Here is a 72,089-nt window from a genome sequence, read left to right as displayed (position 1 = left end):
CACATTATTCTGAATTCTGACTGGTGTGAAAGTGCTTCAGCTTCAGCACTTTATGTTTTTGTATGCACGTCCTTCTATTATAAATGTGCATGTAATGTGTGTCTTCACATTATGCGTACACATGGTCATGGCGACAATTGACAACACAGAAGTGAGCACCAGAATGTGTGTGGGCTGCCACAAAGGTGTAGACAGATTTTTTTGCGTGTGTGGGCGTGGAATTGGAGGAGGAGCCCCACTATGATCTTAAGTGGGGCCCGGTTCGTGGATGTGATCGAGCGTAATTTCGCACTCTGTATACTAGTTACGGGGAGAAAATATTCGAAAAAGGGAGGAGGGTGTGAGCCCGCTGTGCCAACCCCTGGCTTTGCCACTGGGCTGCATCAACGTTGTATGCCTTGCCCTACTAAACATAAAATGTGTAGGCACAGCCTCTTTCCACTGACTATAGGGTGAACGTGATGTCAAGTGTGGAGTTGAGATGGGGCATTGGCATGCTAATGATTTTGTTGTATCATCCTAAAATCAAATATCAGTCATGCTGTACTAGCCCATCGAGCCGTTTCGTTCTGTCACCTGTGGTATTAATGTAAATGTAGTGGGTATATCACTAATTGTTTTCAGCTGGTAACATGAAGTGTTTTCTGCTGATAACATGAGTCTTTTTCATATTGCTCTTGTAATACTGACGCACTATCAGCAAATTGCGAACCATTCTTCAGTCAGTCTAATGAGACATTTTGCCTGTCTGTGAGAGTCTGTTGCCATAGAGCAGAACAGGAATGGCTCAACATACTCATGAACACTCCAAGAAGATGATTACTTGCAGTGTTTTTTCTTTTGTAGTATGTGAAATACGCTATCTATAAACGCTGTTTCACTAGAAAATTTTGTTTCAGAAAAACCACGTTACTGAAAAAAAGTGTGTTTTGATTTGCAGTAAATTTATATCTTGCTCTCTTCCCTTGTCTTGAACCAGACTATTACAGCATCCTTATACAAATTCAATAATGATTTTAATTATTGCTTTTTAATGTCACCACTGTGAGAACAAATAGCAGTAGATAAAAATACACCTGTGGTATTTCTTCTTCTCACAGTGGTGATGCATAGTGCCAAATTTCATCCACGCATTTATTGAGTATAAAGCATTACAAGTGCAGAGGGGGCACCAAAACCTACAAAACAAGGTCCTGGTGGCGGACCATCTGTTACTACATTTTATTTTAAAAATGTATAGCCCATTGATAAAGTGTCAAAAGGGCAGCACTTGCTAAAAAATATAAAATGAAATGACATGCACAGCTTCCCAGTATCTGTCTTTTATTCTAAACTAAACCAAGACAACACACTGATTAAAATTTAAAATGGGTTCAGTGGTGTCATAGAAAAAAAGGTTTACCTTCTAGCACACGTGCATTTCTTCTAGCAAGCTGCTTAAATGGAAAATGAGATGAAAGCTTGCAACAAATGACATAGGATAGAACATTGAGCCACATGTGCTATCGTACTCATTGTAAACTGCTGCAAAGTATAAGCAATCAATTCATTAATTTTGTCTGAATAACTTTTGCACCCTTTAATGAAAGGTGATAACGGTTGCATTACACAAAGTAGTTTATTAGCAGCTTGCACAGGATAAAGCATAGGGTACACAGGAAAACATGTAACGTTGTTCTTAGGTTGTAGTACAAACTCACAGTTCTTGGGCACCCCTTTAAAACAGGGCAGAATACGTTGCGTGCAAATGTGATACTGTGAGCATGTTTTACAGTAAGCTATTTATATAAACAAATATAATGGAAGCAGCCCCAACAGCACTATAGAAACAACTTAAGAATGTGTTTTATAAAGCCACAGCAGCCAAGCCATTGTGCTCAAGGTCAATTGAACGTGCATTCACATATGGAATGCAAATACACAAATCACAAGTAATGCTTCATTGCTTCCCATATTGCCTATGCTACAGACCACCAACAAGCTAAAGGATATGCTTGAAACAGCTAAAAAATGATTCAGTTTGAATGTGCGAGATCATGTACACTGTGTATGTACATGATCTGTATGTATGTAGTGATTGTATTGCCCCCCCCCTCCCCACTCCTGATTTCCTAAAATAAAATCTGAGCTAAGTCCAAACACGAGCTTTTAAGCACTACGCCTGACAAATCATGGGAATTGTAACTTATTGCACTGAAAGCAACCTTAAGTGGGTCGTCGAGGATAGCACTGTGCACGTCATGCTTATACTAGTGGGCATGCATGTTGTAAGATGCCTTCTTCGCAACATATTTGCTCGTTCATTATTTGTTGTAACACCATGGTGTCGCATAACCCCAATAAAAAACTGTACCCAAACAGTAATTTTTAGTAAGAATCAATCCAAATCAATTTTTTTCAAAACCCGCCTGAACCCAAGCCAAAAAATATATGTTGCCAATTTAGAGCAATACTTTCAAATGTAGGACATCATGCGGAACCAGCCGTACTACAACTGAACACATACCTGAAATTATGTTTTTGGAAGTGTGTCTGCAACCACATTGCCAATTACTATACGAGTTATTGGTTTGAAACAATTAAAGTGGTTCAATGCAAGTGTAAACAGCATATGTTGCCACTTACACGGTGAGTTTAATTTTAACAATAATAAATTTATTTTAACAATAATAATAAATAATAAATTTAATAAATCGAGCAGTGACATTTTTTATGAAAAACTGGCTTCCAGAAAATTCCTGAGAAGATTACTAATAGCAAACAGCTGCCTGCCATTCAGTAAGAACACCTCTCGGAGCAGTGTCAGCAGTGGGGGGAGGTTGTGGGGGGCTGGAGCCCATTGAAAATTTCCACCTGCGTCCCCCTGCCACCACAAAAGCAAACATAGTGAAACGCAGCACAGAAGTTCTCAGCGTTCCTGCCCCCTGAAGGAACTCGCGTATCACGGGTGACCCCCCATAGTGAAGAAATCCTTGCGCCACCCCTGTACGTCTTTGTTTTCTGCTACCTGTCATTTTGTTGTCGCATTGGTAGAGCGACCGCTCTGGAAAGGCGTTGGTCTCTGGTTCGATCCGCAGACCAGGATAATTTTTTCGGCAACTAGCTTTTCCTTGTGGGAAATCCGTACAGATTTCCTTGAGGCCTCGTGCCAGAAACGGGTGGTTGTCTAGTTTCCCTTTCTGAACCATTCTGCCCCCTTGCAGGTTTCCACAGAACTTAATTGCATTACTTTGTTGTCTCATGTTGCACAAAGCAATTAATTATTTCACAAACATTAACAAGCTTGTGTTCCTTCAGAATCATGCATTATGTCGTACTCTCCAAAGGGATCATGTATTTCAAATGATGCATGCTGTTTTCTTTCATGTTTTTCAGTAAAAATGACAAAATCAAAGCATTTCAATCTAAATAATTTCTGGCAACACACATGACATATTCAAGTACGAGTATTGATTGGCCTAAAATAACAAATCTTTTTTGCATAATTGCGGTGTGGATATTACTATGATGATAAGAGTCGAACGTCTTTTATGCTTTCAGAGGAGCAAAAAAAGATGTGCATTCATGTGAAACTGTTTGCTGTTGTGTGCAACCAACACAAGTAGTGTCGACCTACAACCTATGCAAAGTGAAATCTTACATTGCATTTCTACATTAGGACAAAACTATTGACTTTCTTATGGGTGCTCGCGTGCTAGTCATAATATCTGCTGAAGTCACTGTAGTGCTCAGATTCTAGTGTTACGGCCCATCTGCTTAATGTAACTCATAATGATTCCTTCAAAAAACTGTGCAGGTGGCTACGTATGCTTTGGTACCACATTATGTAGGCTGCATTTTCACTGGAAGGAGAAAACCACCATGCTATGCGAATGAAATATTACATGGTACGCCAGTAATTGTCATCTGCTTTTGTTTTTAACTTCTATGTTTGCCAGCACTTGTTTGCTGGTGCTAACCTTGCTCATTCTTTTTGCATATGCCTCAGGATTATGCAAAGAAGATGTTGCCACGTGAAACTCGGCTTGTAAAATATTCTTGTAGGACATCTTCAACTCAGTGTGCACTCAAAAAACTGTGCATCATGGATGCGTACACTTGTTTGAAACAAACTGAGTGTGAACTTCGTTTAGTACAAATACATGCATCGATAACGCACTGTACTTTTTCTTTTTATTAACTTCAGTGTGACTGACTTATTGCTGCCGCCATCTCACATGTGGTGTACGCTGCTCTTGCCAGCAGAAAATATACTTTCTTGTTGTATTGCTTTCCAATCGAATTCTGTGGTTAATGTTTTTAGCACTCCTAATCATCGCTCCCAAAAAATTTCTCTCAGTGAACACCTGAAAGAATTGTAATGAAATTCGGTTGACTTTCATTTTTGAAACTTGCATGTCTAAACTGAGCATTTCTTTAGACTGGCACAATATAATGACGTGAGCATGTCTTCACAAGTAAGACAATGAGGATGGTATGTGCCCATAGGGTATCCCTTCCAAGGCATTTGTATGTAAATGCAAATGCCCCTGGAGAAAGAGGATGAATGCTGACAATGCAAGGGGACAGGAGGACAGTTGGGTTGTCATGAAGTTAGAGGCTTTGGACATGCAGTGTCACATTTGCGACATCTTCCATCAACTGACAGTTTCCAAGACCTGGTTTGCTGGAGACGTGTCTTGTTGATGTGGTAGGGATTGCAGTATCTGGTGAGGAGTTTATAAATCAGGCCAGTGGTTCTTCAGTCAGACTAAAAGTCTGTCCAGTGGGTGTAGGGAACTTTGCTGTCATGACGAAGGATCATTTGTAGTTGGTAATGAGCAGGCCAACTGACAGCCTTCCTTAGTGTAATAAAAGGCTACAGACAGCACTGTGCACTCTGATCAGTCAAGGCTGTTATCCAGGAATGTTTAAAGTGTACAGTCAATCCCTACTTGAAAGTTATTACGCGAGCCACAACCAAGAACTGCAGTATTTACATGTCCCAGAATACACTTTTGAGAAGAAGGTGGTATCACGCAAGCTTGACACACTCTTTTTGCTGTTCCTTAAGCAGCGATCACTCCCACCTGGAGAAGCTATTTAAATGAAGCAGTGCCTAGCACCATCTGTAACATATTTTCCCAAGTAATTCCGTAATCGGCTGTGGAGATAGAAGCCCACGAAGAATCACGCAACACCCTTCCCATCTGCTCATATCCAATATCTTGAACTGTGCTGGATTGCAAATACACCATGTGTACCAAAAGTACATTTCCCGGCTTCCTGTGTCGACACATTGGCCACTGAACCAAAACTATCCACCATGGCTGCTTGAGCTATAACTATATAAACGTCAATAGAAGGACTACGCAGCAAACATGACCTGTAAACATAAATAAGCCGAGATGGGAGTAAATGACCTTGTCCTCTAGCGCACGCCCCGATGGGAGTTTTATGAACCCCTCCGTTGGGAGTAAAAAATTTACTCGCCATCCGTAGAGGGTTTTTGCATGGTGCCAGGGGGGGGGGGGGGTATTTACATCCATTGGGGAACTTTTTCAGGTCAGTATGGGAGTAAATTTTTTGCATCGACAAAGAAAAAAATTACGTCAGCAGCCATACCATGCGCTAGCGTAACTTTAATTACATAACATTTAATGCGCACAACAATGATTACAGTGCACAAATATTATCACAATGTTCACGTTATACCACAACACTCGCACTCACCACAGCTTGCCACACGCAGAACACACCTACCATATAGTCACCGGTTATATATATGCACCACATTTTTACCTCCCATGTCGCCCTGGTGAAAGCCTTTTTTTGCTGTTAATTAGGCAATAAATACGCACGGCGTAAGTATGAACTTGCGGTGGTCTGATGTAAGCACTTCAACACACACGCCTTTTATCCTAAGCCTGCCTAATATTTATTATTTTTTTACTATAGCGAAAAAGTTTCATCAGTTGACGCTCTGTCGTACGGGCTGAATTTGCATTAGCAGTACTGTTTGTGGACCCGTAAAATGCACGCAATCATACACAAAGTGCGTGCGGCCTTGAATGAACACATTAACGAGGCACATTTAGCAGCTCCAGCGATGAACCGAGGTAGACCGCCGCTACCGCGTTCGACGACTAGGCCTCACTCACGAGTACGGCACGGTGATTCGATGAATGACAGCTGGCGATCACAAAATGCTTGCTGATGTGCAGTTTACGTTTCGTTTTTCCCATGCACAGAAATAGGTGTCCGCTATCCACGCAGTTTAAGCTACGGAGCGATAGACTTAAACGAATGAGACGGTTCGCCGCTGTTCCCATTGCTCGCATGCATTGCATGCATAGCTCGCAGAGCTCGCCACGGCGGCCGGTGCGCAGTGCGAGCTCGATACGATGACGGCTTGATACCGACGCCATAGCGAGGCCTTCCTACCGCTTAGATGTTGCAGCCGGTGAAATACCAGTGACACTCCGAGAAGCTACTATCGGCGGAGACGGGGCGAGCGCGTCGCCGGCGCAACTCTCAGACCGGTTGCCGGCCAGCCTGCCGTAGTCGAGCGAAGCCTACTTTGAACCGCTTCGAAGTTTTACGGTGCAATCGCTGACGATCGTACTCCGCCTCGTTCGGCGCTCGCCTTGTAGTTAGTCATTGACAGCTGCGGTCGCAAGGCGCAGAAGACTGTTATACATCCCAGCAGCCTTCATTTTTTGTGAAACACATTCTTTGCATCGCCGGTGGTCGGTGCTCGCTCGTAGCGCTTGCCGCGGTGTCTGGCGCGCAGTGGGAGTTCGATACGATGCCGGCTTGATACCGACGGCATAGCGAGGCCTTCTTACCACTTAGATGTTACAGCCGGTGAAATACCGGTGACACTCCGAGAAGCCACTATCGGCGGAGACGGGGCGAGCGCGTCGCCGGCGCAACTCTCAGACCGGTTGCCGGCCAGCCTGCCGTAGTCGAGCGAAGCCTACTTCAGACCACTTCGAAGTTTCTGATGGTGAAACTCCAGGAGCAGCCGCTGACGATCGTAACAGCTTGCTTTTGCTACCATTAATTTATTCTTCGAAGTTTTTTGTTACTCGGCCCTTTGAAGCACGGCATTCACGACGTTTCGTTGAGGAATCGGACCGATGTGCAGCGTGGTTTAACGGTGCCAAATATATTGAAATGTTCCCAGTAAATACCAACCGGTCGTTGCTATTCTTCGCTGCACTGATAATTTTGTTGCCTGTTGACAGATGCTTACACGGTTAGCCACACAAAGCACATGTGTTTCACACCGACGTGCAAACATATGCCACACGCACACACACACGTCACGCCCAAAGAGGATTTTTAAAGCTCCTATAGGGAGTTTGTAACCACGTGACCTGAAACTCCCTGGGGAGTTTAACAAGGTCATGTCGTTCATAAACTCTGTGATTAAGGAGGGGGCGTTTTACGATGACATGTGCCGAGTTCGCTCCCTACCAGGGAGTAAATAATTGGGGCAGGGGAGTTTTGTGGGCTAATGTGCTGGAGAAACTCCCATCTCGGCTAACTTTTGCTTACAGTGTGAAGTGCCAATCGTTGCAGCGCAGCAGTTGCCAACACATCATCTGTTTGACAGGTACCAAGGATACACTCACGTGTACACTGACGGCTCCGTCACCGAGGAGACAGCGACATCAGCATTCATAACTCTGGAATTGCACAAAGAATATGCATGTCGGTTGGGCCACCTCTCTTCTTCAACAACGTCGGAGCTGGTAGTGGTTTTGCTAGCCGCAAGTTTTATTAAACTGTCAACGACACCAAGAAAATGGGTGGTAATTACAGACTCTCTGGCAGCACTGGCATGTGTGGAAAACGCCACTTCAAGACACATTGATGTGCGTATGGTATACGCTATTCTAAAAGAGCTCTCAGAAGCTACGAAGTCGAATCATCGAGTGGCATTTCAGTGGGTTCCCAGTCAATGCGGAATTAAAGGAAATGAAATGGCGGATGAGTTGGCGAAAACCACTCATATTTCTACGCAAACGGGCCTCATTCCGGTATCCTAATATGATGTAAATAGAATTTTAGGAACAACAAAACGTGAATTATGCCTGTCTACCTGGTTCACAGACAAAATAAAGGAATCGATCCTATATTCTGCTGATCGTAATCTTGAATACCAATTAGACCATGACCTCCCAAGACGTATCGACACACTCATTCATTGCCTACGACTTGGAAGTGCTTACACAAAGCACTTCCTACTTCGTATTCAGCGTGCAACATCGTCAGCATGTTCATGCGGCCATGACGACAAAGATATCTGTCACCTCTTGCTCGACTGTCCGAAACACGACACACAACGAAGATGACTAGAACAGGAACTGCATAAGTTTGATCCCGAGCGGCCATTTGCGCTGAATAAAATACTAGGTTCATGACCATCCAAAACAAATGGCAAAGCAATGAAGGTGCTGCAACAGTTTTTCGAAGAAACGAAGATTCGTGACGACTGCTGAGCGGACAAAAGTTAAAAGTGAGCGTGGGAAATCGTCACAACAAAAGTGAAGAAAATCGTCACAACTACAATGTTGGAGAAATTTCACTATATTGTAATATTCCCTCGTATTAACATAATTCATTGAATACTACGGTGAAGGAAAACTTCGCCTCAATTGTTGCTTTTTCCGGCGTGCAGTGAACAGTCACCACTGTCGAAGGGGGGGGGGGGGGCTCAGCTCCCTAACTTTTCTCAGTGGGGGTGGAGGGATCTCACCTTCCCTGCCCTCCCCGGCTGATACGCCTATGCACAGATGGCACAACCATCATTTGCAGCATCCTACACAAGCCACATGCTTCTTTGGAATTTTCCACTTCCTTCTTCTCTGTGAAGGCACTAGGTTCAGGGTAGTTGGTATTGATCCATAACATATTAGTAAGCGTTATATGCACGTATGTAAGACGAGCGAACCGCTTGTCCTGTGTCCTTCACTCGTGTCACGTGCGTGCATTTAGCGCTTACAAAAGTTACAGATCCCTCTTCTTTGTTCATTTACACCTCCTCCTCCTTTCCGGGCTCATGAATTATCAAGTGCCTGCTCCTTCGACTCTACCCATAGGCCGCTCCCCCACCTGAATCTCCATTATGCATTCCTGCCTCTATGTAGCCCTACCTATTTTTGTACTTCAACGCTTATTCAACTTGGCAAACTTCCATTAAAGAGACCCTGAAACGTGTTTTTAAAGTTTTGTCAGCGTTTATGTTGGAGCATCTTGAAACTATTCGCACCATAACTTGAGTTACACGCAGTGTACCAAGGCCGCTACTACCAATTATATCATGCCCTCCTTTTTACCTATGCCTGACCGCCACAACTCACGAGGCACGCTGGTGATCGCAGAGCTCTCATGAGTGCGCTCGCCGTTTTGAGCTTTTACCACTCTAGACCTCCGAGATGGCACATCGACAGGTTGCCTGCGGTCTCGGAGGCCATCACGCAGTGCGCCTGGCAGCATCCACGCCGTCTTCGCCCCGCCGCGGTGGTCTAGTGGCTAAGGTACTCGGCTGCTGACCCGCAGGTCGCGGGATCGAATCCCGGCTGCGGCGGCTGCATTTCCGATGGAGGCGGAAATGTTGTAGGCCCGTGTGCTCAGATTTGGGCGCAGGTTAAAGAACCCCAGGTGGTCGAAATTTCCGGAGCCCTCCACTACGGCGTCTCTCATAGTCATAAAGTGGTTTCGGGACGTTAAACCCCACATATCAAAGCATGCACGCCGTCTGGCAGCAGAACCAAAGACCACGAAGTAAGTGGTTGATATTTGCTCCGACAGGTGCTGCCACCCTACCAGTCGATCTTCTGCACATTCTACAGCCCATGACAGCCACTCAGAAAGGCAGCGATGTTGACGTGGCTGCTGACATGCTCTGGGCAGAGCATGTTGCTCTATGATTGTTGCAGTTTAAAAGGCATTCAGCCGAGTTGCAATGATCAGCACCAATTTCCAGCGATTGGCAGCTTTAAAGCGTAATAATAAATTACACAGTTTACGCAGAGTGGTCACATTGGCCTCTAAATAACCCTTGAAACTTAATCTACCAGCCCAATGTGTATGTACAAAATCACCAAAACCTTTCCAGGTTTCTTTTAACAAAAGCCCAGTGTTTTATCGGCCACTAATATAAGTCATAGCAAGAATAACCATTACAAAGTGCCCAGCTATAATTCATCGTCATCAACAACCAGAGCATTTAAAAAATTCACAGCTACACAGGAGCGTGATTTGCTTAGCAGACACATAGTAGGTACTTTGCGGTCGCAATCGCAGTTGGCATCCTTGGAGAGTTTACAAGGACCAGTATTCTACAATGTGCACAAATTTTCCATCCTTCACAGCATAGTTCACGTGTTCATAAAGAAATGAAGAATGGCAAGCAAATGTAAATACAGAATGTATGTAATTGTGAATACAGTATGTACGGTAAATGGGAATACAGTATGTATACAAGTGGGTGCTGCTAATGCTATCACACTGCACTCGAGTATTATCAATGTTCTTCACAGCAAGGCTATGAATGGCTTGTACTGCTGGCCCTTAAACAGCCATGTTGCAGTACTGACGCAGTGGGATGCGAACTCGGATGTTACGTCAGTGCTATCAGCACATTACATGCTGGTTTCTTTGTTATTAATGCACAGAGACACAACAACATTCCGGCGACGTTGTTGTCTCGTCAAAACAGGTTAATCTCTACGTGATTAGACTGCCTCGAAGTTACCTAAATTGTGATGTTGGAATCATGTCTTACATTCATGATGCAGGTTACCAATATACAATAAAACGTCGGTACGTTGCTGAAAAAAATGCGCACAATAAATGCAGTATCTCAGAATAATTATGATCCAAATCGGTTTAATTTATTTTCATGATTGCGAGCATAGCAGCTGGGAAATGATTGCCCTGTCGCAGTGGTCTAGTGGCTAAGGTACTCGGCTGCTGACCCGCAGGTCGGGGGAGTGAATCTGGGCTGCGGCGGCTGCATTTTCAATGGAGGTGAAAATGCTGCAGGCACGTGTGCTCAAATTCGCATGCACGTTAAAAAAACGCAGGTGGTCAAAATTTTCAGATCTCTCCACTACGGCGTCTCTCATAATCATATCATGGTTTTGGGATGTTAAACCACACATATCAATTCGCTGGGAAATTGTGTTAAGCGAGAATGTATCAGTAAGGTTCTACTGTATAGGTCCACACAACTCCACGATCCTACATTTTCAACAAAAAGTTATGGTCAACTGTCTCTAGATTCAAATTTTGAATTAAGAAACACCGCGCGTCCAGACTGAGTTCAATTGGCTGCTAACGCACGAGGCAAATTGACTGACGTCAGTGCAACCATGAGAGTAATAAGTATGGCTGTACTGAGAATCCGCAAACACACCTAATCTACAGAAAGATCCTAGTGGGTACGCACCACAGAAATGGGGCAAACATTACCACTCACTACTGGTGCATAAAAAATTAGACAGAAAAAAGGTGAATGAAAAAATAAATTAGAAAAGAAATAAATGTATACATAAATAGATAACCCGCATGTTGCACTTCTAGGCCACATAAACTGAGGTGGAACTGCTTTAAAAAGCATATGCTAAAATAGTAAAAGTCTTATTAAACGTATATATATGAAAAGAAAGCAAACAAAATCGTTGTGTGACACAGCTTGGCTGGTCAACCATTTTCACAGAGTGGGATAGCTCCAGTATTTTTCCAGAAAGTTTTGCAACACCTCCCCCGCAAAAACATGCACATATAGCCGGATTTAATCAATATAGCCCGCTTGGAAGATTATGCTGATTTCATTTATCTAAAAAGCCTCAACAACTGCCACTGACAGGTGATCAGAATACAGAATTGCCGACAAGTTTTTTCGGCTACTTTGTACCAATAGCAAAATATCTACTACCGACAAGAATGATGAATTATCACCGTATTCTTGTATTTCATTGATAAAATATTTTTGCTGATTGAGAGACGGCATCCTTCTTTGGAGACAAGGCGTACGTTTTTCACTTTTTGTGCACTATTGGGAAGGAACAGACATTCAAGACTGAGCCAACGATAATAAGCGTTTTTGTTGTTTGAAGTTTTCTTGACCTGACATGTACTTGAAATATTTTGCTACACACTTGATGATGATAGATGCATGTTCAACAAGACAGACATGGGCATTTCGGCAGAATATTGAAAATATTGTTTAACTATTCTTCAAATGCTTGATGCAAGCAGGTAACCATCGCATATTATATCAGTTGTCATGGTGTTCAAGTAATGTAGCATGACTTCCTGCAATCTTGACAAAATGTTGATACTGTATTAGCAGCTACTGTCGAATATCTGACAATTTATTGCAATACTAACACACTTCACAACACCGGACCAAATCGCTCAAATGTGACACAGTCCACAGAACGTCACCACAGCGCTACACACAACAGCATGGCGTTGCGCATTATGAATGACGAATGATAATGACGGGCAATAAAACATGCCCATCCTTATCGTAGCAAAAGTTAACGCTCGCAAGCGTTTAAAATTTATCCATACTATTTGCTGCGACGAACGGCACACACAGAACACACCCGACGCGAACACTTGTTGCGATGATTACAAACTTTTCACTTCGGCTCGCCCCAAACACATACCCTGCTTTAAAAAGGTGGATGACTACATCACGAAAATCTTCGAAATTCTGTGAGATTACACTTGAAAGATGGACGGTACAACCCAGGAAACGCACGAAACGACGACACTTGCATCCGCAAACACACTTTCTACGCTGTGCTCGTTTCTTCGTTTCCGCTGTCGATCGCACCTGCTGACGGGGCAGTGAACACTGGCTGGCTACCGATATCTTCCCGGGAGTCTCACAGCGCTTACGATGGTCACAACGAGAAAATCAGCTGTTCTTTTTCTTTTTAGATGTCGCTACAGCGCCCGCTTCAGCAAGCGCCATGTTTGCCAAGCGAGCCGACGGGGCGGCCGTTCAGGCCGTTTTTCTCAGTCGCCAAATGCGAGGCTAGCCATGCGAGCCGGCTTGCGGCTTGCGAAAGTTGAGAGCCGCTCTGCCTGACGTCACATAGACAGCCGCTCTCGCCCATTTGTGCAGTGCGGCTTTGCGGAGCGGCTGTGCGGCTAGCGCGTATAATGGCCTTAACCATGCAAACTCCAGCGCCCCACAAGAGCACTCATGTTGTGTAGCAGTGACAGGGCATCTCGCTGAGGAGGATTATTCAAAAGTGTGTCTATCTACAAATTTCTGCAACGAGTTTGCCTCGGCAACTATTAGCACTTTTTTTTGAAATTGACCACCGAAACACACGCTCGTTTTCACCTTAAAAAAAAAAGACTGACGACACTACTAAAATTTTTTTTGAATTACAAGCACTGAAACCATGCCTTGATTGCTTCAGTGAACACATGGCTGTGATACCGACGGCGCATTACAGACGAGTGTAAGGGTATTGTCTTTTCCAGAATTTTACGCTGTGGATAAATTGCATATAGCGACATTTGTGTCTTAGCGGTGATTGCGGGCTATCGGAGAGGTCATTTGCTGGATTCCTGTCGCGTTTTTTTTTTATTTGTGCGTTATCAATCCTGAGCAGGGCTTTCTTTTTGAAATCGTCCAAAACATTTATTTTTGCCGTAAGATTGGCTCCATATCTCAAGGCTGACCGACAAGGCTGTGAATTTTAAAAGACAGGGCGTGCAGACACGCACACAACAAAGAAGTCGACACCTCGAACGCCAACTAATAGCTCACTTTTTTTAGTAACACGCTGTTTACGCACTTTTTAGTTGGATAACAACTTACAACAGTTCATTGATGGACCAGGTATTGGGTGATTTAACTTCTTTTTTGGGTCCCTATTTCTGCGCGATGCCTTTTAGACTGACTACCTACCAACTAGTTTGCTGCAAAGCTGTTTTTGAAGTTGAGAAATAGCTGGAGAGAGAAACAGATATCCATTTACAGAAGGGCACAGATGTAGGCTTGACCAATATTATGCTCAGGGCTCCTAGGATAAAGGTCATCACTGTGAAAATGGCCTTGAGTTCTTCTAAAGTGGTATAGAACTGTACCACACCTGATTGAACCAAATAGCCACGTTTGGTAATAATACACCGTGTGCTTCTTAAAATTGTCGATGATTTTTGTAAGAAATCGATGTTTATGGGCAGACGGCGGCCTCACGTAAATAATGGCATGCAGCGCGGAGTTTGCAATCAAATACATAAGTAGTTGCGTTTTTTTTTGTCGAATATTTTGTTTAGAACAGGTATATACGCCAGCCAATTGAACCGACACCAAGAAGGCACGCTAGCTATGTATTGTTCATTGTTCGAGGGAGCCAAATATATAGAGCAGAAAAAAATAATGAAGGAGAGAACAAGCTTTCCAGAATAAAAAGTCAGAATAAAAGTCACTTAAGCATATTTCCGTTCTAAAACACTATTATGACCAGCTCTACCACCTCGCAATTTGGAGCGTTATGTTTAGCTTGAAAAATTCTTTTAAACGTTGGCGAGCTTTAGTTTCAGCGCGTAGCAGGGCCTTTGAAGCTTTATAACAGTATTAGTTGCAAACGTAGGATTCGCGCGGCATTTTATGATAGATGGTGTGTTGAAAAGCCACTTTGCGCACCTTTAGCACTCAAGAAAGCAGCTTTTAAGCTATAAATCAGGTTTTTTTTTATAAATGTATAGATATAAGAGGCAAACTCCGGGATAATGCTCTTAGACAATGCGACACAGCAACGCTCTTCGACGTCGAGGATCATGAACAAGGCGAATGAAAAAATGTATAGCGGAATAAAGAGAAAACAGCTGGTAGAATAGAGCGTCCGTGTTTTTATTCGTGACGTAATTTGCTAACGCTGTATTACATTGCACTGCTGCTCCCGAGAATTCTTGTCATTATTTTCCTCACAGAACACAATAAGAAAACAATAAGCAGTCAGCAGAGTTCTTGACAAGAGCGATAAGGCTGCGTTTTTACGTGTCCTTCGTACAAGCTACTGAGCGATGATGGCTTCATGGGCACGTTTCATCACACGCCATCACTTGTGGCTGGGACCTTCGCAAGAGAAGAACTATTGGAAAATAACAGCCATGAAAGTAGCTATTTTGACCATTCTCATCGCTGCTTCCTGCACTGCGGATTTAAACGGTGTGTACGCTGTGTGCGTTTACTGTGTACTGTGCATACCTGAGTGAAATGAAGTATTTTTAAGATGCACTGTCCCCTACCCTCCAATGCACGTCTATAGCTTTGCTTACGCCACGTTATAATATCGCGTTGCTACGCTTAAGTCTCAAATTTTTCCATAGCAATCATTTATGCAACTGCATATGTCATTTGTTAAAACACGACAATACAGATATAGCAGCAGACTAACACGCACCACGGATTTTGAGTATTAAAAATGCTTATCGTGCATTAACTTCAAATATCGAAATGTAGCTCAGCGCGAGGTACTAGATGCCTTCCTAGGAATATTTGAGTTCATATTTAAAACAAGGTACAACAATGGCAATGCTTCATAATGTAGCTTATGGAACAACAATGCTCTCCCACTATATTCTTTAACTTCTACAAAGTTTGAGTTTTCAATGCACACGGCTGAAACCGATCCTTTTAGGATGAGGAATTTTCACATTGTTACATATTTCTACCTGTTTATTTTATTCAGCAGCACGGCCTGCATTAGTCTGCATAACAAATATTCTATTGGAAGTGGCTATAGAGAAAGCATGTTACAATAAAACGTGATCAATTCCTTTACCCTAAAAATGGGTATACACTAAAGTGAAAAGCACCTTTTCAAAAATAGTTCGATGTTATTTGCACAATGAGTAAGAGTTTGCGCAATGTCTACTGCTGAATGTTGGTAATACAATTATTCGATGCGCCCGCACACACGTTGACCACCAGTAGAACATTTACATTGCGACAACTAACGTCAGTAACCAAGCTTAAAGTTTTCTGGTAGGTAAACAGTTAACATAAATCTTGCGCCAGTATAGTACAAACAAGCACACATTGAACTCTATACTGCTAATGCACTCATAAAAGTCGTTGTCATTTGAGGAGAGAAACGGCTTGGTGTGCGCTCTTTTTTAATTGGGTAACTGAAACTTGAACCATAGCTCGGTATACTCACTCATGAGTACACTCACTCACACACACTCACACTTATTTGAACGAAATGAGTGTGAGTATTGATGAGTGTTCATGAGTGTGAGTATGAATGAGTATGAACGTGAGTGAGCACTCCGAGTGTGATTAGAAGTGAGTATGAACGTGAGTGACTACTCCGAGGGTAAGTAGAAGTGAGTATGAACATGAGTGAGTACTCAGAGTGTGAGTAGAAGTGAGTAAGAACGTGAGTACTCATGAGTGTACGTAGGAGTATGAACGTGAGTGAGTACTCCGAGGGTGAGCAGGAGTGAGTATGAACGCGAGTGAGTACTCATGAGTGTGAGTAGAAGTGAGTGTCATTAGGCATGAGTATGAACGTGAGTGAGTACACCGAGTGAAAGTAGTCATGAGTATGAATGTGAGTGAGTACTCGCAAGTGTGAGTTGACGTGAGTGAGCACTCAGAGTGTGAGTAGTCATGAGTGTAAACGTAAGAAATTCTACATGAGGGTGATCGAGTAGGCGTGCGTGTGAACGTGAATGAGTGCACCTTAGTGTGAAGAGTCGTGAGCATGATGGTGAGTGAATACTTTTGAGTGTGAATAGACGTGAGTTTGAACGTAAGTGAGCACTAATTAGGTATAGTAGGCGTGAGCATGAATGTTGGGTAATATTCATGAGTATGGGTAGATATCCGTGATTCCTAATGACCAACGGTTATCTTGCCTTTACGTGCCCTTCACAACGGCATTTCTGCTTCATTTCGACTATAATGTCCTGAACACTACACCATACTGCGTGAACTAGCGTGAACTAGCACGTATAGCGGGCTGCTGCCACGTCGGGACAGATAGGCCTAACCTGTACGCCCCGCCGTGGGCTCGTTAGACTTCCTATAGCTGCATCCTTAATTCTGTACTGCATACAGTGACTGGTAGTATTTTCTTTCTCATAAAATTTCCCACAATTCACAATTCAAACACGCCTTTTTTTTTAAACTGTGTTACATATAAAACTGACCATAAACTAACAGTACACATACCTTTCTCATGTAAGAACGTAACGCTGCCATATTCCCAGTTCCTCCAACTCGCAACGACTATTGCCAAACTGCCCCATGTCACTGCTTTTGAGACTTCTGTTGCATCATACGTATACACACTTAAGAGTAACTTTTTCTCTCACTCTTTTTTGTTAATATGTATAAATCAATAAATCAATAAAATTAAACAAAAACAAATAAATAGTTGAATTTTCAACGTGTAATCACGATTGTCGGACTTACCATGGCCCCATAATGATCTCTTTTTTCCGTCATATCTTTTTGCACACTATAAAATATATTGAGACCAAGCGAACCACACTGCTTGCAGTTGCTGCCCCCAACGGAGATTGCTGAAAAGGATGGAATTAAACTACTTTTTGCGGCCATTGCTTACTAGCTGTCTTCAGTCCACACAGCTCTGCGATAACCTTTCCTCTTTATTTCCTCTCCAGAACAAGACCTTTATAGTTGTTCTGATGAACGACAACCTAGTAGGAATTCGCTTCTGGACCGAGCCTTGGAAAGATATATTTCTTCTGGACTAGTGATGAACGTGTCTATTCCCGACTTCAACGAAACTGTAGTCGTCGGCCACAAGAAGTACGCTTTGCAGTTCTACAACGCAGCTATACTGGGCTTGCATTCCGTTCAAAGAATAGGCTGCAACTACTTTGAAGCAATGTGGAAACGAAAGGTGCAAGTCCGAGTGGCTGTCCAGTTGCAAGGACTGAAGGCTACAGTCTCTGTTCGGCACAAAGGCTGGGCTGGATATACGAAGGTTACCATTTCAATCTATCTACCGGAGCTTCTATTCATCGCCGAAATCAGTGAGTAAGTCGGCGATTTTTGCTATAGTGAAGACATCCGCGTAGCTTGACACCCAGTAAATGCATATATTGCAAATTGCAAAATAATATCTAATTCAACAGAAGCCTTTTTACTGATGAATGGATGATGATACCTTATCTATAGTCTAGAAAAACGCGACTAGCGCGTGATGGGCTGCTCCTACTGATCGCTTAAAGAAATTTTTTCATCACAATGGTGTAAGGTAATGTGCCAAATAAGTCTGCCGGGATGGTACACTGATTACAGAGCTCGGCTGCCGACCCGAACGACATGGATTTCAATCGAACGCCACACTCGCATATTCGGGGGGGGGGGGGTAAAATGCTAGAAGTTCTTGTACTTAGACAGAAGGGGACGCTAAAGAAGTCAAAAAAGTTTCCATATCTGGAAATATCGCGTACGATATCTCCTTGTAGTATCGCGATTTTGGTACGTACAACGCTATGCGATATTATTTTTTCGTTTGTTGATAGATTCATGAAAGCTTTCTGGTGTTTGTTGTTTATTGGGAACCTCAGACACAGAAAATCATGTTCATTGTAGTGTACAGCCTAATTGTTTTATCTTATAGCTAAACAGACTGGAGGAAAAGGACACACGGAGATTCAGCCTCCTGACAACCTAGGCGAGAATATTTTTAAATTGTCGCGGGTGTAAGACTTCGCCCACAATATTACAAAATAATGCATAGATCACATCCTTGGCTCCCATACGCGTGATTTCGGGATTTAAAAATCCCTGCCCAACACTGCGAAAAGATTGTTACCCAGAGAATCTCAAACGGGTGCCCACACCTGCTTGCAGAGATCGTAGTGAAAGCCAAAGTGCATTTCGCGAAACTCCTGCTAAAAGCGAGTGTGGGCCCTGGGCGAACGCGTTCATGCCATTGCCACGTCGACGTTGCGAAGCCGCTTCTTCGGCTCGCCCTGTACGCTTGCATTCGATTCCAAGCGCTTTCACATCCTGGGTGCGCAGTTTATGCTCGCACTTCGTCACCCAGGCTTATTCTTGTGTCTGGGCGGCAGGACTGGCCCCGCGGACATGATTTCTATCACGGATCAGCTTTCTCACTGTTCTTGCAAAGTTTTCTCTCATTCGGGCGTTTCTACGATCTATGGCCTCCCCATGCATTAGCTGTCAGTTGAAACGGCTGCGGACGAGCAAGATGTCACGGCTACAAAGGGATGGACATCGTCTCTGAAGCGCAACCAATGGAACGAATGCTTGGGTACTACGCTGATATAGGCGTCACTAACAGTGTTGCCAATGGCATGTGCACTTTGGTACGACGTAGAATATGATGGAGCTGACAGCGAAGCCAATGGAGACCAATATCATTTTTCTAGGGAAAGGTATTTCGTTCAGCCGAGCCATATACAGATTTTGCTGTAAAAACACACATCTCAGTCCCATTAGGAGAATAAATGGCACAGGGAAGTCCGTATTCTTCGCGGGAACACTTAGAAGTTGTGTCAGAAGCTAGGCGATTAAAAAGGTTGACTATGCTGACTGGCGCACAGAATCGAACGGCGTGATACGCAGCCATGAATGTTTGAAGCACTTGGATGCCAGGTTGCACAATTAGCGATCCACAGCTGTCTTCCTCCGTATTGCACTTGGTGTAATTTATATCGATGTCTATTACACGTGTATCATATAAAAGTCCATTCGTGATCACATTGTTAGCATTTTAATGAACTTTTAGTAATGCATGAAAATATGTTTACTAAGTATCAAAAGCCCCATGGCTAAATGTAATGTGCACTGGTGATATGCAGAAATGTAGACTTTGTTCATCGATTTACAGGAATTACGAGGTGCTCCAGCTGACGCGGTTTGAAGTCGCCGGTATTGAGAAGCTCAAACTCAAATTTACCTTCCTGACGGGTGTTCTTCGAATACTAAACAAAATGAACAAACTGCAAGAATGCATTAACAGGAAGATTAATCAGAAACTGCTTACTGAACTTCCCAAGGCTATTCAAGGAATCCTAGATGAACTTGGACAGCGGCATACAGGAGAGATAGGTAAGGATTTATTTATTCTGGAAAAGCAAGTCGCGAAAATTGACAACCAGTTCGTAGAGTAAAATCAAATTAAGTATATAGAACGAATCAATTATGAAAAGCTTTGGCAGATTTTAGGTTTCTTGGGAATTGAAAATGTGGGAAGCGTGAGAATGAAAGGGAGTGTGTTGTTTTTTTTTTATTAGGCGCAGTGTTTGTCAAACTACCGATATAATACTCAAACAATGTACACCATTTTTGTTAAATAGACTTTCTACACAGCTTTAAGCGTTAGCACCCCCAATTACAGTGACGATTATCTGTGCGCAATGATGGTTTTGAAGACAACAAGCTAGCAAATTGATGAAATTTATCATCATTACTATTTCTTGTAGGATGAAATAATATTAACGCAAGCTGTGGCTTGTCCGTGGTTGATATTTTGTTAACGACGACTGATGTTTTGGTGTTCGGTGCTTGTGTATGTTGCAATATACTTCGATGTGTCTATTTGTGCCTAAATCCCCTTTTCAGTGACCAGCGCAATTATTTTCATGACTTATTTATGAACACCGTGTAGAAGGAGTAGCTGGGCTGCCCAATTTTTGTACAGAATATTAAGTCTTTATACAAAGTGCCAAATTTACCGAGACGTAATTTTAATGCGTTAAATATAACGTCGTTTAAACATGGTCAAGCGAGGAAATGCAAAAATATAATAATTAACTATTGCGTGATTCTCCATGTGGCGTCTAAATGATGATGAGAAATATTTTCCGTTCAATGACAAACTTAAAATAAGAAATGTGCTTTGCCCAAATATCAAACGCAAAAGGCTGCATTTTCGAACCAAAAGCGAAGCTATGATAGCCAGAGACTGGTATAACGCGAGAGACCAAGATAATTTACTAGTTTTATTGTTGCCAATTCTACCACAAATATTCGCAAAATCAAAAGTGTTCCACATGCTTCAAAGTTAGCACATCCCAGTCACTGGCCGCAAGTATACGATTATAATAAAGATGTTTCACACCCCAACGCTAACCTCATAAGCAGAGGGCTTCTCACTCCCTGCGTTTGGTGCAGAGTGAAAAGCAGCGACCTTAAAAAATACCCTCGCTCTTACATGGTACCTGATAAGCCCGCTGCCATCTCGATACGCACAGTCTATTTATACGCCGCTGATCTGAGATATATGCGGAAGCTCTCAGCGCGACGCTGTCGTGCAAGCTGCTCTAACGCACAGCTGAACGGGGCAAAAGCGTAGCTGCCACTAAAATGCTGACTACACCAAGAGTAAAGCCGTTCACCAGTCCACATTGCCGAGTCTCGCATCCTCCGCGTTGTACACTGATTATCCACCACTGCGCCTGGCCATAATGCTCACCAACCTCCCTCGCAGGTCGAAGGTGCTCGACAAAAGAGTTTGTATGAAGCCAACGGCCGCGTCGGTCATCCACGGCTCAATATAGCTAGCACTTACGCGCGCATAAGCTTAACACGAATGACGAGCACTGAAATTGTAACGATTTGATATTTCGTTAAAAAGAACATGCAGAACGCACACTTTTGGGTGGAATGCGTGTCGCGTTATCACCACATAACCTGAGAAAATAAAACTGTTACGCTTTTGGATCCCGGCCTAAAGCCAAAGCTTGATGAATTATGTGCTCTACAAGTTCAAGTGAATTGATTGAACAATGTTGTTTGACAGCATATCGGGCTAGGTGCCGGCCCTAGGTCGTGTTATTTTTTCTTTGCACTTCAATTTACATTTTTTCAACGAGAGCGCGACGTTTCCAGCGACCTTAGCAATTCACTATAGTATTGTTATTTGTACCTCATAAAGCACGATGCACTGTGTTTTGCGATGAGATATTTATGGAATGTGTAATAGTAATAGCGCAAACAGGTTTGGATCTTCACTAATCATAGGTCGTTGATCATTGGTCTAATGCGTGACTTTATACAAGTATGGCTCTCGATTGCTGCGAATCGAGTACCTCAAATTTGTACGTAATGGTGTTCACCGAAAGAGGTACATGAATAAAATGTAAGGCGGGGAAAACCACCAAAGACCTGTTCTGTTTGTTATCCTGTCCAGAGGAAGAGCTAGTGGAGCATTAGGGAAGGAAAAAAATCAGAGTGATATTGGTTTCTGCATTTTCTTTTCGTTAACAAAAGTAGGCTTCTTAGATTGAGGTATGTGTTCGAAGGGCACCGAAAGGAAAACGCATCCGATGTCTAGGAAGTGATAAGTGACAACGTTTTGGGGGCCACCACACGTTGAACAGTTTGCGAAAAAGTCAATCTGTTCGTTATGATAATAGCGCACTACACTCGGCTTAAAATAATAAAACAGCACATCAGCCCATGTGTATGAGAGCGGTAAGAGCGCACTGAAGACGAACACAAATTGACAACACACGCACACAGATGACACAGCTCACGAGAACGTTTCTGAACCTAAGCATTCTTAGCCGTCAAAACATGAGAATATCTGTCGAGCAGAAGTAACAATAGCATTACTAGGCGTCATGAAGGACACCAAGAAAATCTATTTTTTTTTTTCGTCAGTGCGTTAAAAAGCTTGCTAATACACTTGTCGTGAATCTCTTCTATATAACCTGCACCTGTAATAGCGAATGTGAGCTTACTTCTTTCCACAGTTCTGCACGTGTCAAACAAAGGAAGGCAACCGCACTTTCAATGCATTGCTAGGGAGACATCTGTTTCTTTTCTATCATTGCAACGGTGCTCAGGCCACCGGTTGTTCAGCCAGCGACCAGTTTTTCTGACGTAGCTCAGACCACAAGACAGTGGAAGGCAACACTCCAAAATGTGTAGTAAGCTTCGAACATGAGACATGGTGGCCTAAGGCAGAGCTCTAGCACGGCAAAACTTTTTTCACAACTATTTCGTTGGCCGAATTCGGACGCAGACAATCTCTTAGCTGTAGCGCATCTTGAGCGGGTGACAGAATCATCGCACTTTAATACACGTGGGTAGCATCACCACTGAATCGACTATGGCGGCGACATTTTTGTCTTTCTCTGTTGATTTATCCCTATTAGGTGATTAGGTGTGTTTTTCAATGGCTTGAGCGTCGTGCTTCAAACGACATCGTTAGATACCATTGTACAATAAAAGTACTTCCTTCCGCAGGACAGGCAAGTTTTGCTGGCCTGGGTGTGTTGCAAAAGAGTTGTAGAAGACGGTTGTGGCAAGCACGTAGTCTATATTTACAAGTTATAAGCTCTGGCGAGTGAGGTTGACATCACCGTCGTCGGCGTGGTTTTTTTTTTTTTTTTGGACCATTTTCTTGATGCGAGAGTCTTGCACCATACGCATTAGTATCGCGAATTTTCTTCTAATCAGGGCACGCTCCTCCCAAGAGCCATCAATTCTGAACTTTTAGTCATTCAGTGGCACTCCATATTTCTTTGCTGCGACGAATCGTGTGACAATATGCTCTGAAGCAGCGGAAACATAATGTAGCGCTTATCCCAGCTTCGCGTTTTTCCAGCAACCGAGCTTCATTGGTGTGAAGCGACGGATGACATTGCGAAAATGTTACACGTAGAAGGACGATAGACGTAAGTCAACTTGTATATCACACTCTCACAACGCGGCTTTTAAGTGCAAGAAAGTGCAGGAATAGCCTCAACAGCAACTCTTTTTATTATAAGTATTGGCGAATCAGGATCTAGTACAGGGCCCTTATAGTAGACTCTTTGCAAGGTTGAACTCAAGAGTAGGCTTACACACCATTGAAGGTGGCAGTTGCCTAGCGCAGATTCAATACAGTTTTATATTGAACGTCAATAGCCAACATGGCAGAGTTGAACGTGATGTCTCCTTTATCTCTTGAAACCAGTGCTTTACGACATATTAATACCCTTTCCCTTTCGAGAGGACTACTAGTGGCGAGCACTCGCATGCAAACAACTGTAAATTTTTGAGGTTACGACATCACCGGCCCTTGTTTGCTTAGCCGTCTCCACTCTGTCGTGCGGCTCATCTTACTCTTGAAGTTGTCGACAAACAATACAACGGTGTCAAAAAAATAGATCGAGGTGTCACGGGTGTCCACGCTTGCTTCGTCGCTTGCTGCTACGCATCCTGAACGGAGCCGTTGCAGAAGATGCCGCCCAATGTTGACTCGGGGTGCATTGGCCGTCCATAAAAGAAAGGCTGGTTACGGTCAGTAGTTGCAAAAATCAAAAGGAAATCGGCACGTTTTCGGATCCTCGAACATTTGTAGTTCAGAATCTTTCACGTCCAACGAGGAGCTTACCTGTTCTGTGGCATGCGTCTTTGCTTTGATAGCTGAAGTTTCTTTTTTTTCGCGCCAAAGACAGGAGACCTGTGTGTGAAAAAGTACACTCTAAGGTGCAAAGTGGTCTGTGATTTTTCCTTTTGTGGAGTAACTGCGTTGCCACGACAGTTACTCTCCAAAGGATCAACAGTTCGTCTTTGAGGAAGTAACCCTCAGGGGACGAAGTGCTAGCTTTCAAAAATTTAGAGGGGTGAAATGTTGAGCTGTAAAGTTACCCTTTTATAGTTGGAACTTATTTACTACACTCCTTGCATGGCAACTGCGTAGAGACACACTGTTAGCTATGGTAAAAGTAACCATCTCGATAAAAAATCAATTCACCATAATTTCTGGTTGAATTCACGAGAAGCTGAAGCTTAACACGTGCATTTGCCTACATGTACCTGTGAATACACAGAAGAAATTTTAGTAAACAACAAAAAATTCGTGACAAGCACACATAATCCTACTTGTTGACCATTGAATCAGCAGTCATCTACGCTAACCGTTATACCACACTTTGTTACATAGTAAAGTGAAAATTACCGGAGTTATACAGGCAGGCACCGCCTGGACGCTGCGCGTTCTGCCATGTTAGTCAAAGTAGCAAGATCCCTTATTTCAGAATTTAAGCTTCAGTGCTTCGCAAGCATCTATTCGGCGATGATGTTTATCAAAATGTTAAATGCATTGAAATGTTTTTTTTCTGGGCGCGTGCTTCGAGCTTATTTGCATGCTTGATGAATGTATGTACAAATAAAAGTTGGTATGTAGGCTGACGTTGCTGCGACAAGCTTGGTCGCTTCTCATTGTACAGAACACGGTTGGTTACATTGTTCAGCGAAAATCTTGGCTTAGTGACAGAAAAACGAAAGCGTCTAAAGAAAGAGCCAAGATTATTGAGGGACTCTGGTCAATTCTGCATCACCGTGCCTACACATAAATTCAATAACTTTGGTGAATACAGGAGATAGGATAGCTTCCCTGAATACTCCGAGAGACAAGGAAAAGTACAATCTTTTATTGCAATGGATGCTGTCAAGCCGGCTTGAGGACCTCCACCCACATCATTGACAGCTGCTGAGAGCATGTTCCCAGCTGCAAGATGTGCACTTTTCTCGTGATGCTCAACTTTTTCGGTCATTGATTTACGGAAAAAGTAATTGCACAAGCATTGATTATTTTTGGCCTTTGTAGTTAAGCCCCGTGACGTTTCTTAGAAATGTCACATGTACAAAAAAATAGGAGCCCGTCCTCGAGTTTGACACTTTAATCTTTCACAACGATCGGCTAATGAGCCCACTTATTTATCAATGAAGAATGCTTCTCAATTTAGATATAGAAAAGGAAATATTCCTTACTTTATCACATGCAGTGCACCCTCAATGACGGCTATAAAAACTCGAAAACTTTACCTGCAGTAATAATGAAGAACACGTCTTTAAAAAACATCTGTCGCGATGTTGCCTGAAACAGCCAACTTATTGCACTAGTATATTATCGTGTCTGGGTGCAAGATAACACCGTCACTGCCCTCACCATGCGTTATCATTGCAACGATACTTTGCAGATTTCTACGGCACTACTTGGTACTTTATTTCATGAACTTTTTCTTATGCTTCCGTCATTTGCAGCACAATGCGCGGATTGCACTACGTTTGATTTCTATATAAGCAATGCGCTGACGAAGTTCAGCCTGGACCCTACGCCTTTGCCGAAAATCACACAACAGCTCTTTGCAAGCCTCGTTCAGGTCGAGGTTATTAATGCAACCATCCGAGGTCTGTCCAAGACGCGCCAAACTGGTGACATCGTCCTAAGGATCGACAAATATGGTGCACGCGCCCATGTTGACGTGACCGTCAAGAATCTGTCAGTGGCATTTCATGTCAGTTTCAAGACGCTGCTGACTGATTATACGGCGATCGTGAGCGTAACCATCTCAGCCAGGACACTCCTCGTGGTTATCGAGTAAGTACAGCTACTACTCATATTAACAAGAAGACAAAATAAAGGTTTTATTTCTTTCGTAACATAACAGAAAGGTAGGAAGAGCAAAATGTACCAAAGCCTGACGACAGAGGCTCCTGCTTCGTTCACAAACTTGGCTGCAGCTGACAGAATATTTGCACGATGATGCATTACCATCCTATAGTAGGTGGTCGTGGTGGTGTTGCAAAGACTGGGTTAGCCTGGCTTAAAAGACCAGCAATTGTTCTGCCACGCATCTCTTAATTTAAGGGGGTCAGTCACCAAATGTCACTAAGTACAGTGTCTCGCAGGAACGTAATCAGGATACGTTGCACGCTGTTCCTCGTCGCCGTGGGTCCTTCAGGAAAGATGGCATCTTCCAATGTCTTGTGCTTGTGACAACCTTTTTGCAAGCTGTGTATCATCCCTTTTCTTCCTCTGTCAAACTGCGGGCACAACCAAATAAAATGTTGATGTCACCGCTGTCTCCACAAACAGCACAAAAAAGGGGAAGCACCTCGCCCAGTCTTGAATCACCAAGCCAGCGTGTATGCGTAGTCGGTTCTCATCCGATGAAGTAGCGTCGCTTGTTCTCTCGAAAGTCCCTTGATTACGCATGACTGATGCAGAAACTTGTGGATCGTCCACAAGTGATTGCGTCTAGCATTCCCGTTCTTCTGGTAATTTTTAGGAGTTCTTATTTTTGGAATGCCAGTTCGCGCTTCGCGTGCAAGGGCATCGACTTTTTCATTCCCTTCGATTACAACGTGGGATGGTATCCACTGATATTGTACATTGAAGTTCTTGCCGATCAGGTGTTTAATGAGCGCCAGAGATTGTCTAGTAAATTTTTTTTCGAGGTATCCCTCGATGCAGTCGCTTTAATGCCGACTATGAATCAGTCAACACTACCACAGCTCGTGCAGAAAGCGTTGCGATTGTCGCAAAGACGCGGTGACTGCTGCGCTTTCGACTGTTGTGGAAAACACAAAATGATCCAGGCGGCCTGACAATGGCACGCCCAGGGAAGGTATGCAGAAAGCGGCTGTACAGCTATCCGTCTGTGTTCACACCGATCCATCTGTGTAAACTTGTAGGTGACCACGGTACATGGTGCTCAAATGGTACAACACCACAAACTTCGCTTCCTCGGTTGGAACAGTGCGTTCCCCGGCAGGAACCATCCTGTAATATAACACAACAAAATATCATATCTCATGAAGCAAGAATATATATGCAATATTTCAACACAGTGTGCGATTCAAGTTATCCGCCACTAACACCACTAGCACTCCAGTAGCAGCACACTTCAAGAAGTCTAGAAAGGGAAGGGAGTCAGCTAAATCTGAATTTGCTTTGAGTTAACAATGACCTAAACAGACCCTTATGAATGCCTTGAAGTCGGTAAATTCTCGATGATTTAGCAATACCAATATTTGATAAAAAATTTTCTGGCATAGTGGGTTCTTCTCCGCGTGGTTCGAATAAGTATTGCCACATTCCTTCTTCTAGTTTTGTTGTCGCCCCGTTGCACCCTAAGAATGTTTAGCGCAAACGACGCTTGCAGTGTTCGAGAAGCTTCGGGACTGTAGTAGATCACTTTGTTAAGATTACGCATGCAATCCTAACATTACACATTACTCTGAAACACACGTGGTAGCCAGCGATAACGCTGGAATATTCGACGGCAAATAAATAAATGCCGAGGTGCTTCACCACTTGTCAGATGATCGATGAACGACGCTCGATTCGCCGCAATTAGTGCCAGTGTGTGTCTCTTTAGTCTGACTTTTCGTTGACCGGCCACAAGTTCGACCGGATAAACAGCTTGATCTTCGAAGTAAGGTCTGCTCCCTTCGTCGACGTCACGATCCTGTGATACTATGAACTTAGTATGTTTAATGTGTGGCGCAACCAGCACACCTTCTGCTTCATTTTAATTTATTAGGAGTAACTTAAGCCTCACAAGAGCTATCAAAATACATGACTTCCGAGCGTTTGTACAAGAATTTCAAGCTTGCGTTGCCGCCCTCCTATTCGTTTTGCGTGTTTTCTTGCTTACCAAGCGTCTTCTTGGGGCGAGCGAGGTGACTTTTGAATTTCGCAAGGGCTATTTTCTAAGAGCAGAGAAGTCGTTTCCTTTTTTCGCGTCCCTATAAAGTTTTGCTCTGCGACATGGTGAACTGTTCTTTTTATATAGTACAATACGTGGTTATACTTTCTCCATTTTTTTTAATCTTACTTCTTCGATCTTTATGTGTCTCGCTCACGGTTTTCCTTGAAAGTTCACTTCAACGTAATTCAAGGAAGAACACTAAAATTTCATTAAAATAAAAGTTCACCGAACTGAAATAGGTATGTTGCATCTTCTTACCAAGAACAGCAAATGTCGCCTGCCTGCGGTGCCGCTGAAGGGTGACACTATTCTGTGCCATCTGAGTGCCACGTGTTTCTCGACTTGTTCCGGTGTGCTAAACTCTGGCTCCCCCAGCTCACGTTGGGAGTTTTTGCAACCACCGCCTTTCATAGTAGCCTGATCTCCGCGTGCCGATCTCCGCCGATCTCCGCGTGCCGGCCACCACGCACGCCTGTCCGTTTACGCCACACCTCACCGGCCTCTGATGGATGTTTGACGTCGTCTTCTACGATCTCAATCATTGCGCCGATGCACGCGTTCACTCGCTGGAAAACTAGTCGGTGAGGCCAATTGGGGTAAGGGTGCGAAATACCAAACGTCATCTACAAATGTACCTCTGTGAGAGTTTATGTTGAAGGTCAAACTAAAACATGGTATTTTAACCTCCAATTTCTTCTCTAATAATCAAATTATAATGGTAAGAACAATTATATTACAGCTCCTAAAGAACAGTTTACCAATCAAAACAAATTCACTGTTTCACCTAAGCGTTCCTTTGTTCTTCCTAAACCATCACGCACCCTTTATGGTTATCTTCTTCGACTTCTCCGTCTTTTCCCTCGTCTGCTTCTTTCTTAGAACACGTGGGCCGATGCGCAAGAAACGCTACGTTTGAAGTATCAGCAATACTAAATTTTCCGCATATTCTAGATTAGTAATTCTCCCTGTGTCGTAGGTATCAAAGGATCATTGTCATGAACCGGCGTGCGCTGTCTTCGTCCTATTCGTCATGTGCGCCTTCGTCTTCTCTCTCCTTTGATTTGCTTGCAGATTCAGCACGCCTATGTATTGAGCCCCGAATGCCATCGGTCTGTTGTGTGAGATAAAGTGAGAGAGGGAGAGAGAGAAAAAGAGAACGCTAGATAGACGCGAAAAGAGCAGGCACAGCCACCCATGCCTTCTAAAAACTGGTGAGGGCCTCGCAGCAGTCAGCGTTCTTTTACCTTCGAAAAGCATTGGATGCGGTAAAGTGCCCTCTATGTGAGAGGAAACAATAAATGTGTTCTAAATGCCCCTCTATCTGAGTGAGTGTAATGTCCCCACACTCTTCTGGCATAAAGAAGTAAAATGCAGTTATACTCCTGTTTCTGATCTACATCAATACGCCGGCATACCACGAGGGCTGAAACTTCCTTATTAGCCGCATTTATATGCGGTAACCGCGCGCTGAGTGTGTTTAAAGTACGTTCCTTTGCACGGGAAAGCTAAAGCTCAATCAATAAATCAATCAATCAATCAATCAATCAATAATTTGATTTCCTTTTGATAAGGTGGAGCTGGACTAAAAGCTGAAGAGCTTGACGAGGTCCTGACTCCGTTTACAAGTTGACAAAGCAGCAGGAATGGCATACAATCGTGCACAACAAATATGAAATAAACATATAGGTATAACATCACAAAACGTAATACAAAAAGTTTATGAAAACAGTGCTTAGATAAAAAGAGAATAGTTCAAATGTATAGTCATTAGGTGGCATGAACTTGAAAAGCAATAATAGAAAGGAAAGAATAGGCATGAATTCTGAGAGATGTATCATTGAGGAAAATGTATCAGTTGGGCGATGTGTTTAATCTGACAGTTTTGTTTAAAGGAAGGATCGAAATCTTCAGGGTTTAAAAAGTTTAACAAAGAAGGTAGTCTGTAGGACAATGATTGTTTGTCACAAAAAGCTCTTGGGGTGGGTACAGTCCAAAGTTCTTTGTGCCTGGTGAGTCGAACACTTGTGTTTACGCTAGGTTTAGCAAGATTTATTGTGGTATTGGTACCATGTTTGACAAACTCTTTATAGCATAACATCACCCTGTAATTGTACAAAAAGAAAACTGGAAGAATATCATATTTTAGAAAAAGAACTTTTGTAGAGGACAGATAGTGTTCAGCCGCTATAGGTCGTACGACCCTTTTCTGTAGTAAGTGCAACTTGCGCAAATTCGTCACAGCGGTCGTGCACCACACTAAGCTACAGTACTGTAGCAAAGATAATAACAGTGCATTGTATACCATAATTTTCACCTTAGGGGGAAGAAGATATCGCATATGTGCAAGGACACCAATGGCCGATGACATCTTAGTGTGTAGAATATCAACATGTACATTCCACGTAACGTGTCGTGAAAAATATACACCAAAAATACTAACAGAATCAACCATGTCTAACTGCTGAGAGCACAGAAATAAGCTCATCTTATTTATCAAGGTTTTTCCTTTAGGCGTATATAAAATGACTTGTGTTTTTGAAGGGTTTAGTTTTAGTAAATTCACTGAAGCCCAGGTATCTATAGCAGACAATGTTTTATTAGCCATTTCTTCTATCTCTGTTTCCATGCGCCCTGTAATAAAAACTGTTGTGTCAACGGCGTAAGAGACAAATGTTGCGTTGTTTGTGCAGTGTACAATGTCATTATTATAAATCAAAAATAAAAGTGGCCCTAAAATACTTACTTGTGGCACATCTACTTATTCAGCTCCGCAAGTGTGCAGTTAAATGAGCAAATACGACCTCTTTGAGTTTGTACGAGCTCATGGCGTAAGCTACATTCAAACTGTAATGAATTTATCCGTAATTTAATTATCATGTTTTTGTTATGAGAATCGCGCACGGAGCATGTTCGCCGAATTGTACGGCACGGCTTCAGTGAATTATTAGAGCTATAGTTGCACAAAATGTGCAAGAATGGGCTGAAATTAAGATCAAAGAGCGGCCGAAGACAATTGATGAATTCTTGGGTGTGCATCTTAGAAGTGCGATGTTTAATATACGGCCATCACCGACTGCTTAGCTAGTCATTGCCAAAGCCACCCATATTTTCTGTTGCATTCGGTCGCATATATGGAGGGTAGTGACCATACTGACGGGGCCCGTCAACTCTGTACTGTCGTTAGAGTAAGGGGGCCCATCACCGTAGTGAAATCTCAACAGTGAGGGGAACCATCATAATAGTGATGCAGCTCTGGCGACAACCCCGTCATACTAAAGCAGTGACTACGGTGAGGGGGCCTGTCACGGTAGTGTAAAGGTAAAAATTAGGGGGGAGGGGAGGGCGTTGCCGTAAATGTGTAGTCGTTTTAGACGCCACCGCTTAGCTGCTCGGGTGGCGCAGTGGGTTGACGCGCAGTTGGAGATGCGGTCGTGCCGCAAATCGTTAGTGCGAATTCCGTACTGTCCATTGCATAGCCAAATGAGTGCACCTCTGTTTTATTTGTGATAAGCATGACAAAATTTTTCTTAAGATTGACTGACAAGTGCCCTCTGTTGCACCACTGAGAAAGCTGGTGAAGTTCCTTGTTCACTTGCATTTGATCTTTAACACAAATGATAATGGACTAAATTACACAGTCATTTATTTACTTATTTTACACTACAACTTATTTTTACACTACAATCACCCGAAATATTATTGATGTAGAGTAAAAATACTTCTGCTTCTAACACCGATTCCTAATGGTACTCCTGAATAAACCAGAAGCATGGTCGCGGTAGCTTCATTAAACGAGGCAATATGTTTTGTAGAGGCTAAGTAACACTCTATCCAGTTGCAAATCGCACTACTCTTTAAGATGTGAGAGACTTTAAGTAGTAGTTTTTGGTGCGACAGTTTATTGAATGCCTTGGTGGAACGAGACGGACTGCAGTCGCGGGTCCCTGTCACTAGCAATGCATGGAAGTCACGGTAGCGGAATGGACGTCTTCACTTTATTCCAATTCCATTCCGGGGAATCGAAGCTTTCCGTAATTTCATTCCTTTCAATTCCATTACACAGGTCAATTGCATTCCTACAATTCCTCAACGTAGGAAAGGCAGTTTGATAATTTATTCGAGCTACGAATGAACGCCCCATGAGACTGATGTCATCAGATGCATTAAGATCCGCAAAAGTAAAAAAAAAACACGTTACCACGATGAAGGAATAGTAGCTTGCTCACTTATCTCGTGCAGTAAAACCACACTACTATAGTTCCCATACGGGCAGTTTTCCCGCTGCCTATTGTATTTGCATGGTCAGCACGCTCTAAGGAAAATGAGTTAGTAATCTGTTCACAGCGTATGTATTTGCTTGTTTCTAGCGTATTTTACTGTCTTCGCGGAATCTTTTTTGCTATAGCCAGCAGCTAGTAAAGCTTGAATCTGATGTATGGTTGCTAAGCAGGGATGCTTTCTTGGTCTTTTCAATGAGACAATTACTAAGCCACATACATTGCCAGTGTTGTCGTAAACATCACCACACCTCATGCCGTAATCAGGACCTTCTTTAGAAATATTTGACCAACCCTAATTCTGTCGATAACATTGCAATTAAAATGTCATGCCATGTGATGACATATTGTAAGGCAACCTTAACATATATATGCGGGCGTTAGTTTAAAGGATGCTGGGTCGGGACGTGCGTATAAACATGTCATGAATTCAAACTATTCTCTCTGAATGACGTGGAGACTATCACTAGGAGGTGTGGTGCAGAGCTTAAGGAAGCACGACGTAGCTCCCCGTTGGAGTTCCTTGCGAACAATAGAACGTATCAACGTACTTAGCTCGCTGTCGATGGTTGCCCTAAGGACACGTATGCCAGGTTACAAGTGGATAAGTTGAAGATCATCGAGGTGCTGACAACTACTGTATATATCCGTGACTGTGGTAGGATTCTTTGTTGCCATGGTGTCGATGCTTTCGAGAAGATGCCGAACGTGGTCATTTTCTGCCATAGAACAGTCTACGCGGCGACAAAGAACGAGGGACGTCTTCTATGTACGATGTATAGGAATCGCCTGTGTTCTTAACACGCTCAGCAAGTTTCCGTTTGGTGATGTCCGAGTGGACAAAAATATCTGAAAATATCTGATACAAGAGCTGCTTAAAAGTGGCCCAGTTGGCGATATCCAGCTCATGGTCGAAAAACCTAGCTTTGGCAACCCCAGTTGAATAGAACGAGACACGGGACAGCTTCGCAGCATCGTCCCAGTAAACTCACGTGGTCGTACTCCAACCTGTCCTCAACATCTTCACTGCGAAGTCCAGCAAACATGGGAGGATCCTTTTGAGAGGCTGCAACAGTCAAAGAGGACCTCCACCATTGCAATTAGGGCGGATGGAGCAAAGATGCTCTGCTAGTCACGTGACATGCCTGAGGACTGGTAGTAAAGACGGTGACATAAATGTAGATTTAGAGATGCTTCGTAACAGTGGCTTATCAGGACCCGCAGCACGGAGGGAATTGTGGGACAGGAAAGCAATCTCCACCATAATGTTTTCTGAATATATACTAGAGGGAACTCTGGCGCTAGTGACTATAGGAGCTGCACCACACAGCACTTCAGCGAGCATGGGAATGCTGTGAGAAACACAGATTTGTCTAATCGTCGTACTTCTGGCTCCATGTGTATGCGTGTGGCTTGGAGCTGTTTTCTCGCAGAACGAAAATTAGCAAATATTTAGCGGTTGTGCTTCGCAACCTCATTTTTTTAGGCTTACCATTTCAAATCGGGTCACGAAGCTCAAAAAGGTTCGTTCTGTCCTTCGAAACGAAACCGTAACACAGCAATAAATAAAGCCACAAATGCTATTCCCCACCAGCAAGTACGAAGCCTAGGGAAATCCGTGTACTACCCATCATTTCCATGATCGCTGAACGATTGTAGAGCCGGGGTCTCCTCTAGTTATTTTAAGAAACTCTATGCTCACCACCACTTGTAAGGCGACTCTGAGGATGCAGGACTCTTTCTTTATTCGCTGAGACTGAGCTCCATAACCCAGCACAGCATGACGATGATCAATAAGAACAAATGACTAGATGCAATGCATGAATAGTGCTCACAATTTATAGAAATAGAATGGCAGACGATAATTTGTTCAAAACGTCCATTATATGCCTAAATTTTATGGCTGCTAACCAGTACACAGTGTGGTATTCCTAAAGTATACATTATCTTCACACGACTGCTGCAGTATACAACACCGGCTACGTCTTGATACTCTGTGTGTGCGTTTGCGCGTATTTCCTCACCTGCGATTTGCTTATGCCTCTATGTATGCTGCTGTGATGCGTACTTGCCATGGTAACTACATGAATTATTTAGTTACCACTCATTATTCTAAGTAGACAATGACACTTCGTTATTATCCTATATATACTTTGTATTAGAATTATGTTGATAGGGCATGTGTGCAAGCTTATGTAAACGCACGTAACTTACAATGCAGTAATCTACTATTTATTCAAGTGAGCACTATTCACGAACTACTTAGTAAACTAGCAAGTTTCACTAACCTAAATTCTACTACCTTTACTTACAGGGAGTTTATTATTTACAAGTAAATGGTTAGAATTCGGTTAGTGAATATGCATACCTTTTTTTTTCGAAGAGTGCATGTTAACGAATGGTGATGTGCTTTTGGTGATATGCTTAAGCCTAAATGCATTAATGCTAAAATTATGGCTTACCGAATCGTCGTGGTGGCATTCAGGAAAGCGCTGCCTTGGTTAAGTGGAATCACCTGCTTTGGGTGGCTACCAGAACCAATTATTTTAAAAATCCATTTTATCTTTTTGTATGCTTCATCTTGCACAACTGTTCATTGCAAACACAGTCCACGCATCACACAGTTCATCGTGTATACCAATGCGGGCTGCGCTGACCTACAGTTGACAATAGAGTGTCGGGCAAAGGCGACTATATAAGCAGGCAGAGGGGATGGTGTTGAACAAAAAAGAGGATAATATTTGTGGAGACGGCGCGCTATTGCCTATAAAAAGCTCACATTAAACACAAGCATCACTCCAGCGTCAATTAGCATAGCAACTCAAAGAAGCGCTTTTTCTAATATGCATCCTAGTCACCCACAGCGGTAGAAGCAAAACACAATAAAGGACACGGACACAGCAGGCGGCTGAGATGCCACCGAGGAAGAAAAATCACACTGCGTATGGGGTGTATGCCTTCAACGTAGTTGCGCACAATGAATATCAGGTTACGCGAGCAATAGGGAAAAACTTCGGAGCCACAGGGTCTACGTAACAAAAAGAATTATAGTAAATATGTTTATTATAAATGTACCATGCTTATAATTAGCCAATTCCTTCTAAGTCACTGCGTTAGTAGTAAGTTTGAGGGTCTGACTTACTAGTGTTTGATGTTTGAAAAACAGCATGACGACGAAAGTGTGCTCTATTTTCAGAAAAAGACGTAATTTATTTCTAATTACATTTCATGCATAATGCACTTAATTCCATTACCATTCGATGCTTACAGGCTTTGTCCCCGTTTCATTCCCATTGAATTCCGGGGTCATGAAAATGCAGAATGATTTCGGATTTATTCCAATTCTGGAGTGGCAACTGGGAAACAGCGTGGTCATGCCATACGCAGTTTCAGTATGCCTCTCCCTCGTGCAGCGCTCGCCATCGTGTTTGATCTTTGACAGCTGCGATCGTATGGTACTTATGAGAAGATAAAGTGTTAATAATTCTGGCAACCTTTATTTTCTGTGAAACTCGCTCTTTTCTTCGCCGGTGATCGGTGCTAGCTCGCAGAGCTCGCCACGGCGGCCGTTGAGGCAGCGTGAGTTCGCTACGCCACCGGCTTGATACTGAATGCATATATCGTGGCCTTATGCGTATATCGAGGCGTATATCGAGGCCTTCGAGACCGGTGAAATAGTGGTAACACATCGGGAAGACAGCGGCGTTTCGAGAAGACAGCGAGCACGTCACCGATGACGCAGCTTTCACACCGGCCGCCACATCCATCCGGGGTGTAGCAAAGCATACTTCGGATCGCTTCGAAGTTTTAGGGGGTGAAACTTCACGGGCGACTGCAGACGATCGCTACTGCTACGTTTGTAACTATGAAATAATTCTTCACTATTTTTCGTAATTCGGCACTTCGAAGCGAGATATTCGAGGCGTTTAGTTGAGGAATCAGACCGATCTCCAGTGTGGCTCAAGAGTGCGAAATATAGTGAAACGCTTGCAATAAACACCAACCGGTCATTGAAAATCATCGGGGCACCGATAGCTTCGTTGTCTGTTGACAGAGGCTCACATGGCCACCCATACAACTTTGCCGCTGGTGTTGGCGTCAATGTCACCGTCCCTTACTGTACATGCATACGTATATATATATATATATATATATATATATATATATATATATATATATATATATATATGGGATATGGCACAACGGGAGCGTTGTCAACAAGGATAAATATATTTATTTCCCAACAGTTTCGGGAGGGGACCTCCCTTCATCAGGGGATGAGTTATACTGACATGAACTTCATTGCTGCCGCGTCCCTCTCGCCTTGAAAGACGTTTGCGAGAGTGAGAGGGAACTGGAAGAAGGAAAAAAAAGAGAGAAAAAAAGACGAAAAAAGAAAGAAAGTAAAAAACAGGAAGAACCATTGTCAACACTGAGAGAAGCCAACTGTCCGTATATATATATATATATATATATATATATATATATATATATATATATATATATATATATATATATATATATATATATATTGTCACGTGATCACAGAACGACCACAACGTCTGTTCACAGGAGCAGCACTGGACGTCGAGCCGAACCGAACGTTAGAGCACGAGCACACACCAGCCGTCTTCTTCTTCTTTCACACCATGGCACATACTCGCATTGGCAGGGCTAAACCTCGTTCAATGCCTGTGGCACTACCCCCCCTTTGAAAAAAAAAAGTACCACCCCGATGACCAATGCCGATTAAAAGTTAAAGTAGTCGCGTACACGCACAAAGACGCGTGAAGAAGCAGTGTCAGGTGGCTCGGGGGTAGTGTGGCTTCATCCGTGACACATGAACAATGTCGGCCTGTTGGGAACGTCGAGATCGCTGAGCTGTGTCTTCAAGCAGAATTTCGTAGTTGACATCTGTGAGGCGCCGTAGTACTCTATAGGGACCGAAGTAGCGGTGAAGTAACTTTTCCGAGCGGCCCCTTTGGCGAACGGGTATCCACAGCCAGACCAGATCACCGGGTTGGTAAATGACATGGCGATGACGGGAGTTGTACCTCTGCGAGTCGATTCGTTGTTGTTTTCGGATCCGCTTGAGTGCAAGCTGGCGGGCCGCGTCGGCGAGCCGGATAAAGTCGTTCGCATCAGTAGTAATATCGGTAGTGTCAGGCAACAGCATGGCATCAAGCATCGTAATGGCTTCTCGGCCGTGAAGCAACCGGAATGGAGTGAAACCCGTAGTCTCTTGAACCGCAGTGTTGTAAGCGAACGTTACGTATGGCAAAATTGCATCCCAGTTCTTGTGATTACGGTCGACGTACATGGATAGCATGTCAGCGAGCGTCTTGTTTAATCTCTCCGTCAGACCGTTGGTTTGTGGATGGTATGCGGTTGTTTTGCGATGAGCTGTTCCACTAAGTCTCGTGACGTCTTGCATCAATTGGGCTGTAAAGGCTGTTCCACGGTCAGTGATAAGAACTGTTGGCGCTCCATGGCGGAGGACGATGTTGTTGATAAAAAAATACGCAACCTCATTGGCGGTGCCTCGTTGTAGGGCTTTCGTTTCGCAGTACCTCGTTAAATAGTCAGTAGCGACTACGATCCAGCGGTTGCCATCATGTGACTTCGGGAAGGGCCCAAGCAAGTCCATGCCGATTCGTTCAAACGGTTGTGACGGGGGTGCAACAGGCTGTAATAAACCAGCAGGGCGCACAGGTGGGGCTTTACGGCGCTGGCAATGATTGCATGTTTTAACGTAATGCTTGACATCCTGGGTGAGATTTGGCCAGTAGTAGCGAGTCCGAATCCGGGCAAGGGTGCGTGCGAATCCTAGGTGGCCGGAGGAAGGCTCGTCGTGGCAGGCAGATAAAATGTCAGCACGTAGCCCTGGTGGAACGACGAGGAGGTACTCAGTCGCATAAGGTTCGAAGTTCTTTTTGTAGACGATGTCGTTGCGGAGACAAAATGACCCTGAACGTGCAAATGCCGATGGTGGACTCGAGCTGCGACCTTGAAGGTATTTGATAAGTTGTTGGATCTCTGAATCATTCCACTGTTGTTGGGCCAAGTCGGATTCACTGACTGCACAAAGAAAATGGCCATCGGTATCATCGTCCCTTGATGTCGTCGCGAGGGGTGCGCGCGAAAGGCAATCAGCATCAGTGTGCCTGCGGCCCGACTTGTAGACGACTGTAACCTCAAATTCTTGAAGGCGTAAGCTCCACCTCGCGAGGCGCCCTGAAGGGTCCTTGAGATTGGCCAGCCAACAGAGGGCATGATGGTCCGTAACTACTCTGAATGGACGGCCATACAGATACGGTCGGAACTTTGTTATCGCCCAAATAACAGCAAGACATTCCTTTTCCGTGGTCGAGTAGTTAGTTTCCGCAGATGACAAAATGCGGCTAGCATAAGCGATGGGACGTTCAGCGCCGTCTTGCCACTGGACGAGTACTGCACCAAGACCGATGTTGCTTGCGTCAGTGTGAAGTTCGGTGGTGGCATCTTCATCAAAGTGCCCTAGTAAGGGTTCACTCTGAAGGCACTGCTGAAGCTGGGAAAAGGCGGCTCTCTGCTCTGGACCCCACACAAAAGGAGTATCCTCCTTCGTTAAACGGGTAAGGGGTTCAGCGATGTTGGCAAAGCTCTGGACAAAGCGCCTGTAGTAGGCGCAGAGACCCAAAAACCGGCGCAAATTCCGTTTGTTCGAAGGTGGAGGAAATGCAGCAACAGCCATGGTCTTTTCTGGGTCTGGTCTAATGCCATCGTGACTGATAAGGTGGCCGAGGAACTTTAGTTCTTCGTAGCCGAAATGACACTTCTCCGGTTTTAGAGATAGGCCTGCGGATCGAATAGCGACGAAGACGGACTGAAGTCGTTGTAAATGTTGCTCAAATGTTTTGGAAAAAACAACGACGTCGTCTAAATACACGAGGCAGGATTCCCACTTCAGACCGGACAGGACGGTGTCCATCATCCTTTGGAACGTTGCCGGTGCAGAGCACAATCCAAATGGTAACACTTTGAATTCGTAGAGGCCATCGGGAGTTATGAATGCTGTTTTTTCCCTGTCCCGTTCATCGACCTCGATCTGCCAGTAGCCGCTGCGTAAATCCATTGAGGAAAAATATCGGGCATGTCGAAGTCGATCCAGTGAATCATCTATGCGTGGGAGAGGGTAGACGTCTCTCTTCGTCACTTTGTTGAGCTTCCGGTAATCGACGCAAAATCGAAGAGTGCCGTCTTTCTTTTTAACAAGTACGACGGGTGACGCCCATGGACTGTTCGAGGGTTGGATGACGTCGTCGTCGAGCATCTGTTTCACTTGAAAACGTATTGCCTCTTGTTCTTTTTGCGACACGCGGTAGGCGTGCTGTCGTACAGGCCGTTCGGTAGGGTCCGTTATAATGCGGTGCTTCACGGTTGGGGTCTGCTTGATTTTGGAGGTGGACGCAAAGCAATCACTATACGTACGTAAAATCATGCGTATCTGGTGTTGCTGCGCACAGGATAGCTGGCAATTCACGTCAACCGTACTGGCTATATCAGAGTTACTTTCGGCAGCAGGGGCAATCGGAGCGATAGTGGAACATTCTGCGTCATCGATGGCTTCAAAGTTCGCGATTGCTGTTCGCTTTGCTAAGTGTTGGTACTGGCCGCCGAAATTCGTGATCAGAAGCTGAGTCCGCCGATGTCTCAGTTTGACGATAGCACGCGCGACACAAATCTGCCGAGCCAAGAGCACCGAGAGGTTAGTTTCCGCGATGCCACTACTCTTGTTGTCACAGTCGCTCTCCACCGTTACCAACATACTAGCTCGCGGAGGCAGTGCGATGGTGTCGTCAGCAATTCGAAGTATTGTGGTCGGCGCAACTGCATCCTTTCGTAGGGCTGTATGGTCGTTGGATAACGTTATGAGCAGGTCGCGAAGGTTAATAATGGCTCCATGCTCGCGGAGAAAATCCATTCCGAGAATCAGGTTTTGGGAGCATTCGCGCAATACAACGAAGGAAACAATGTACGTCGACTCACGAATTCGGAGGCGGGCAGTGCACATTCCTAGTGGTGTCAATAGGTGACCTCCCGCAGTGCGGAGGTTGGTTCCATGTCCCCAAGGTGTCGTTACCTTTCTTAGCTGTGCAGCGAGGTCAGCGCTTATAACAGAATAATCGGCACCTGTATCTACCAGAGCGGTCAGCGGGTGGTTGTCGAGAAGAACAGAGATACGAGCAGAGACCTGTTTGTCGTCGATGGCACACGTCGGTGAAAGAATGTCGTCGGATGTCGGCAGGCAAATCGGGGGAGGGTCTTGTAACGGTCGATCAACAGCGGCCTCACCCCCAGAGGTCGCTGTTCTTAGTTTCCCCGGCGCGGGCTTGTGGATCTAGGTGATCTTCCTGCAAGGACGTCCGCAAAGGTTGATTGTTGGCCAGGAGACGTGGAACGCCGTGGAGATGGTGAGCGGGATTGGCGACGCGGAAGGTTCGAGGATCGTTGGCTTGCCAAGTATTCGGCGATAGCACGGGGCCGCTCACCATCTCTGGGTCGACGAGCATCCGGACGAAAGCCGGGAAGACCCATGCGCCTGTAGGCGCACTCACGGTAGATGTGACCTGGTTCACCACAGTGATAACAAAGAGGCCGGTTGTCGGGAGCACGCCATACACTGGATTTCCGTGTAAGGGGTGGGTTGCCGTACTGCGGTGGTCCCGAGTAGAACGACGGTGCCGTCTGCAGGGTGGGCGGACGGGACGGATAGCCAAGAGCCGGTGCAGGAGTACGCAGTGCTTCCGCGTACGTTAATAGCGGAGCTTCGGCTGGACGCGGGGCCGTCATGGGTTGAACTTCGGCTGCACGCAGAGTCGTCATGGGGTGCACCAGCTGCCGGACCTCTTCGCGAACGACATCCGTTAAAGCAGCAACATGGGGCGGAGAAGACACCACGTGCAGCTTTTGCAGCTCCTCGCGCACAATACTGCGCACGAGCTCCGTCAGGTCTTTTACAGTCGTGACGTCAGGTGTTTGTAGGGCCGACGACACTGACGAAAGACTGCCAGGACGTTCATACTGGTACGAACGCTGCCTTAGCATTCTCTCCATTGTCGTGGCTTCGCGAAGGAAATCCTCTACAGTGCCGGGAGGGTTCCGCACTAGTCCCGCGAACAGCTGCTCCTTCACTCCACGCATTAGGAGGCGCACCTTCTTTTCTTCCGTCATTGAAGAGTCGGCTCGCCTGAACAGCCGCGTCATGTCCTCAACGAACATGGCAACACTCTCGTTCGGACGCTGGTTTCGGGAATTGAGGAGTCGTTCCGCTTGCTCCTTTCGGTCAGAGCTTCGGAAAGTATTTCGCAACTGGTTGCAAAACTCTGGCCAGGTTGTCATAGTGGCTTCATGGTTTTCGAACCAAGTGCGCGCAGAGTCTTCGAGATAAAAGTAGACGTACCGAAGCTTTCGCTGCTCGTTCCACTCGTTGACGCTGCCGCAACGGTTGTAGTCGTCGAGCCAGTCATCGACGTCCTCATAAGGGTCACCGTGGAACGGCTTCGGAGTACGCGGGACGTTGAAGAACCACGGAGGAGGCAGCGTTGATGTTTCTTGGGTTTGCGTTCCCGCACTAGCCATAGTACTGCCGAGTTGAGGAAATGGTCCGAATTCAGGAGGTAGGCCTAGTTGTCGCCTGCTACGCCGTAGGTCAGCTGGTTCTTCCAAGTCGTGGCTAGTGTCGGGACCTTGCTGCTGATTGCAGTGCATACAACACTACCCCGCACCTCCACCAGAAAATGTCACGTGATCACAGAACGACCACAACGTCTGTTCACAGGAGCAGCACTGGACGTCGAGCCGAACCGAACGTTAGAGCACGAGCACACACCAGCCGTCTTCTTCTTCTTTCACACCATGGCACATACTCGCATTGGCAGGGCTAAACCTCGTTCAATGCCTGTGGCAATATATATATAAAAGCTCGTGCTTGCTGCGCTTCGCCGGACGCTGTGACTGCTTTTCATTGTGCGTGTTCTGCTCTGCAAATAAACCCCGTTACGAGTGGTGGAGTCTGCTGGGTTTCGATCACCCTGAAGCTTCGGAATCGCATTCTGCGGTTCATTATGCCCTCCGACGCAAGCGCCGCTCTAGCTCCTCCACCGGCACCGCCCACTGTCTTCTGTGCCGGCTCTTTGCATCTGCGAGATCCCCCTGTTTTCTCAGACACCGAGGACGAGCACGTTGACGACTGGATTTGTATGTACGAGCGAGTGAGTGCCCACAACAAATTGGATGACGCCGCCAAGTTGGCCTGCGTCTCCTTCTGCCTATCGGACGTAGCCAAGCTGTGGTTCATAAACCACGAAGCGGATATCCCTACGTTGTCGAAACGAAGCGGATCTCCCTTCTTCGAAACGAGCCTCACAGAAGTTTTCGGACGGCTTCCGGTACGCAAACGCCGTACTGAACAACGCTTGCATACTCGGTCCCAGCAGCTTGGTGAGGATTTCACAAGCTATATTGGGGACATTCTGGACCTTTGCAAACGAGTTAACGAGTCGATGTCTGAAGAGCTTAAGATCTAGCCCATCATTAAGCGCATTGAGGACGACGCTTTCCAAATATTTCTTTCTAAGAGTCCTCGCACTGTCGTAGAGCTGACCGAGTTATGCCAGAGTTTCGACGAGCTGCGCAGCCAACGTCTTTCCACACGACGTCCCTAGGCGCCTGACGATTTTTTGTCCAGCCTATCTATTCTTGGTGTAGGAGACAACCATTTCCATACTCTCTCAAAGATCTCAGAGCTCATCCACGCTGAGGTACCCGATTAACCACGCAGATTGACATCTACACTCCACGACTTCATTCAAGACCAGGTCGCACAACCTCTTCCTCCCGCCCGTGAACCGCCGCCACTCGCCGCACCTCTCACGTACGCCAACGCCGTTGCTCGACCTCGACAGTCTGCGTTCCAGCCAGCACCTATGTATTCGCCACCGCTCATTTCGCCGCCGATGTATTAACCGCCACCTTGCCACCTCGGCGGCAGTTTTCTGCCCCCCCCCCCCAGCCACAACTCGGCGTCTACACCGACCAATGGCGGACGTACGACAACCGTCTGATATGTTTTGCTTGTGGCGGCGTTGGCCACGTGGCGCGTTATTGCCGTCGTCACCAGGCTGCTCCGAACATTCGACGAATGCCCTCTTTCCACCCTTAGTTTTCTTCTGCGCCTTCAAGCCGTCCTTCCTCTTCCTTCCCTCTGATCATCCACTAGGCCCAACCCACCGCTCCCCATCTCCATGTTGAAGGTCACCTTCACCTGTGCGTCGCCGTTCCGAACCCACCGATGAAGAAAACTAACGGCAGCAGTTCCCGCGGAACGAACTGCGTCCCAGTTGTCATGCACAAGTGCTCGCCCCTGTCCAGCTAATGTGATTGAAGTCTCAGTCGATGGTATCATCATCATATCACTTGTCGACACCGGAGCCACTCTATCCGTCCTTTCTGCCCACCTGTACCGCTAACTCCGCAAAGTTCTGACGCCATTATCCGACCTGTCTCTTAGAACGGCTAACGCACAAAGTGTAACACCTCTCGCCACCTGTACCACACGAGTCGTCATCCAAGGGATTGTGTATATGTAACGTGAGAAGGTAGCGATGGTTAGGAGTTAGTAGTAGAGGCAGAGCAGGAATAAGATCAGAATGGAATAAACATGGGGTATGCGCCAGGCCACGTCGTCTATTCATCATAGCGTCACACGAGTCGACAGGATGAAGACCTGGCCACCACTCATCAACCTCACATCATTCACGAAGCCACCTGCAGTACGCTTCAACTGAATATCGACCTCAGAAGAGGTGATCTCAGGTGCATTCAGTTACTGGCACCATGACAGAACCACTGACTGACCTCGACATCCCCAAGTACACCGGATCAGCGGATGACGGACCCGTACAGGACTGGTTCAACCTGTTCGAACTCCACGCTACCGCTGTATCCTGGTCAGAACGGGAGATGATCATCAACTTCACTGACTACATCTCCGGTGATGCATTTAAGTTTTACCTCACCCACATCTTTGAAAATGACGAATCATGGCTGAAAATCTAAGAGGAGATGATTACCTGTTTTAACGACTATGACCAAGACCTACTCATTGCCAACCATCTAGAGAGAACCACACACTATCGTGAATTCCTTGAGCAGTCCTCAATCATTCGAAAGCCCAGCGCGAATCGACAACTGCCTCAAGACGAAGTGGCACATGAGTTTACTTACAGAAGGCCATGCGTATATTGGGAAAAACCTAACCGTCAAGCACGCATCCCTTCTGCGCGAAAGTCAGCATTTCCGAAGTCATCGCTTCAACATAAGACACGAGACATCGCTCACCCTACTGATGCCTTTCATGTTTCGTCTCGCATACATGGTCCACCACCTGGTTTTCTACGACACAGCTCTTCAAAAGCTCCTAACGGTCACTATTCGTGCCATAAGGACGCCTTGTTCATGGTAGACCAGCTGACACATGAGGAAAATGCCGAACAATGCCATGACGACTCAAAGAGTGAAAATAAGTCTCCACACATTGGATCAGCTTGTTTTCCATCTAGCACAATTGGGCTACCTCCTGGTTTTCTGTCACTTGGCTCTTTCGTCGCTCACAACGTCCACCTCACATCTAGCACACTCACAATGGTCGGGATAGAGCTGCGGAGCTCGGAGAATACTCAGCCAAGCCCTGGACCTACCATCCAGATTCAGGCGCAAGAACCACTGGCAGTGAACAGCGAAGAAGAAGCCCCTGATGATGTATCTATCAACTCTGAAGCATTACCTTCATTACCCGAAATGCAGCACAACAGCCTAGAGACTACTACCTGCCCACTCTACACCACATTCAATGGCCCAGAAAGTCAGTGTCATTGTGAAAAAGGGCTGCCACCACGGGTCTTTTCACAGCAACATCATCAATGCCAGCAAGTCCAAGAACAACAGATTCCAAGGGCTATACGAACAAGGACGACGACAAATAGAATCATCTTCGGAAGAACACACATGGTTTATGGAAAGCCGTTTACAAACATGTCCACCAAACCAAAGACATCGTCAAGATTTCTCGCTCGAAACAAAGATAGCATCGAATCCAGGATATTTCCCCAAGGGACGTCGAGTAAGCTTTCTCCAGTCGAGATCAAGACTCAGGCAGCACGACATACAACGTCGAGAAAGGCGCCAAACCATACCCTGTATTCCGCAAGGACGCAGAAATCACCGCACCAGCCTCGGTCAACAAGCACGCAAACGGGTGGCGACGCATGGGTTCCAATCAGGACAAATAGCACGACACCTGCGCAAATCATCCAGCCAATGCTTCAAGGCCATCACACCACGTTCATTCATCGCAAGAATACCGGCTGTGTTTTCATCTGACTTCACGCTCAAAGCATGCTTATATTGTCCAGAGCGCAACAGCCAGCCTCGCCCTCCAGAGCTGTACTTGATACCCCGGACTGCTGTCCTCTCCTGTGAAGCTATAGTGTGTTAACGGAAACTTCCTCGGACTTGGAATGATCTTCTCTTTTTGACAGTGTTCAGTTCTAAGCCGTGCATGTTCAGTTTTCATTTATGTTCGTCTGACGCGACTTCTTTCGGGGAGAGGAGGAATCCTGTAACGTAAGAAGGTAGCGATGGTTAGGAGTTAGTAGTAGAGGCAGAGAGGGAAGAAGATCAGAATGGAATAAACATGAGGTATGCGCCAGGCCACGTCGCCCATTCATCATAACGTCACATATATCATCGAATTCGTAGTGCTGTCATCGTGTTCCCATGACATAATACACGGCTGGGACTTCCTTGCGAATAATAATGCCGTCATTGACTGCTGTCGCACTCAACTTGAGCTGTCTGCACTTCCTGATGTTGACGCTGTCGAAGCCTCCCTCGTATTATCCACTGCCTGTTTATGACGACACCATTTTACTACCGTGATCTTTTCTGCTGTTGACTGTTGTGTGACGCTATTTCCGACGGTGATGTTCTGTTTACGCCCTCTGCTCAGCTCGTTCAACGCAAATGTTCTCCACTGCCCGTTGCTCACCTTACTCTCCACCGTTGCGTCACGAAGACGCTCGTTTGCAACACGCTAGAATGGCCTTTACCATTATTCCATGGGGAGGTCTCGGTCACGTGCACCCGATTGACGCCCGTCACATTTTCGACGCTCAGTCTAGTTTAGTTTCTGCGGATCGCAGCGCATTCATTTGTGACCTTGTTGTTGACCAGTCACTCCTTGAAGCTTTCCACTGCTCCATCGATGTCGCAACATCTTCTTCAGAACGAAGCCAGTTGGTCAACCTACTGAAAAAGTTTCAGACTTCTTTTGACAGCCACGCTTTTGGCCTCGGTGGCACATGAAACATGCCTGGCGTGATTGACACAGGAAGCCATACGTCTCTGTGTTATTGAGCCATGTTATTGAGGACCAGGTTGCTGACATGCTCCAACGGGGTATTGTACAGCCTTCTAACCATCCCTGGGCATAGCCGGTCATTCTTGTTAAGAAAAAAGACGGCTTCATTCGGTTCTGTGTCGACTGCCGACGCTTAAACAAGATAACCCGTAAGGATGTTTACCCGTTACCGCGAATAGAGGACGCCCTTGACTGTTTGCAGGGAGCAGAATATTTCTATTTGCTGGATTCACGTTGTCGATACTGGCAAGTTTCTATGGAAGCATCTGACCGACCAAAAACAGCATTTGTCATACCTGAATAGTTATACGAATTTACCGTTATGCATTTCGGCCTTTGTAATGCTCCAGCCACTTTTGAGAGAATGATGGACACCATTTTATGAGGCTTCAAGTGGAACACACGTTTATGCTACCTCGATGACGTAGTTGCCTTTTCAGCCGATTTAGACACCCATTTAAATCGTCTCGAGCATGTCCTCACATGCCTCACCGACGCCGGCCTTCAACTAAACCTCAAGGGGTGTCGTTTTGGTGCCCGGCAGCTCACCATTCTTAGCAACATCGTATCGTGGGACGGAATACTTTCCGACCACGCCAAGTTTCGAGCAGTCGCCGATTTTCCAAAGCCGAAGAATTTAGAGGAACTTAGAAGTTTTGTCGGCTTGTCGTCATACTTCAAGAGTTTTATCCGAAATTTTGCTTCCATATGTGCGCCCCTTACGGACCTTCTTAGCGGCAACAAGGACCTTTCAACCTGGTCACCAGCCTGCGACGATGCGTTCACCAAATTACGCCACCTGCTAACGTCACCACCCATCATCCGGCACTACGATCCTGCCGATCCCACGGAGTTTCATACTGATACCAGTGGTGTTGGACTTGGCGCTGTGCTCGCGCAACGAAAGGCAGAGTTTGATTATTATGTCGATTAATGAACTCTACGAAAACGGAGGCTAACTTCTCCGTTACCGGGAAAGAGTGTTTAGCTATTATTTGGGCCCTTGGAAAATTTTGCCCCTACCTGTATGGTCACGCATTCGACGTCGTCACTGACCACCACGCCCTTTGTTGGCTATCCACACTTAAAGACCCTACCGGACGACTTGCTCGCTGAGCGCTCAAACTTCAGGAGTACGACATTCGCGTTATTTACTGATCCGGTCATAAGCACACGGACGCCGACGCCCTTTCTCGCTCAGCCATATCAGATGAAGGTGTTTGCCTCTCTTCCCTCGAACCTTCACTTGCGTCATCCACCTTGTGCAACATGACGGTGGAACAACGAAAGGATTCCTGTATCAGTGGCCTCATAAGCATTATTTCTGAAACTCTCAATTCTTCATCGTCTCGTGCTCTCCACCACCAGGCTAGCAACTTCTGCCTTAGAAATGATCTTCTTTATCGACGCAATTACGTTTCCGACAATCGCAAGTGGCTTCTTGTAATACCCCGCCTTCTTCGAGCTGTTACGTGCGAAGCTTTCTACGCTGACCCACGGTGCGCCCACGCAGGCCTCTTCAAGACATACGCTAGGCTTCGATTCAGATTTTATTTGCGTGGCTTGTATAACTACGCGCGGAAATTCATTCGCTCGTGTGCTCAGTGCCAACGACGAAAGTTGCCTCCCGGGCAAGTCTTACCATCACAACCTCTTCCTTGACCTAGTCGCCCTTGTGATCGCGTCGGCATTGACATTTACGGACCACCACCGTCAACTCTAGCTGGTAATCACTGGATTATTGTTGCGATAGACCATCTCACACGCTATGCCGAAACATCCGCGCTGCCGACTGCCACAGCCCCTGACGTTGGAGCGTTTCTGTTGCGAAGTTTCGTTCTACGTCGTGGTGCCCCTCGCGAGCTTTAAGTGACAGAGGCCGTGCCTTCCTGCCTGACACCTTGAAGGAATTCCTCAACGAGTGCCGAATTGTGCGCCACACAAATACAGCGTACCACCCTCAGACGAATGGCATGACGGAGTGCTTCAACCGTACTCTTGGCGATATGCTGTCGAAGTACGTCGCCTCTGATAATTCAAACTGGGACCAAGCTCTCCCGTTCGTCACCTACGCATATAATACTGCCGTACAAGCTACTACTGCATTTTCACCGTACTATCTTCTATATGGACGAAAACCTTCCAATACAATAGACACTATTCTTTCATATAAGCCTGATGAGTTCGAAAGTACAACTCTATCCGAAGCTAACTGACATGTTGAAGAATGCCGCCAGCTTGCCCGCTCTTTTTCTACCGAGGACCAGTGGCAGCAGCAATCACGCCAACCTGCAGACGGTTCGGCTCTAAACTTTCCCCCTGGTTCATTGGTATGGTTTCGTGCACCTGGCCGCTCCGCAAAACTTCTTCACAAATACCTCGGACCATACCACGTTGTAGAGCAAACGTCACTAGTCGACTACATCGTGGAGCCCGTCATCCCATCCACAGACCTTCACTACCGCAGCTGTGACACTGTCCACGTCTCACTGTCCACGTCTCTCGCCTCAAGCCGCACTATGACTCATTAGTTGATTCTTCTCCATAATCCACCAGGATGGCGCCTTTTTCTGCGGAGGGCGATTGTAGTAAAGAATAGGGGCCTCAGCGGCATTACTCTGCGCCTCAGGGGCATCGCCATCAGCAACGCTGCTGACTGCTTCTACTTCTGCGTTCTGCTCAGCAAAGTGAAAATAAACGCCGTTACAATATATATATATATATATATATATATATATATATATATATATATATATATATATATATATATGTGTGTGTGTGTGTGTGTGTGTGTGTGTGTGTGTGTGTGTGTGTGTGTGTGTGTGTGTGTGTGTGTGTGTGTGTGTGTGTGTGTGTGTGTGTGTGTGTGTTTAAACGCAAGAAAGAAAAATAATCCAGGAAAAAACTCTGGCGCGCGGCATTGAACTTGGAACCACTGAGCCATGAAGAACCACCTCCTTCAACGTTCCAACGGCAAGCTATCTATATCTACACTTACCGCTCCTGACGGGCATCTCCGAGGGAACTATCATGTTTTCAGCATTACGTGCAAGATGGCGCAATGAGCATGCGCCACCACATCGTTGCGACTCGCTGGCGCGCGCTCTCATCTCCCACGCGTACTTTGCGCCGCGGAGAGAAGAGGGGTGACGCTAACTAGCGCGTCCTCATCAAGCGGTGGGAAGGATTGTATTACGTCTTCGCTGGCCTTGGGTTTTTATGAAAACAAATCTGTTGAAGTTACCGAGCGCACAAAGGTCACTGCACTCGTTGAACAGTCCCGGTTTGCGAAAAAAGCGCGCTTTTCAGACACAACGAAGTAACAACTGAGACGCTTATTCGCGTTCGTCTGTACCTGTGAGTACGTTTCGTCCGTCATTTGTGCATGAGAAACGTGGGGCACGTTTGGATCTGCTTGTCATTCTATGCGTGATGTTCAAATTTGTTGCTATCGCATTCATTGCTTCGCCTTTGTGACAGAGCAATGACTTTTTTTTAAACACCCACAGGGAGTTTCTAGTTACTTGACCTTTATGGGAACATTAACAAGGTGATGTCGTCCATGAAATCTGTCAATGGATGCTGAACAAACGTTTTTTCGCCAAGATGTTTAATGACATAGAACAATTGGTCTCTCAAATCAATAGAGGCAACTCTTATTCCAGGCAGAAACTTCGGGAAAATAATGAATTTAATGCGTTATTTTATAAAACTGACGCCTCAGGCGGCAGCGCAGTGAACTCGACAAAGTGACGTTTGGTGACGTCACGAACAACCGAAACGGGCAAGCCAAGAATGCCAGGCGTCACCCACGTTTTCGGACTCGCTCATCTCCCACTATAGTTCCCAGAAGCGTTATGAACATCAAAAAGCAGCGAACAATGGTTCCGGCTGGGTCGTAAAAAGGAAAAAGTGGCTGGAAAAGAGAGGTGGAGAAAAGGAAGACGAGGACAAGAATAAGTGCATGCTGCATGCACCTCAGCAATTCTGATGTCACGGCTCACGCTCGTGAGCATCAGCCACCCGCTCACAGTTCATAAAAGATATAGCTGGGCCAACTGTTCAAAAATACCAGAAATTAACTCTGTTTTTCGGAACCATGGCATCTTCCAAGTCAAATTTTGATGTTTCGTCAGTTGTTCCGACACTCTGAGAAAAAATGCAGTATTCGGAGAGTATTTCTGCTACATAACACTAATCGTCATCTGACTTGCTCGCGTTCTGTTTCTTGAATACCCGGCGGTTGCCTATCTCCTGTTGAAAATGCTTGTCACCCTGATAATGCATGCGCCTTTCGCGACCACCAACGACCAGAATCATGGTCACAGCTCGAGGGAAGTACTCAAAGTATGCGACGATTACTGTTTTGTAGCAGGAAAACTCCCCAAAAGCACAATTTTTTAAAGTGAATTTTGTTGAGTACGTCTTAAACCAAGGGGCGTTTTACGATGACATGTGCCGAGTTCACTCCGCTGCGACGAAGTAACTATTTGGTCCTGCAGAGTTTGGGGGCCTCGTAAGCTGGACAAACTTTCACATGGGCTGATTTTTGCTTACAGTGCGTATCGATTCCTTCTGTAAATAAATAAGCACAATTTCTTACTTACATACTGCAGTAGTGCCTCAAAAATACGAAACATTTGCTTTGTGATTGACAATGTTCAAAAGTATGAACACACCCACCAGATCATTATAGGTGGGTTTCGAGCGAGGGGTTAAGCTTCTGCCGAGTGGCTGGGGCGTTAAAGAGAATGACCAGCAACAGGTACACAGTACACAGAACACCATTTTTCCGTTAACGTATCCTAAGAAATACTGTCGTCTCTAGAAAGTTCTTTCAATGCGGCTGTTGGTGATACACATGCTTATCCACGTTTGAAATATGTACTTCTAGGACATACACTGAAAGATATAGAAAATCATGGAAGTGTCCATCGGGTAGTCGGAAACGCTAGTTTAGTTTAATAAAAATCATTATTCAGAAATTCTGTCCGCAGGCGATTTTACTGCGGAACACTGTTATCATAGGTGCTAATAGTTGCTTCAATCTCGAAAACAGTCTGCGAGGTGACTAGCACTCGACTCCGAAAGCTTCGGGGGCTGTTCGAAATTATTGAAAATCACCTAACCCAACTTCGAACTCCTTTTTCAATGGGTAATATTCGACAGTGTTTTTTTCTTTGTGAAGATGAGTAATCCTGTGTCGCACGAGAGTTTGACAGCAATTGGTATGACAGATATCAGACTCGCTTGTCCTTTGTTGGAGAAAGTTGAGTTTTGGCTCAAAAGCACTAACGTGTGCAAGCACGCCGGGCATGCGAATTCTTTTTGCTCGCTGTCTGTCATGTCGTCCTTCACACAGATTGTGACAAGAGAAAAGTAGGAGTTGTGGCATCGTTCTCAAAGCCACGTGAGGTTCGCGGGCTACAGGCTACCGACACCTGTTCTAGAGGGCCGCTATGGGCTGTATTGGCAAGTATTGGTAAATAATAAATGCAAAGAATAAGAAAACTTCTGCTTCCAGCTTTCACAAAGCTACTTCACTTAAATTGAACTCTTCATATGAAGTCACAATTATTTTAAAATGTAAACTTGTGAAGTATACATGCAGATTGGGCCAGTGACTGGGTTTCAATGATAACATATAAAACAGGGCTTTACAGAGAGGAGAAAAAATGTCAGCGCCGTTTGTGTCACTTTTTGCCCGTCTAGGTCGTAAACATTAATCTTTTTTTTTTCGTTCAACAAATTTGTTGCCCCCCCCCCCACTGGTACTTTCTATTAGAATCATTGTCATCATCTTTGCAGAAAATTGTGCTTTTTTTCTTCTATCAGAATGCTTTATTTGTATAATCAATGATTTTTATGTAATAGCATATTTCTCCAACCCTATATCGGCTGTAACATAAAATGTCAGCTATGAAGTGCTTAAGTGTACAAACGTGACTTACTGTTTCAATACTAGTTATAGCCAACAGACAATGATGCCAATTATAGGGGATCATATTCGCACTGTGAGTGAAAATAAAGTTGACGAAATGTTAATTTGCAGCTAGTGAAGTTGTGGCCTTCGGATAATGGGTCCAATGCTTTAACAACAGATCCACAGCAGTGGTCATCATCCCATTCACTTCATGTTGTATATATGTTCGTTTACCCTGGTAGTGTTAGCGCTGCCAATAGCCATGACGGCGAGTGTGGAACACTCCTTTCCTGCCTTCTGGCGTAGAAAAGCACGCGAAATTTTTTTAGGAGTTAGCCGCTGACCAATGTTTACTTGCATACAACGTAAAGGCATCCAGTCTGCGAGAAGTAGACGCTCAGAATCAATAAAAAAATGGAGTTTTCAGGGCTAACGTTTTTAGTTTGGTTTAGTTTATTAGTACTTCGATGTTCCCGAGGGCCAATACATGAGGCGTGGGCAAAAAAAAACGTAACAGATGAAACAAAAAAGAAAGCAAAGCAGCACTGACAATGACAAAGAATATAAAAACAGCAGTACGTCATTTTTACGAAAATAAAATATGGTTTTTAACAGTGGTTTTAAATTGAGCAAACTAAGATGACATGGCGATGTGGGCAAAAAGGTAGTACCAGTCTTGCACTGTCTTTGCACTGTCTGAAGGAAAAATTATCTCTGAAAGGTCCTTTTGTGGGGGGGGGGGGGGGGGGGGCTACGGAATATACTACGTTGCAGTGAGAATGGCGCGATGTTCGACATGCAGGACTGATAAATGCATTGCCTGTTGGCAAGGAATGAAAGAACTTACGATACAGGCACAAGCGTTAAACTTTACGGCATTGTTCTTTTCTTTCTTTTATATTCTATGATACAGCTACACCATCAAAGCTTGCACCAGACAAATTATTGTGATGTGCTGATAAATTGACGTTATATAGTTACCCACGTGCAATATGTGTCATGTGTTTTTACTGACCATCAAGTGTCCTTCTTCGCAGGCGGGACAACATTCTTATACTGGAAAAGCTGCTTATGACGGTTGAAGAAATCGATGTCAATTTAACACCAATAGGAACACTAAGCTCTGTCATCACATTTTTTCTACCACCGAAATTTCTGGCAGAAGTGGTCAAGAATAATATCCAGCAACTTACTAACAGTACAATACAAGGCGGTCTTGATGCTATACGCAGTTTCGTTCAGGGAGGCGCAAGTTTTGCGTGAGGATGAACAAGTGCTCCAGCAAGAGAAAATAAACACAAAATAAACTTTTCCAACGACATTCCTTGTTGAGTATTTTGCATTGTAGAGTCGCATACTGCCATAGTTACCTGAACATACCCATACAAACATACTCATTCACCTCATCATACATTTTTAAACCAGAAATAACAAAATAAATTGGTCAGATCTACAGTTTACACTGAAGCTATTGAGAAGTTTTGACTTGGGGCGACTTCTGGAGGAACCAAGTTCCAATTTCGAAGCAACCTGAAGCTGGTGATGTGGAATCTGGAAACACGCTGGAGGAGTTCATTACACATTCTAAAGTACATTGGAAGAGCAAGTTGCATTAGTCTTAAACACCTGAATATGAAATAAAATAGAAATATGAAAGCGCATTCTGAAAAACCAAATAAAGTTCATCCATACATCCTTCCAAGTTGAATATGACTAAGGCGAAAACTTTAGATGCCTCATGACACAAAAAAAATTGGCTGAAGTGCGGCGGCGTCGGTGCCAGCACAACCAAGAATAGTGACGTCTCGTCGGCAGCACTCTGACGCCACATGATGGCGTCAGCGCACAACATCATCAATTCGTCAATGGAGGACGGATCATGGTGACAGTGCAAAATCAGGTGACGTGTAAACAGCGTGCAACAGCTGCGATATTCGAGTCAGTGAAGAACTATGCATTTTAAGTGCGGTAAGCTTTCTGTAGATGGCAACAAAAGGATTACTTTCGACTTCGTGTCGTCTTCGTAAATGCATAAACGCAATGATTTTTTTCTTGCGCTCTAGAGCCACAAAAGTATCCGGATTTGTTGTATGTCTCATGAAAATGCTTTCCGGAACACCAGTAATTCCACACGGTAATGCAGAAGTGTGTTTTTTCAGTAGCTAGTGGCTGTGAAATAACCTCTTCAGGTGTTTCTGTCATTTATTTTACAAAAACAGAAAAAATTGTTCCTAACATTGGAGGGCGCTCAGCCTTCGCCTACAAGAGGAGGTCACAATTCGCGATAACGTAATTGGCCCTCATGCGAATCGCCTTAAGAACTGCTAACCTGCTTCGGTTTTCGCTGCATGCATCAACAATCCCGTAAGAAAACGAGCAACTCTGCACCTAACACTGACCATTACAAACTAAAATAAATGGCTATTGCAGGCACAGTTGTTAAGTGCCCACTACGCAAGAAATATTTCTGTTGCCATTCTGAGAAGGGCCCCGTACGCGCCAATCAGGCAACACGCAAACCTATGCAGTACTTAAAATAAATACCCCAACGCTTGAAAAATAAACAAATACATATAAATGCAGTTGCAGCAAGACAACCAACCCAGTGATGTACCCAGTAGTAAAATCCAACTATATCGAAGTCTGCTATATATCGCTGTCCTTCGTGCAGAAGTCTTTTCAGCACTAAACTGGGTTAACGTCAATACAAAAAAAAATCGTTTGTGGCTACATCCAACAAAAATGTCTGCGACATATATATATCGATGATCAGGCATACGAAGTTTCCCCAGAAATCGGGTTTTCTCAGACAAATTTGATTTTTTACGCAAAAGGGAGATTTGCCGCATGGATTCGCGAGTGAGCGGTCTGATTAACGAGGCCTTATGCATACCAGGTTTTTCTTGCCTACAGCCCACCCCTACATATAAGCACCCCTGCGCTCCGCCATATCAAAACCATGCTTGAATAATAAAATATTCGCTGTGTTCTTCTAAGCTGCTGTACTTCCATTATCGTGAAGTATATTCGATAAGTAATTTTTTCATACTTTTCAATTGAAATGAACACAATGTTAAAATTGATGCCGCTTTTAGCGAGTTCCAATATATGGCAAACCGACTACAAAAAAAAATGAGTTTTACTTTGGAGTTTCATGAATGGGACATTGCGAATAAACCACAATACTTGCAAATATATCTTCCCTCTTTTCTTTTCTCCAGAGAACATAAAAATTTTAGTTGTTTTTGTGAATGAAACCAAGCTAAAGATGCCCTTCTCGCCAAAGTAATGAAGAAGTATTTTACTTCTGGAAGACTTGGAAATCTACTGATTTCTGACCTCAACTACACTATTATTGTAGGCCTTTTCAAGTGGCACAGGGAGTTCTATTGGGCTTGAACGCCTTGAATGAATTGGTTCAAACTATCTTGGAGCAAGGTGGAATGAAAGTATAAAAGTTCGCGCAGCCTTGATGTTCGAGGGTTTCAACATTTCAACAGCTTTTAGGGAAAAGGACCTCATTGGATAAAGGAAGGTTACAGCAAGACTTTTCGCTCCAGCTATTGAATTTGTCGTGGTAATACAAGAGTATGTTTGTCAATTTTATCATTTGGCTCATGGTCTCGTGCACAGTTAGGGAAATAAAAAAGCTTCTTGTGAAACCTTGCGACGTCCTTACTGATGAAATCGAAATTGCGCGAGCAATACGTTCAACCATATTCTTCATTACGATGTAGTGTCCAGGACGGGTGTCCCGACTGAAACAAATTCTGTTTCGGCTTGCCGTTCTACACATATCGGTCGTGCCAAACTTGTTGTCTCCATTGTATTTATTACAAACAACAAAGCAATGTTTGTTCTGTTTATATTTACATACATCCTTCGGCTGGGCTCGCCGATTCTTGATTGAACTAATGGCGACCAAAGAACTGATGAAGTCTCTAAGAAAAGCTAATTTGGACAAGCGGCTGTCTTAGGAATGTCTCGTGGTGCGCAAAAGTGATAAACATGTAACTCACTAATGTTTGTGTGCATGCTGTTATGGGCTATCTTTCTCTCTCTTCTCACTCTTTCCTACCCCTCTTTTGATTTCTCCTTTCCCGTTCCCTCGTGTAGGGTAGAAAACCTACTTTGCTGGATTGCTTATTCCAATACCTTCCTCTTTCCACCAATTCTTCTCTTTCCTTAGCGATTGTTTGATCTTGCTGCTATCCGGGCTACGCCGCAGCGTTATCCACTTTTCGTGACGTAACCCTCTCTGGTTGCACGCCACAGCATTGTGGCGCCGAGCCACGTAGACGAGCCGCCAGCTATACCGGCACTTAGCCGTGCTCCCTGATGGTTCGCAAAAATAATAAATTTTCCTTCCTTATTCATAAACACTACCCAACTCCCCCACTCACCACAAACATATTAAACCATCTCTGAGCAGCGCGCATAAGGTCTTTATGTTCACGTTAATTAATTAACGTATGTAAGCATGAACTGGTTACGTTCATTGGTTGTTGTTTCACGCTTCTTTGGTGAAGTTGTAGCTTTAGAGGAGTACAAATGTTAAACTCTTCGTTCGCCCTCAAGAAAAGAAAAACAAGCGGGCGCTCTCCTTGATACGAATAAAACCGGCGCAACAAATTCAGACGGACCAACCACTCCGAACTATGAGAAGTGACTGCGCAGTTTGTATCGAACTATTGAGAAAAAGTGTCAATAGTTATGCGGTGCAGTCCTTTCATTCTCACACGTGTTTGACAGTCTATTTAGTATCTGTAATATTACGAGCTGAAATTGTGATATCATGATGAGGCACGCTATAGTGGAAGGAGCCCCGCCTTGGGTTCCTACAGCTATGGAGTTAAGAAACCCCGCCTGAAGTTCCGTAACGTGGACTGATATCACACCGTAGGCGAGCCTTTCACATTTTGACAGTATGAAAAGATGACCTGCACGGCAGGGATTAAACCCACGACCTTGGTGTGAGCAGCCGAGGACCGCAGCCACTGCTGCATCGCGGTATAGCTTAAAACCCTTTTGATGCCCTGAAAAAGAACTTTGCGCAATAAAACAAACATTGCTGCAGCTTGCACTAGTGGCGCAAAGCAGGAACCAACAGTGTAGCTAGTCACGTGACTACTATTACAAGATTTTGACGAGTACGAGTCACTTCCCTGGTAGTAGGAAATTTCGGCGAGAAGATATCACGTGTTTAGTCTTACACGATTTCGAGTCGCATCCCAAGTTTCGGAAAAAAACACGTCACGTGAATTATTTGTTAGTACGTGACAATTAGAGAAAAAGCATATCTCGTGACAAGAGTTACGTTATTTTGGCAGGAACATATCACGCGACTAGTATCATGTCATGTGGGCGGGCACATGTCGCGTGAGTATTGCTATCTTACAATTTTACGTTGTGGTACACTCGTCACATGGCGTAAAAAAACTTAACAACCCAATAGGTTAGTTTGCAGTAACGTTTTTTTATCTACGGAGCGAAATTTCTAAAGATTGGTGTTACCGAAATCTAGGCTGCGCACGCGCAGTCAACCCAGTTTTTATTTCTAAAGTGAAGACAGGCTGGAATCTATTTTCGTGTGGAGTCGTATAGAGCAAAAGCCCTTTCGTGCAAATGTACCACAATCTGAAGCAAAGAAACATTCAAATTATAACGTCCTCTGTGGTGAAACAAATGTCAAAGCGATGTTTGGAAGTAATTGAAGCATTTCATTCCTCTATTGCAGCGCAACTTGAGGTTGCCATTATTTTCTAATATTCTTAATCGGTCGATGCCACTGCAGGTGTCCTTGCATGCACGAGAATGTTAATATAGAAGCAAACGCCGCCTACTGCAACTAAACATCAGCGGTCCTCTTTTCCTGGTCACTCCGAATGAGGAATTATGCAACATCGGTTGGCAGCCGCATTGCAACAGTCCTTTAAATTTTATCCTTAATAGCGTTTCATGTTAACCTGGACATATGAAGGTTGGGATCCCAAAGCCGAGCAGCAGGTAGCGGCAAATACCTCCATTATGTTGACCGCAAAATGTAGGCACGGGTAATGGTGAATAGAAAATATATATGATAAATACGGTTGTTCAGGCCTCTTACTCAATTCGACAGCCCCACCACGGTGGTCTAGTGGCTAAGGTAATCGGCTGCTAACCCGCCGGTCACAGGATGAAATCCCGGCTGCGGCGGCTGCGTTTCCAATGGAGGCGGGCATGTTGCAGACCCGTGAGCTCAGATTTGGGTGCACGCTAAAGAACCCCAGGTGGTCGAAATTTTTGGAGCCCTCCACAACGGCGTCTCTCATAATCATATGTTAGTTTGGCACGTTAAACCTTCCATATCAATCAATACCTCGATTCGACAAACATCGTAGTACTTATTCTACGTAGAAGAAAACTTAGACAATATAAAAGCGTCACCAATATGTGCACAATGAACGTTTGCAGCCCCTAGCTGTACGTTCTTGTGGTTCATACGAGCAACACGTATAACTCATCTCCTTCTCCTTATTTCACAGGGTAAACAGCAATCTACAACTGACAAGGATTAATGTTAGAGGCATCGAGCAGCTACCGATCCAATTTTGCTTTTTTACATAAATATGACGTACTTTGAACAGGATGAAGAAAGTACAACGATGTGTAAATAAGAAGATAAATAAAAAATTTTATAATGACCTTTTAATGCGTTGCAATATATACGTCACCAACTTGGAGAGAGAAATACTGGTAAGCGACGTATACATTTAAATACTTTACATAAACAACTGAGCAAGCCAGTTTCAGGTAAAATCACGTTAATGATGTTAACGTGAAGTTAACGTCAAGTTGGAGCTGTGAGAACTATTATTAACGTTAGGCAATACATGCTCACTGCATACAGTATGGTAATATACGAGTTATATCTTCGAGCCTCGATAATTAGGGGGCCCAAGATTTACCCTGCGACAGGAGTTGTGCGGAAAGTGCATAATAAATGATATATTTATTATCATTCTAGGTTTTTTAATTTACATCGGTGTGTCACTGTTTAAGACATTAAGTAAAACGTCAAGTTTTATCAAAATGGTTTACTGATATGAGAAATCTTTCATTAGCTACACAGTCACTACGGAAACTATGTTGATAATAAAATTCACGTAATATAGTTGTAAGCTCCGCTTGCGCGGCTAGTACGCAGGCAAAAAAATGCAGACGAGGTCATTCACTCTATTTTTTCCGCGATCAGTACTTTCATAGGACAATTGTAATATTGTATTGAGTGACTGTAGTGAGGATGTCCTCATTGTGCATATGTGAGACCCCATCTAGTATGCACGCGACAACTAACGCAGAAGGTCGCGCTGCATAATGTCTTAATTGTTCCGGTTTTCCGTGCTCTATCCAACGCCACTAAAACGGTTTGTGTAAGGTCTCACCTAATGCTATTTACGATTGCAGAAAGTGTCTATCCTTGTAAGATCTTGCAACAATATACGATTTTTTTAAAGATTTGTTCATCGTCTCGTACGCAGCGAAATAATAACGTAGGGATTAATAATAACGTGAAAGAAAGACAGCAGCCATTGTGTCCTCTAAAAAACAAAATATCCGTCCTAGCTGTTAAAAATTATTCAAAATAAAAAGTTGATGCACAAGGCTTTTTAGCTAGGCTTCTGGGTTCATGAAAATTGTGTGAAGGAAAAAAACATGCCAGAAAACACAGGGGTGCTAACCTGCGCAAGAGAATGGGATGCGGGAGATACAAAGTAGTGTAAAAGGAAGAGTAATGTTACATATGTGGCATTATTGCCGTTTATACGCTGAGATAATTCACATCAGCGATAATATACTCTGATCCTATTTGTGTTCTGGAAAATATTGCCACGTTCCATTTCTCAAGTTTTGTTATCGCCAGACCATTTCGATAAGATCACGCCCACTCTCCGAACTGTACAGATAATTCTAGAACATATGCCACCGCCAGCGATAACGCTAGAACATTCAATGGCAAGAGTATAAATGCCGACGCACTTCGCCGCTAGTCAGTAGTTGATCGACGGCCGACGCTCCGTTCGCCGCTATCAGTCCAAGACTGCTACTGTAATCAGATTTTGCCTTTACCGGGCACAGGTTCACCCAAATAAACAGTTAAATCCCAACGTAAAGTCTCCGGTCTTCGGGCACGTCACGACCCCGTGACATCTGGTGGAGGTTCTGCTTCGTTCGCGTACCGGACGCTCCCGTCAAGACATGAACCCAACCCACGTCGCGGAGAAGACACCGATGCCAACCAGGAGCAGCGAACAAGCCGCTGACAGCAAGGTCTGCCACCGGAGTACGGGCTTCTGCAAGACAAGGCGCGGAAGACCAAGGCCATCACCTCGACAGCAGCGACAATGACAACCGGAGCGTCCCAGCCCGTGATCGTCATTCATCAACCCATGGAACCACCAACGTTCCATGGGTCATCGTTTGAAGACCCGGAAACCTGGCTAGAAACAAACGACCGTGTGGCCGCCCTCAACTACTGGGACAACGAAGAAAAGCTCCGTCGTGTGTACTTCTACCTGGAAAACACCGCAAAGACCTGGCCAGAGAATAGGGAGTCCACACTCTAAACGTGGGATGTCTTCAGCGGCACATTTCTGCAAACGTTCGCGAGCGTCGCTCGCAAAGAGAGGGCCGCTGCTCTACTAGAGACCCGGGTTAAGCTACCAAATGAAAAGGTTGGAATTTTCACGGAGGAGATGACCCGCCTATTCCGTCACGCTGACCCAGACATGCCTGAGGAGAAGAAAGTTCGTTTCCTCATGCGAGGGGTCAAAATGGAGCTCTTCGCGGGACTAATGAGGAATCCACCGAACACCGTCCAAGAATTTGTATCCGAGGCGACCACCATCGAAAGAACCCTGGACATGCGCACCAGACAGTATAATCGTCGTCTGACTCCAGAATGCGCTGCTGCTCAAGCCAGTGACTCCAAAGACCTGCGTGAAACGATCTGAGCGATCGTGCGGGAAGAGCTGCGCAAACTGTTGCCTTCAGCGCAGCCTGAAGTGGATTTGATCGCCGAAATTGTGCGAGAAGAAGTTCGGCAATCGCTTCGAATTCCCCAAACACAGCTGCCCGAGCCAGAAACTATGAGCTACGCCACTGCAGTGTGCCACAACGCTCCTCTCCGTCCACGCCAAAATGCCGCCCCGTCGACATCCGTCGCCAGACGCCACCGCCGCCACCGACCCCACCGACGTCCTACCGTTCCCCAGCGGGCCAGCGCAGTGCGCCGAGGAAAACGGACGTTTGGCGTGCACCTGACAACCACCCGCTCTGCTACCACTGCGGCGAGGCCGGGCACGCATACCGCCGTTGCCAGTACCGACAGATGGGACTGCGTGGCTTCGCCGTCAATGAACCGCGTGCGCAGCCAAGAAATCGGCCACGTGACATCGCCGACTACCTGACAGGAACTCAATGGACACCACGAAGTCCTTCCCGTTCACCGTCGCCCAGCCGCCGCATGTCACCGCACCCCCGGCAGTACTCTGGCCCAACGTGGGGCCGGTCTCCTAGCCTGTATCCGGGAAACTAAGGGCAGCAACCAATGGAGGTGCGGTTGCTGTGCGACGAATTACCAAAGATCCTCTGACGACCACGCCACCACGACGGAGCTTTCCAAACACAACGCCAACCAGGCAAAGCCCTGACGACAAAAGCTCACTTACCGAAGGTGACCGGACGACGCAACATGGAAGCAGCGGAACAAGCCGACGCAGCCGTGACCCGACGCCACGCCCTAACTGTAATGCAAGACGGCGAACTAGCGACCTCGACGTTCTTATCGACGGCCACAGTGTGACCGCTCACGTCGATACTGGAGCCGACTATTCCGTCATCAGTGGATCGTTCACCGCGAAGTTAAAGAAATTTAGGCCAGCTTGGTAAGGCCCTGAAATCCGCACAGCCGGAGGTCATCTGGTAACGCCTGCAGGAATCTGCACAGCGAGAGTCACCATTAACGGCCGTATTTATCCTACAGACTTCGTAGTCCTACAGCGTTGCTCGAGAAGAGTCATCCTTGGCATGGACTTTTTATGCCTCCATGGTGCTGTCATCAATCTAAAAACAAAGTCGATAACGTTATCCACAGAAGAAGCACTACCGCCGCGCACACCATCAGGAAACCATGCCTTGAATGTGCTGGAAGAACAAGTCCCCATTCCGCCTCGCTCCAACGTCATTATTTCAGTCGGCGCTCCTAATTCACCTGAACTGGAAGGCGTTGTTGAAGGCAGTCAGCATCTGTTGGTCACCCGAAATATTTGCGTCGCAAGAAGAATTGCGGAGCTGCGAGGAGGCAAAGCAATGGTTATGCTCACGAATTTCAGCAATGAGTACAAACATGTGAACAAAGGAACAACGGTTGCATACATCGAAGAAATTGTGAACGCCACCAGTGCTTTCGCCCTCGCCGATTCTGCGGAACTTGCTCAGAGCAACCAAGCCCCTCCCACAGCTTTCGACGTCAATCCCAGACTTCCGAATCATAAGCAAGAACAGCTCAAGGGCCTGCTCCTGCAATACGAAGATTGCTTCTCATCGTCATCGAAAATTCGGCAGACCCCAATCACGAAACATCGCATCATAACCGAACAAAATGCCAGACCACTCTGTCAGAGTCCGTACAAGGTTTCGACGCGAGAACGTGAGGTCATGAAGAGACAAGTTGATGAAATGCTACGGGATGACATCATCCAGCCGTCCAAGAGTCCATGGGCGTCCCCCGTGGTGTTAGTGAAGAAAAAGGTTGGGACCCTACGTTTCTGCGTCGATTATTGCCGCCTGAACAAAATCACAAGAAAGGATGTGTATTCTCTCCCACGAATAGACGACGCACTTGATCGGCTCCATAACGCCAAGTACTTTTCATCAATGGACCTCAAGACTGGCTATTGGCAAATCGAAGTCGACGAAAGAGACCGAGAGAAGACGGCGTTTATAACACCGGACGGCTTTTTTGAGTTTAAGGTGGTGCCCTTCGGCCTTTGCTCAGCGCCTGCAACTTTTCAACGCGTTATGAACACAGTACTGGCAGGATTGAAGTGGCAGACTTGCCTTGTGTACTTGGACGACGTCGTCGTGTTTTCCTCGAGTTTTGACGAGCATCTTCGGCGCCTTGAAGCTGAACTTCAAGCCATCAAGATTGTGGGACTCACACTGAAGCCAGAAAAGTGCAGATTTGCGTACGAAGAGCTCTTGTTTCTGGGGCACGTGCTTACCAGTTCTGGAGTCCATCCCAATCCACGGAAAACAGTTGCCATCGCCGACTTCCCGCCGCCCACTGACAAGAAGGCGGTGCGCCGATTTCTCGGCCTGTGCGCCTATTACAGGTGGTTCGTGAAAAACTTCGCCCGCATCGCCGATCCACTCACTAACCTTACCAAGGCCGACGTGGAGTTCAAGTGGGAAACGCCGCAGGAACACGCTTTCCAGGAGCTTAAACATCGCCTCCAGACGCCTCCGTTACTTGCTCATTTCGACGAATTCGCCGAGACAGAAATACACACTGACGCAGGCACCCTAGGTCTTACCGCCGTTATTGTGCAGAGAGCTGACGGACCTGAAGGGTTATTAGCTACGCCAGCCGATCTCTATCCAAAGCAGAAGCCAATTATTCCACAACCGAAAAAGGGTGCCTCGCCATCATCTGGGCTACGCCGAAATTTCGCCCCAACCTCTACGGCAGGTTCTTCAATGTTGTGAGCGACCACCACACCTTGTGTTGGCTAGCCACCTTGAAGGACCCTTCAGGTCTCCTCGCACGATGTAGCCTGAGACTTCAAGAATATGACATTACCGTCGTTTACAAGTCCGGCAAGAAACACTCCGACGCCGACTGTCTCTCTCGTGCTCCTGTCGACCAACCACCACCCGACGACCCGGATGACGACTACTTCTTGGGAACGATAACTACCGACGACTTCGCTGAACGACAACGGGTCGACCCGGAACTTAAGGCCCTAATAGAATACCTCGAAGGCAGGACCGCCGAAGTCCCGAAGGTATTTAAGCGCGCACTTGCGTCGTTCTTCCTGCGAAACAGTCTTCTCCAAAAGAAAAACTTTTCACCGCTTCGAGCCAAGTACGTCCTTGTGGTGCCTTCAGCTCTGCGACCAGAACTCCTGCAGGCCCTACACGACGATCCAACAGCAGGGCACCTCGGTGTTTCTCGCACGCTCGCGAGGATACAAGAAAGGTACTATTGGCCACGTCTTACCACCGACGTCACTCGTTATGGGAGGACATGCCGGGACTGTCAACGACGCAAGACACCACCGACAAGGCCGGCGGGAGTTGTGCAGCCAATTGAACCACCTCACTGACCTTTCCAGCAGATTGGTATGGAGCTACTGGGGCCGTTCCTGACGTCGGCTTTCGAAAACAAATGAATCGTGGTAGCTACCGACTACCTCACCCGCTACGCCGAGACAAGAGCCCTGTCAAAAGTCAGCGCACGCGAGGTAGCTACGTTCTTCGTCGAAAATCTCGTCCTAAGTCATGGTGCCCCGGAGGTCCTTATCACCGACAGAGGAACGGCATTTACTGCTGACCTAATTCAAGCGATCTTGGCATACAGCCAGACAAACCACCGCCGGACGACACCGTACTACCCACAGACCAATGGCCTCACCGAGCGGCTAAACAAGACGATCGCCGACATGCTAGCAATGTACGTCGATGTAAAACGCGAGACGTTTGACGTCATTCTTCCGTACGTGATCTTCGCATACAACACGGCGTTGCAGGAGACGACGCAGATATCTCCATACAAATTGGTCTACGGAAGGAGCTCGGCAACGACGCTCGATGCCATGTTACCCAACGTCACCGACGAAGAGAACCTCGATGTGAGTGAGTATCTTCAACGCGCCGAAGAAGCCCGACAACTCGTGCGTCTCCGCATTAAGAATCAAGACGAACGACAGCCGCCGTTAGATTCTTCGACGACGCTTCGTGAAATACCAGCCAGGTGAACGTGTGTGGGTGTGGACGTCAATACGCCGACGTAGACTCAGTGAAAAGCTTCTGCCGTGGTACTTCGGACCGTACAGGGTGGTTCGACGTCTCGGCCGACTTGATTACGATGTTGTCCCCGACGGCATCACGAACTCAAAACGACGCCGATCGTGACCTGAAGCCGTTCATTTCGCGCGCCTGAAGCCGTTTCATGCGCGTTAACAAACTGAAACAGTGTTTTTGTATTATTATTGTATCGTAATTTATTGATTGTACTTTCTTGCATTATTGTTGTACCTTCATCTTTAGTTAAAGCGACAGGACGATGCCTCTTTTCTGAGGGGGGCAATGCCGCATTCGATTTCTCAAGTTTTGTTATCACCCCAAAACGCTACACAATTCTCAGCATAAAACGCGTGTGCAGTTTTCGAGGAGCTTCCGGACTTTTGTAGATCATTTTGATAAGATCACGCCCACTCTGCGAACTGTGCAGATTATTCCGGAACCTATGCCACCACCAGCAATAACGCTAGAACATTCGATAGCAGGAGTATAAATGCCGACGCACTTCGCCGCTTGTCAGTAGTTGATCGACGGCCGACGCTCCGTTCGCCGCTACTGCTACTGTAATCGAACTTTCCGTTTACCGGGCACATGTTCGCCCAAACAAACAGTTAAATTTCAACGCAAAGTCTCCTGTCTTCGGCCACGTCACGACCCCGTGACAATATGAAGATAACAGGCTTTCAGCAAATAACGGCTGTTGCATTGCTGGCGTGATTATCAACTATATTAGAAGTCAGCAATTCACCGCGTATCCACTCACCACAGCGCACCTCTGAAACTTGCATGTAAAGAGAACACCGCAACTCTATCCGCTCGGAAGCACATCGTACGAAAGGCTACTAATAAAGTAGCGATTGCTTGCCCTGTAGCAAGGGAAATCAATCACTGCTCTATCAACGCTCTGTAGGTTGTCTTTCATGCCGGCATGGCTATGTTGGGAAAAGCGGGAAAATATAGCGTGGCCTCTAGAAGACCACGATGGTGGGAGGGTTCTTATTGGCTGGTTCGCTCACGTAAAGGCCATTCTTCCTTAGCAATGTGTACCTGAACCAGAGCAAAAGCACCATGTATTTCGCGAAATTATTCCTTGCACATGTTCTTCCCTTAACCCCCACCTCAGAGCTCTCCGAGTCTCAGCGTTAGCCAGTGATTCGCACTATGTCACTGTCGCCGCATAGAAGAATGTAGACATAAACTAAAAAACACCAACAAGACACAAAATCAAAAATGCGCCATCACAAAAACCTTCTCGCATAAAGTACATTTCTTCAACCCCGTCTACAGCTCGCATGCGTGGCCAGGGACCGATATTTTAAATAAAACATTCATAACCACCTTTAAATGGTCCAGAGAAAGCCAGTTAGGTTCATTTTTAATGCCATCGCAATTTTTATTCACCTTCATCACATATGGCTACAAACAACACTCCACTCTGGAAATAGCGTAGAGATATCGCCAGACTCAAGTTTTTTTTCCTGCTTCGAAATCGGCAGTTTAATATAGGTCTTCATAGATACCTCTCTCCGTCTTCTTTCAGGCAAACCAGACATAGTCACAATCATGATCTGACACCATACTTTGCACGTACTAACCTATCCAAACACCCTTTCTTTCCACGAAGCTTTAGCGAATGAAATACATTGCCTACATATATTTTTTCTGATTATGGCATTCCTGACAATGGGAGCACTGTTTTTTCTAGTAGTGTATATTTGATTCACTCTACTTAGCTGGTACAGACGACTTCACAGTTAAAAGGAACACCTTCGTGAGCACCATGTCCAGATTACGCTCTTTTGCAAAACCACAGGGGCTTGTGTCTGCACAAGACTACTACTGGGTGACTTTTCTGACTCCTTTTGATACTCTAGTTCCGTGCAAAAACAATGTTTTTTTATGTCTACTTGCCGTTATCTGGCCCACCATAAAATCGGTACTCAAAAGAGTGTTCCCTCTTACAGTGGACGGTAGTGTACTTGTTTTCTTTCTTTTAGTTGTCGCGTACGAATTTGTGTACTTTGTTTGCACTGTGTTCCTCTTTCTGTCGCCCCTTCTGCTTTGTCAACGAACTGCGCTATGTACTAAAAAATAAAATAAAAATATGTGAACTGGTCTATCCCACTTCGCTGCTGCTAATGGTTGTTCTCTGATAACTATTTGAACTATAGGTGCAGGCTAAGCTCCCAAGTGTGCCTGAAAAATGTTGACCAGAAACATTATTAGTAGTCCCAAACTGCACGTGGAAGCGAAAGTTGAAACTAAGTAGTGTTAATATTACCGCCAACAATGAAAATCAGCATTGAAAGGTACTTAGGCACAAACGCCAAAATAGACGTTTATAAGTACTATAAAATCCTGTAAGAACCCTTCTGACCTCTCATTCCTTCCCATGTATCAAATTGGGTGATCACATAGTGCAGTCTCTCATAGTCTTATGGTGGTTTTGGGACATTACACCCCACATATCAATCAAATCAACAAAGTGAAGAACAAAATAAGCATTTCCTTAGCACCTGTTTTCAAATTATGAGACACACTGTATTGAGACATTTCAGATAAATTTAACGTACCAGGGCTTTTTTAACGTGCTTCCAATTTTAACAATGGTTTTTTTGCACTGATCGAAACTAGCCGCCCATGAGAGACCGGAAATTTACGCCACTCACTCGATCTTAGCAGAGCGACAGCTTATTCACTAAGCTACCATGGCGAGTTCCACTTATTTACAGCCTCTACGACAAAGCATCTGTGCTAATGACGGTAGTGTAGTCCTTGAACAGGCCCTCTTTAATACTTAGGTGGTATAGGTAATACTAGCAATAAGTACTTTTTCGACACTGGTGCAGCTTTTTTTTTTCATTGACGGCTTCTGTCATTTGCCGCAGACTGCCGAAACTACACCACGAGAAAAATCGCTTTCAGAATGCGCTAAGTATATATGACACCACTATCCACAGTGATCAAAGACCTGTTTGCGAATATCGCTCACGTCAAAGTTACCAATGGAACTGTTCGAGGCTTGTCCTTATTACGTCACTCTGAAGACATGGGATCGATGAGTGTGGTGCATATTCCTTCTTCGATGTGACCATCTGAAAACTGTGTGTGACGCTTCATCTGCATTTCACCGCATCGTTAGTCGACATCACTGCCATCGTAGGCGTCAATATATCATTAAGGGCAGTCGTCAAGATTGTAAAGTACTTCTAAGTGCTTCGTCTTAAACTAAAATACGTGTATTGCGTAGTGAAAATACACCTATGCATAAACAAGTTGTGCAAAAGTTTCAACTTAGACTATGATCAGTGCAGTGTCATGGGGCACCTGTGCGTAATTATCTGTAAACAGGGCTTTTGTGCTCAAGCGGACGTTTTAACAAGAAGACTTGTTTTCCCTAAAGCTAGCCTTGCCGAAGTTCTAGCATTCATCATGGCAAGTGAGCTTGTTGAAACGTCGGCAATGTCACACACACAATTTCTAATAATGTATTTTTTCATCGCAGGTTTTAATCATTCTCTTCCTGCCATTTTTTGTGCGTGGGTACCAATAGCAAGCTCCTCTTCGAGGAGCCTCCTCATACCCACACTTTGATGATGTTTGATGTTTTGTGGTGCAAGGAGCATTTCACGGCCAAAGAGCGCCAGTTCATTGTACTAAAATATGGACAATGATTGAGATAAGCGGCTGTATAAGTGCCATAAGATTCCTCACGTTAAGGTGGGCAAAAACATACAAGTAATAAATGCATGACCATGCCGTGAAAGGTGTGTGTGGTGCGAATAGATCACAAAAGTTGGTGATAATAAAAACGATGGTGGACATGTGTGGCATTAGCACAAGTGCCTCACTCGTTCGTACCCTTGCGTCCAAGGGCCGTGAGGCAAGTGCTTTGTTGTGTAGCCACGGCAGCGAAAACCTCTCTGGAGAGGTCGTGCTACGGAATGCCCGGGTATATGACATGAAAACTATGAATTTCTTTTAAAAACGCTAACAATTATTTATGACTGAAAAGCGGTTCCCTACCGACGAACATTGCAGGGTGTAAAGGTATATGTTGTCGGAAGGGTAATGGGAAGTGTTGTTTTCTAAGCGTTTCTAACTGTTTGCACTGGATTAACATGTGAAGAACTGTTAATGCTTCACCACATCTGTCACACAATGGTTATCGCCACCGGACAAAAGATATGTGTGTGTCGTGTATGTGTGTCCTATCCTGAGCCTCGTTAGTATTACCTCTGTATGACGCGATTTCGATACTGGCGGCCAATGGCCAAGGTGTGGCTTAATAATGTGTAGTTTGTTTTGTGTGTGTCTATCCCATTTGCTCTGCCAGTAGTCCTTGAGCTTTTGTTTCAGAGACGGCTTAAGATCAAGGGCTGGGATTGATATGGGTGTAGTGGCAGTGCTTTCATGGACGGATGCAGCAAGCTGATCCGCCATCACATTGCCTTGGATCTCACGGTGCCCTGGCACCCAGCACACTACAACATGTTGTTTGAGTGTGTAGAGTGTGCATAAAATGGAGTAAAGTGATACGAAGACAGGGTTTTTTTGTTTTTAAGAGTGTGCAAAGCCATCACCACACTGAGAGAGTCCGTATAAATTACTGCTTTCTGTATTTGTAGTTGTTTGATGTGTTTAGCGGCCACAAGTGTCGTGTAAGCTTCCGCTGTGAAGATACTTGTGCCTGGATGTAGAGGGTCAGCATCCGAAGAGGATGGGCTGACAGCAGCGTAGGACACAGAGGAGTTAAACTTGGAGGCATCTGTTAGACTTGGAGGTGGCGGGTATGCTACAGAAGCCATTAGACTGTGTTAAGTGACACTCCAGTTTCCTCAGCTAGACCCTTTGTGACGCTTCACACGTGAATGTGGGGAAGAAAGATGAAAAAGACGAAGGGTCACAATAAACTGGTGTTCTGACTGACGCCATGTCTCATCCGTTACACCAAGTCGACAGCATCTACCGCAGCAACATCATGAGCCCTCGAAAGAAGATGATCAGCCTGCCGAAATACACCGGAGTTGAAGACGACGTCCCTCTTGAGAAGTGGTTGCACCTGTTCGAAACAAAGGCGAGCAACGTCAGCTGGTCCGAACGAGATCGCATCGAATGCATCAGCGAGTACCTACAAGGTGAGGCATTCCACTGGTACCTCAACGAGATTTTGGACGCAGAAGGTACGTGGAATGGCATCAAAATAAGCATGATATCACAATTTTCTGCGCCTGTTAGCGACCCTTTCCGCCAATTCATACACTGCAGGCTTAAAAGAGAACAGCGCATCAGGCACTACTACGAAGAGAAGACACATCTTGGTCGCCTCGCAGACTTAAAAGACGTTCACATAGTATCAGGATTGACTGATGGTGTACCTGGAGAGATCGAAAGGCACCTCGCTGGATTGACGCTCACCGCCCCAGCCAAGTGGCTTGCTGCTGCGCTTCAAGCGGAAGACTCTGTCCACAGAGATGCTTCCCAACACTCGTCAAAACGGCACCTCATGCGTCGAGAGCCTCATTCTACGCGACCATGGCTCCCTGCAGGATTGATGCGCACCCATCGCAGTTAGTGCCGACATTGTGCATCTGATGGTGGGCCGAATCAGTTTCACTGGCACAATGAGTGCCCTCGTCGTGAAATTGTGTCTTCCCTAACTGACAACCAGGGAAATGAAGAGGGCGGCCGAAAGGCTCAATAATAGGTTTTGGTGCACTTGTGAACGGACACATGGTCAACGCAACTCTGGATACAGGAGCGACTATTACCTGTATCAATGAAGTTGTGTTCAAAAAACTCAAGCTGCAGTTGCTCAAGGATTCGTGCAGTAGTGTCCAACAAGTCACCTCAACCACAAAAACTTTGGGCCGTGTACACATACACT

General features: G+C 45.3%; 1 protein-coding gene across 1 annotated transcript; it reads left to right on the top strand.

Moving 5' to 3' along the window:
- Positions 1–15,027: 15,027 nt before the first annotated feature.
- Positions 15,028–54,458, top strand: LOC119178466 (uncharacterized). The gene is made up of 5 exons (XM_037429674.2): positions 15,028–15,199; positions 17,668–18,046; positions 19,872–20,092; positions 26,024–26,360; positions 54,175–54,458. Exons 1-5 carry the CDS (start codon positions 15,055–15,057, stop codon positions 54,398–54,400), a joined length of 1,308 nt encoding a protein of 435 aa, XP_037285571.2. The 5' UTR covers positions 15,028–15,054; the 3' UTR covers positions 54,401–54,458.
- The last annotated feature ends 17,631 nt before the right edge of the window (positions 54,459–72,089 follow it).

Source organism: Rhipicephalus microplus, chromosome 1, assembly GCF_043290135.1.
Source record: "Rhipicephalus microplus isolate Deutch F79 chromosome 1, USDA_Rmic, whole genome shotgun sequence".
Classification (NCBI taxonomy): domain Eukaryota; kingdom Metazoa; phylum Arthropoda; class Arachnida; order Ixodida; family Ixodidae; genus Rhipicephalus; species Rhipicephalus microplus.
Note: the sequence above shows the minus strand (reverse complement) of the source record. Positions and strands in the feature narration are given on the sequence as shown.

What these genes read in the sequence shown, in the direction of transcription:
- LOC119178466 (XM_037429674.2), top strand. Translation starts at nt 15,055, where the DNA reads ATGATGGCTTCATGGGCACGTTTCATCACACGCCATCACTTGTGGCTG. An exon ending in TTCATCGCCGAAATCAGTGA is followed by an intron (nt 18,047 to 19,871) that starts GTAAGTCGGCGA and finishes ATCGATTTACAG; the next exon opens with GAATTACGAGGTGCTCCAGC. An exon ending in GCGGCATACAGGAGAGATAG is followed by an intron (nt 20,093 to 26,023) that starts GTAAGGATTTAT and finishes CGTCATTTGCAG; the next exon opens with CACAATGCGCGGATTGCACT.